Source organism: Chlorocebus sabaeus, chromosome 21, assembly GCF_047675955.1.
Source record: "Chlorocebus sabaeus isolate Y175 chromosome 21, mChlSab1.0.hap1, whole genome shotgun sequence".
Classification (NCBI taxonomy): domain Eukaryota; kingdom Metazoa; phylum Chordata; class Mammalia; order Primates; family Cercopithecidae; genus Chlorocebus; species Chlorocebus sabaeus.
The window spans coordinates 2,756,049-2,828,137 of NC_132924.1; the positions used below are offsets into that span (position 1 = coordinate 2,756,049).

General features: G+C 40.6%; 1 protein-coding gene across 1 annotated transcript; it reads right to left on the reverse strand.

Annotated features, from left to right (window-relative positions):
* Window positions 1-19,081: 19,081 nt before the first annotated feature.
* On the reverse strand, window positions 19,082-54,100 carry ZNF273 (zinc finger protein 273). Its single transcript, XM_007981233.3, has 4 exons — window positions 53,909-54,100; window positions 37,667-37,793; window positions 37,065-37,160; window positions 19,082-22,331 (listed from the first exon to the last, which is right to left on the reverse strand). Exons 1-4 carry the CDS (start codon window positions 53,909-53,911, stop codon window positions 21,031-21,033), a joined length of 1,527 nt encoding a protein of 508 aa, XP_007979424.1. The 5' UTR covers window positions 53,912-54,100; the 3' UTR covers window positions 19,082-21,030.
* Between the last annotated feature and the right edge of the window lie 17,989 nt (window positions 54,101-72,089).

Consider the following 72,089-nt stretch of genomic DNA (forward strand, 5'->3'; position numbering starts at 1 on the left):
GGCTGGGCCGCAGCTGGTACCAGCGCCCACCAGAAGTGCAGGAGCCACCCCACAGGTGGGAGGAGGTGCTATCGGGGGAACCCACCCCCAGTAATTCAACGTGAGTCCTTTTCTATTTTCCCTAAGTGTTGGCCAGTCTGAGAAATAAAGGGAAAGAGTACAAAAGAGAAATTTTAAAGCTGGGTGTCCGGGGAGACATCACATGTTGGCAGGTTCTGTGATGCCCCCCAAGCCACAAAACCAGCAAGTTATTATTAGTGATTTCCAAAGGGGAGGGAGTGTATGAATAGGGTGTGGGTCACAGAGATGACATGCTTCACAAGGTAATAAAATATTACAAGGCAAATGGAGGCAGGGTGAGATCACAGGACCAGAGCGAAATTAAAATTGCTAATGAAGTTTCGGGCACGCATTGTCATTGATAACATCTTATCAGGAGACAGGGTTTGAGAGCAGACAACTGGTCTGACCAAAATTTATTAGGCAGGAATTTCCTCATCCTAATAGTCCTGGGAGTGCTATGGGAGACCAAGGCTTATTTCATCCCTTGTCTGCAACCATAAAAGACAGACATTCCTAGATTGGCCATTTCAGAGATGTACCCCTAGGAATGCATTCTCTTTCTCAGGGCTGTTCCTTGATGAGAAAAAGAATTCAGCGATATTTCTCCTATTTGCTTTTGAAAGAAGAGAAATATGGCTCTGTTCTGCCCAGCTCTCAGGCAGCTGGACATAATGGTTATCCCCCTTCTTCCCTGAACATCGCTGTTATCCTGTTCTTTTTCTAAGGTGTCCAGATTTCATCTTGTTTAAACAAGTTGTGCAGTTAACGCAATCATCACAGGGTCCTGAGGTGACATACATCCTCAGCTTAGGAAGATGACAGGATTAAGAGATTAAAGACAGGCATAGGAAATCACAAGTGTATTGACTGGGGAAGTGACCAGTGTCCATGAAATCTTCACAATTTATGTTCTTCTGCCATGGCTTCAGCTGTCCCTCCATTCAGGGTCCCTGACTTCCTGCAACATGGTGCTAGCCATGGTGTCTGAAAACCAGGCTCTGCTGAGAAATCTCAGATGCCAGGAACAGAAGAACCCAGAGAAACTTGAGCCAAACGGATAGACTGTTGGAGTAGCTGAGGGTGAAGCTGCCGGAACTCCTCAGTGTGGAACAGCAAAGCCAGCACTAGAGATAGACAAGAAAAATAAAATTTCAAAGGAAATTAGAAGAAATCAAAGGCAGATGCTAAAGCAGCAAAAAACCCTCCACACCACAATAGAAACAGAGTTGATGAAGGAGTCTGAGAAACGAATCTTAGTCACAGAGAGAAAGGACAGCAGTCAACATGGTCAGGTGCTGATGATTCTGGTCCACTGGACCCCACCATCCCTAGGACAGTAAATACCATCCCAGTCATTACCCAGCAAGTTACCACTGCAGCATTTCCTGTGTGTTCCAAAATGAATAAAGGTGATTCCCATCACAAGTGCAAATAAAAAGTCATTTATCATGTTTTTAATCTAAACTGTCACAGTTTAGTTTACTATTTTGTTCTTTTTGTGCTAAAATATTTTTCATTATTTCAGACAGAGTCTCACTCTGTCACCCAGGCAGGAGTATGGTGGCACAAACTCAGCTCACTGCAACCTCCTCCTCCTGGGTTCAATTAATTCTCCTACCTCAGCCTGCCCAGTAGCTGAAAACTACAGGTGCATGCCACCACACCTGGCTAATTTTTGTATTTTTAGTAGAGATGGGTTTTCACCATGTTTGCCAGGCTGGTCTCAAACTTCTGACCTCAGGTGATGCACCTGCCTCAGCCTCCCAAAGTGTTGGGATTAGAGGCGTGAGCCACTCTGTCTGGCCAAACATTTGTTTTTCATTTATTTTTAATGTTTTTAAGGCAGAGTCTCACTCCTGCCCAGGCTGGAGTGCAGTGGTGTGATCTCAGGTCACTGCAGCCTCTGCCTCGCAGGTTCAAGCAATTCTCCTGCATCAGCCTCCCAAGTAACTGGGATTACAGGTGCCTGCCACCATGTCCAGCTAATTTTTGTATTTTTAGTAGAGACAGAGTTTCACCATGTTAGCCAGGTTGGTCTTGAACTCCTGACCTCAGGTGATACACTTGCCTTGGCCTCGCAAAGTGCTGGGATAACAGTCATGAGCCACTGCGCCTAGCCACATTTGTTTTTTAAAAGTGGCAGTCACAGTTCCTCTCTGTCTAGATATATTTTGAACTTTTGTACATTAAGTGTAACATAAAAAACTGTTATATTTTAGGTAATGTAAGATTGGTGTACACAAACTTTACAGATTACTGTAGGGTTCAGCAAATGATGTATATAATGACATTTATATCTGTAGTTTTTAATGTATAAATCTTCCTTCAGAAAAGATTGACTTCTTTAAAAAATGACTCCACAAATTCAGGCTTATTTTATAAAACGGCACAGTAGTAAAAAAACAAAACAAAACAAAACAAAATTAAAAATGCTCCTTTTTTTTTTGAGAGGAGGTTTCACTCTTTTTGCCCAGGCTGGAGTGCAATGGCATGATCTCGGCTCACTGTAACCTCCGCCTCCCGGGTTCAAGTGATTCTCCTGCCTCTTCTTCCCGTGTAGCTAGGATTACAGGCGCGCACCACTGTGCCCAGCTAATTTTGGTAGAGACAGGATTTCATCATGTTGGTTAGGCTGGTCTTGAACGCCTGACATCAGGTGATCCACCTGCCTCGGCCTTCCAAAGTGTTGGGATTACTGGCGTGAGCCACTGCGCCTGGCCAAGAAATGGATATTTTTAATTAATAATTTGTGCTTTCAAACATACTGAAGTCTTGTTTTAGTAAGTCTGGGGATAGTTGACTAATTTTATTTTATTTTTTTTTAATGGAGTGTTCAAAAATTTTGATTGATGAGTAAACAAATCATTTTCTTTCAAATTTCATAGATCTATTGAAGTGTCAAATATACTTTTAATTTAAAAATGTCTTTCAGTATTGTTTCAGGGATTTAGGTCTAGTTGAATCTGCTCAACCTGTTAATCATTGTCACCTGCCAGATTCCAAATCACTGTCAGTGTGCCTGTATGACTCTTCTTTCCATAGTCTTTGAATTAAATTTGTATTATTTCTTTGAATGTTACATAATACAGCTCATACATTTCAAATGAAACCACCAGGTAAAATGAGTTCTGACTTAGTATAAAGAAGCTGTTGGCAACTCAGTATTACATATACAGATGGATGCAGCTCGACAAGAATTTAGACAAAAATATTGAACTACAACGTGTTGCCATTACTTAGTCTCTGATGAGTTTATGGATAAATTCATATTTCAGCAGATATATCCAGTTGTGTTCAGTACCTCTAAACGTGGTATATCAAGAATTCTTATGCTACTGTCTGAGAAAATGGACTCTGCTGTTACCTAAGAAGTCAGCTGGAAGGTGGGTTGGGTGCGGTGGCTCACGCCTGCAATCCCAGCACTTTGGGAGGCCAGGGCACGTGGATCACCTGAGGTCAGGAGTTTGAGATCAGCCTGACCAACATGGTGAAACTCGGTTGCCTCTAAAAATGCAAAAATTAGCCAGGCCTGTGGCGCAGGCCTGTAATCCCAGTTACTCAGGAGGCTGAGGCAGAATTGCCTGAACCCAGGAGGCTTGGGTTGCAGTAAGCAGAGATCACACCATCACACTCCAGCCTGGGCAACAAGAGTGAAATTCTGTCCTGGGTGGGGGGTTGGGGGGAAGAAAGAAATCAACTGGAAGGCACTTTTATAATCTTGCACCACATAAGTAAAAACTGAAAGGTAGTACTAATAAATGCAAACTACATCACCTGGAAAATGGTAATCCAGAATGTCGCTTTTGATATTTATGTATTTGAACTTTTGATATAAAAAATTTGGTAAAATAAAGCTTTTGGTAAGCTTTGTGTAACTTGACATCAGCATAAAGTAGGAAAATATCTTAAAAAGAAAAACAAACACCGACAACAACAACAAAAAACTAACAAATGCTTATATATCAATCTTTGTGCTCTGGGAGTCCAAAGCAAAACATTTGATGAACTTGATAGTTATTTTGAGCATATTGGCATGCTGATAAAATAATTTAAGTTTCATTTGAGTGAAACATGTCCACATCTCAAAAATACAGCTTTTTACTATGAATAATAAATGCAAAGTCTTTTTCCTCAAGAGGATCCTGATTCTCAACCCAACATATATGGCAATGCTTTCCATTGGTTCCTCCAAACTGAGGCCTCATTAAGGCTCAAATATGGAGTGAGAGGGACCCAGCAACAGACAATGTGAAACAAGAAGGATGAGGTAAGATGGGCAGCTCTAAGGCTCAGGAATTGCCTGAGGAATCCCAATATAATGATGTCAACTATAAAGCTTACTGGGTTAAATAAATAAATAAATAAATAAATAAATAAATAAAATAAAATAAAATAAAATAAAATAACTTAAAAAGCTGAAAATTCCATGAGTTGACTTTGGTGGGAAGGAGACTCTAGAATTTTAAGCAGTTGTGCCAAAAGGATTGAGTCAGAGTGACATTTATCTAAGGATTATTAAGGCAAAGGTTTACAAGCACGTAAGTATTTGTTCCAAATCTTATTACTGTAGCAATATTTTTTTCTGTAATGTCAGCATCCCCAAGCTAGGGATGCCATAGACAAACTAAGACAAGTACCTAATGTTGTAGGTAGTTTCAAATTTCAACAAACTTTCAATAAACTCTGTTTCATGTATAAATCTCACTGAAAAGCACTATGCAGTAGCTATTTCTTTCGGTGATTTCTGGGATTTTCTGTTGCTTGATTCAAAACCAAACTTATTTGAACCCAATCATTTCTAAATTTCCAAATGTAATAACAAAAGAGAGTAGAAATGAAGCCAAGTCATCCCACACACTTCATGTCCAATATATTTGGTTCTGCAAATGAACCAAAAATCACACAAGCTAAACAATAGTGAGTTTAAAATTCAACCTAATTTCAATTGTAGCAGTCAAAACCATATGCTAAAATTAGCAAAGCCACAATGCAGAATCCCTTAGGCTGTTATTCCAGGAAAAATAATAAAATTCTTATTTTGGCATTTTTCAGAAAGAATACACCAAATATGACAAAATATACCCAGTTATTAAAAGTCTTTGAAATATAAATTCTTATTCGTAAATATTTGCTATATTTAGAAGAGCCTTTCAGTGAAAAATGCTTATAGCTACTATGTATAAATTAAAACAGCTCTTGGAAAAATAGTATCTTTTATTAATAATGTAGATTGAAGCTCCAAGGATGTAAAATAATTTCTCCTGGGCACATAGCTCATGACCCAAATCAAGCTCAAATGAAGATAAGTAACAGTCATAAGTTATATTATTAAATTAAAATACTTCTAGAAATAAAAATAAAAGGAGAGATATAAAAACAAGAAAGAAATTTTAAAAAGGAAGTGGATTGCTCACAATTACTCCTAAGGTATGGATTAAACCTAAGTGTTAATCAACAGGTGAACGAATATAGAAAATGTGACATATTTACACAACGAAATGCTATTCAGCACTTCAAAAGAAGCAAGTCTTGTTATTTGCAAGAACATCAGTGAACATGGAGGACATTATGCTAAGGAAAATAAGTTAGCAGAGAAAAGAACCCACATAATATTATTTTTTTCTTTTTCTTTTTTTTTTTTTTTTTGAGACGGAGTTTTTCTTGTTGCCTAGGCTGGAGTACACTGGCGCAATCTTGGCTCACTGCAACCTCCACCTCCCGAATTCAAGCGATTCTCCTGCCTCAGCCTCGAGTAGCTGGGACTACAGGCATGCACCACCATGCCTGGCTAATTCTACATTTTCAGTAGAGACGGGGTTTCTCCATGTTGGTCAGGCTGGTCTTGAACTTCCGACCTCAGGTGATCCGCCTGCCTACGCCTCCCCAGGTGTTGGGATTCCAGGTGTGAGCCACCTGCCTGGCCACACACTAGTATTTTCTATGTAGAGTGTACAAACAATTTAAACCATAGAAGTAGAGAGTAGACATTTTCAGCTAACACTTTATCTCATTCAAGTGTGTTTTATAAAATTTGTTTGACATTTAAGTGTCTCTGCTTTACCTGGAATATTGTAATTTTTCATGAATCCAGGTTGAGTACTATAAATAAACAATCTTTTACTAAAAGCTTTTCTGATGCAGAGTAGGATACATCAAATTTTATTATAATATGGTAAAAGTGTGTTAACCATGTTCCGAGTAATCCCTCTGAACACAGCATTCTCAGTTCCCAGTATTCACCTTGAGTCACTCAGGGGAAATTGTTTTGTTTTGTTTTGAATAATATATATTATTATTATACTTTAAGTTCTACGGTACATGTGCATAACGTGCAGGTTTGTTACATATGTATACTTGTGCCATGTTGGTGTGCTGCACCCATGAACTCATCAGCACCCATCAACTCATCATTTACATCAGGTATAACTCCCAATGCCATCCCTCTCCCCTCCTCCCTCCCCATGAGAGGCCCCGGTATGTGATGTTCCCCTTCCCGAGTCCAAGTGATCTCATTGTTCAGTTCCCACCTATGAGTGAGAACATGTGGTGTTTGGTTTTCTGTCCTTGTGATAGTTTGCTAACAATGATGGTTTCCAGCTGCATCCACGTCCCTACAAAGGACACAAGCTCATCCTTTTTTATGGCTGCATAGTATTCCATGGTGTATATGTGCCACATTTTCTTAATCCAGTCTGTCACTGATGGACATTTGGGTTGATTCCAAGTCTTTGCTGTTGTGAATAGTGCCGCAATAAACATAGGTGTGCATGTGTCTTTATAGCAGCATGATTTATAATCCTTTGGGTATATACCCAGTAATGGGATGGCTGGGTCATATGGTACTTCTAGTTCTAGATCCTTGAGGAATCGCCATACTGTTTTCCATAATGGTTGAGCTAGTTTACAGTCCAACCAACAGTGTAAAAGTGTTCCTGTTTCTCCACATCCTCTCCAGCACCTGTTGTTTCCTGACTTTTTAATGATCGCCATTCTAACTGGTGTGAGATGGTATCTCATTGTGGTTTTGATTTGCATTTCTTTGATGGCCAGTGATGATGAGCATTTTTTCATGTGTCTGTTGGATGTATGAATGTCTTCTTTTGAGAAATGTCTGTTCATATCCTTTGCCCACTTTTTGATGGGGTTGTTTTTTTCTTGTAAATTTGTTTGAGTTCTTTGTAGGTTCTGGATATTAGCCCTTTGTCAGATAAGTAGATTGCAAAAATTTTCTCCCATTCTGTAGGTTGCCTGTTCACTCTGATGGTAGTTTCTTTTGCTGTGCAGAAGCTCTTTAGTTTAATGAGATCCCATTTGTCAATTTTGGCTTTTGCTGCCGTTGCTTTTGGTGTTTTAGACATGAAGTCTTTGCCCATGCCTATGTCCTGAATGGTACTACCTAGGTTTTCCTCTAGGATTTTTATGGTATTAGGTCTAACATTTAAGTCTCTAATCCATCTTGAATTAATTTTCGTATAAGGAGTAAGGAAAGGATCCAGTTTCAGCTTTCTACTTATGGCTAGCCAATTTTCCCAGCACCATTTATGAAATAGGGAATCCTTTCCCCATTTCTTGTTTCTCTCAGGTTTGTCAAAGATCAGATGGCTGTAGATGTGTGGTATTATTTCTGAGGACTCTGTTCTGTTCCATTGGTCTATATCTCTGTTTTGGTACCAGTACCATGCTGTTTTGGTTACTGTAGCCTTGTAGTAGAGTTTGAAGTCAGGTAGCGTGATGCCTTCAGCTTGTTCTTTTGACTTAGGATTGTCTTGGAGATGCGGGCTCTTTTTTGGTTCCATATGAACTTTAAAGCAGTTTTTTCCAATTCTGTGAAGAAACTCATTGGTAGCTTGATGGGGATGGCATTGAATCTATAAATTACCTTGGGCAGTATGGCCATTTTCACGATATTGATTCTTCCTATCCATGAGCATGGTATGTTCTTCCATTTGTTTGTGTTCCCTTTTATTTCACTGAGCAGTGGTTTGTAGTTCTCCTTGAAGAGGTCCTTTACATCCCTTGTAAGTTGGATTCCTAGGTATTTTATTCTCTTTGAAGCAATTGTGAATGGAAGTTCATTCATGATTTGGCTCTCTGTTTGTCTGTTACTGGTGTATAAGAATGCTTGTGATTTTTGCACATTAATTTTGTATCCTGAGACTTTGCTGAAGTCGCTTATCAGCTTAAGGAGATTTTGGGCTGAGACAATGGGGTTTTCTAAATATACAATCATATCATCTGCAAATAGGGACAATTTGACTTCTTCTTTTCCTAACTGAATACCCTTGATTTCTTTCTCTTGCCTGATTGCCCTAGCCAGAACTTCCAACACTATGTTGAATAGGAGTGGTGAGAGAGGGCATCCCTGTCTTGTGCCAGTTTTCAAAGGGAATTTTTCTAGTTTTTGCCCATTCAGTATGATATTGGCTATGAGTTTGTCATAAATAGCTCTTATTATTTTGAGGTACGTTCCATCAATACCGAATTTATTGAGCGTTTTTAGCATGAAGGGCTGTTGAATTTTGTCCAAAGCCTTTTCTGCATCTATTGAGATAATCATGTGGTTCTTGTCTTTGGTTCCGTTTATATGCTGGATTATGTTTATTGATTTGCGAATGTTGAACCAGCCTTGCATCCCAGGGATGAAGCCCACTTGATCATGGTGGATAAGCTTTTTGATGTGCTGCTGGATCCGGTTTGCCAGTATTTTATTGAGGATTTTTGCATCAATGTTCATCAGGGATATTGGTCTAAAATTCTCTTTTTTTGTTGTGTCTCTGTCAGGCTTTGGTATCAGGATGATGTTGGCCTCATAAAATGAGTTAGGGAGGATTCCCTCTTTTTCTATTGATTGGAATAGTTTCAGAAGGAATGGTACCAGCTCCTCCTTGTACCTCTGGTAGAATTCAGCTGTGAATCCATCTGGTCCTGGACTTTTTTTTGGTTGGTAGGCTATTAATTATTGCCTCAATTTCAGAGCCTGCTATTGGTCTATTCAGGGATTCAACTTCTTCCTGGTTTAGTCTTGGAAGAGTGTAAGTGTCCAGGAAATTATCCATTTCTTCTAGATTTTCCAGTTTATTTGCATAGAGGTGTTTATAGTATTCTCTGATGGTAGTTTGTATTTCTGTGGGGTCGGTGGTGATATCCCCTTTATCATTTTTTATTGCATCTATTTGATTCTTCTCTCTTTTCTTCTTTATTAGTCTTGCTAGTGGTCTGTCAATTTTGTTGATCTTTTCAAAAAAACAACTCCTGGATTCATTGATTTTTTGGAGGGTTTTTTGTGTCTCTATCTCCTTCAGTTCTGCTCTAATCTTAGTTATTTCTTGCCTTCTGCTAGCTTTTGAATGTGTTTGCTCTTGCTTCTCTAGTTCTTTTAATTGTGATGTTAGAGTGTCAATTTTAGATCTTTCCTGCTTTCTCTTGTGGGCATTTAGTGCTATAAATTTCCCTCTACACACTGCTTTAAATGTGTCCCAGAGATTCTGGTATGTTGTATCTTTGTTCTCATTGGTTTCAAAGAACATCTTTATTTCTGCCTTCATTTTGTTATGGACCCAGTAGTCATTCAGGAGCAGGTTGTTCAGTTTCCATGTAGTTGAGCAGTTTTGATTGAGTTTCTTAGTCCTGAGTTCTAGCTTGATTGCACTGTGGTCTGAGAGACAGTTTGTTATTTCTGTTCTTGTACATTTGCTGAGGAGTGCTTTACTTCCAATTATGTGGTCAATTTTGGAGTAAGTGCGATGTGGTGCTGAGAAGAATGTATATTCTGTTGATTTGGGGTGGAGAGTTCTATAGATGTCTATTAGGTCTGCTTGGTGCAGAGATGAGTTCAATTCCTGGATATTCTTGTTAACTTTCTGTCTCGTTGATCTGTCTAATGTTGACAGTGGAGTGTTGAATGCTCCCATTATTATTGTATGGGAGTCTAGGTCTCTTCGGTCTCTAAGGACTTGCTTTATGAATCTGGGTGCTCCTGTGTTGGGTGCATATATATTTAAGAGAGTTATCTCTTCTTGTTGAATTGATCCCTTTACCATTATGTAATGGCCTTCTTTGTCTCTTTTGATCTTTGATGGTTTAAAGTCTGTTTTATCAGAGACTAGGATTGCAACCCCTGCTTTTTCTTGTTCTCCATTTGCTTGGTAGATCTTCCTCCATCCCTTTATTTTGAGCCTATGTATGTCTCTGCATGTGAGATGGGTCTCCTGAATACAGCAGACTGATGGGTCTTGACTCTTTATCCAGTTTGTCAGTCTGTGTCTTTTAATTGGAGCATTTAGTCCATTTACATTTAAGGTTAATATTGTTATGTGTGAACTGGATCCTGCCATTATGATATTAACTGGTTATTTTGCTCGTTAGTTGATGCAGTTTCTTCCTAGCATCGATGGTCTTTACATTTTGGCATGTTTTTGCAACGGCTGGTACCGGTTCTTCCTTTCCATGTTTAGTGCTTCCTTCAGGGTCTCTTGTAAGGCAGGCCTAGTAGTGACAAAATCTCTAAGCATTTGCTTATCTGTAAAGGATTTTATTTCTCCTTCACTTATGAAACTTAGTTTGGCTGGATATGAAATTCTGGGTTTAAAATTCTTTTAAGAATGTTGAATATTGGCCCCCACTCTCTTCTGGCTTGTAGAGTTTCTGCCGAGAGATCTGCTGTTAGTCTGATGGGCTTCCCTTTGTGGGTAACCCGACCTTTCTCTCTGGCTGCCCTTAACATTTTTTCCTTCATTTCAACTTTGGTGAATCTGGCAATTATGTGTCTTGGAGTTGCTCTTCTCGAGGAGTATCTTTGTGGCGTTCTCTGTATTTCCTGGAGTTGAATGTTGGCCTGCCCTACTAGGTTGGGGAAGTTCTCCTGGATGATATACTGAAGAGTGTTTTCAAACTTGGTTCCATTTTCCCCCTCACTTTCAGGCACCCCAATCAGACGTAGATTTGGTCTTTTTACATAATCCCATACTTCTTGCAGGCTTTGTTCATTTCTTTTTCTTCTTTTTTCTTTTGGTTTCTCTTCTCACTTCATTTCATTCATTTGATCCTCAATCGCTGATACTCTTTCTTCCAGTTGATCGAGTCGGTTACTGAAGCTTGTGCATTTGTCATGTATTTCTCGTGTCATGGTTTTCATCTCTTTCATTTCGTTTATGACCTTCTCTGCATTAATTACTCTAGCTATCAATTCTTCCACTTTTTTTTCAAGATTTTTAGTTTCTTTGCGCTGGGTACGAAATTCCTCCTTTAGCTCTGAGAAGTTTGATGGACTGAAGCCTTCTTCTCTCATCTCGTCAAAGTCATTCTCCGTCCACCTTTGATCCATTGCTGGCGATGAGCTGCGCTCCTTTGCCGGGGGAGATGCGCTCTTATTTTTTGAATTTCCAGTTTTTCTGCCCTGCTTTTTCCCCATCTTTGCAGTTTTATCTGCCTCTGGTCTTTGACGATGGTGACATACTGATGGGGTTTTGGTGTAGGTGTCCTTCCTGTTTCATAGTTTTCCTTCTAACAGTTAGGACCCTCAGCTGTAGGTCTGTTGAGATTGCTTGAGGTCCACTCCAGACCCTGTTTGCCTGGGTATCAGCAGCAGAGGCTGCAGAAGATAGAATATTGCTGGACAGCGAGTGTACCTGTCTGATTCTTGCTTTGGAAGCTTCCTCTCAGGGGTGTACTCCACCCTGTGAGGTGTGTGGTGTCAGACTGCCCCTAGTGGGGGATGTCTCCCAGTTAGGCTACTCAGGGGTCAGGGACCCACTTGAGCAGGCAGTCTGTCCCTTCTCAGATCTCAACCTCCGTGTTGGGAGATCCACTGCTCTCTTCAAAGCTGTCAGAGTTGTTTGCATCTGCAGAGGTTTCTGCTGCTTTTGTAATTGTTTACTGTGCCCTGTCCCCATAGTTGGAGTCTACAGAGACAGGCAGGTTTCCTTGAGCTGCTGTGAGCTCCACCCAGTTTGAGCTTCCCAGTGGCTTTGTTTACCTACTTAAGCCTCAGCAATGGTGGGCACCCCTCCCCCAGCCTTGCTGCTGCCTTGTGGTTAGATCGCAGACTGCTGTGCTAGCAATGAGGGAGGCTCCGTGGGCGTGGGACCCTCCTGGTCAGGTGTGGGATATAATCTCCTGGTGTGCCTATTTGCTTAAAGCACAGTATTGGGGTGGGAGTTACCCGATTTTCCAGGTGTTGTGTGTCTCAGTTCCCCTGGTTAGGAAAAGGGATTCCCTTCCCCCTTGCGCTTCCCAGGTGAGGCAATGCCTCGCCCTGCTTCAGCTCTCGCTGGTTGGGCTGCAACAGCTGACCAGCACCGATTGTCTGGCACTCCCCAGTGAGATGAACCCAGTACCTCAGTTGAAAATGCAGAAATCACCGGTCATCTGTGTCGCTCGCGCTGGGAGTTGGAGACTGGAGCTGTTCCTATTCGGCCATCTTGCTCCGACCCCCGGAAATTGTTATCTCTGTAAGCAGGCAGAACAAGGTGCCCCGTGGAGGTGCACCACATTGCACAGAAATGCTGTCCACATGCACCTCTATGGTCTTAATTTAATTGGGCTGTCATTTGCATGACTATATACTTACTGAATCTGGTCATACTGTTTTTGGCAGCTAATGGTATTTGTTCCCCATCAGTTTTCTGCAATTATTTGTTTTGCTGAAAAATAAATCTTTTGTTAATTGAAAAACCAGATTTGCAATTTTCAATTTTTACATACGAAAGCAAATTAGAGAATCATGTGTATGTAGTATGCATTTTCCTATCAAAATTCTTCTTGTATTGCCTTGGAAACCCTAGGAAGTCACCTAAAGAATTCTCCCTTCAAATTGTTTAGCCAGGATTTTACATTTCAAAAGATCCAGAACTTAATAATTGAGTAAAGCAAAAATCTTGTCTTTGCTTCTTGTTAGTAATCTGCTCATTTCAAAAAGCATGGCAATTATGCCAAGCTATTAAAAAGATGTTGTTTTGATTAATTTTATCCCATTTCAAATGTTTTAACTATTTCTTTTATCTTGTCAATCTAAGAGAAACTATGTACATAACTGTTTATGCATTCACCCCTGTAATCCCAACACTTTGGGAGGCTGAGGTGAGTGGATCACTTGAGGTCAGGAGTTCCAGACCAGCCTTGCCAACATGGCGAAACCCCATCTCTCCTAAAATGTAAAAATCAGCTGGGCATGGTGGCGGGCATCTGTAATCCCAGTTACTTGGGAGGCTGAGGCAGGATAATAGCTTGAACCCGGGAAGCAGAAGTTGCAGTGAGCTGAGATCACACCACTGCACTCCAGCATAGGTGACAGAGCAAGACTTCGTCTCAATAAATAAATAAAAAATAGGTGTAGAATAGACATTTGGCAAAATTCAACATATACTCATGATAAATCTCTTAATAAAATAGGTATAAGACAAATGCACCTCAGGCCAATATACACCAGATATACCAAAAAATGCACAGCTAATAACATATTAAGCAAGGAAATGTAAGCTTTTACTCTAAAAGCTAGAACAAGACAAGAATGCCCACTTTGGTCAGTCTTATTAAACATGGTATTAAATGTCCAAGTCAGAAAATTTAGAGAATAAAATCAAAGGCATCCAGCTTGGAAAAAAAGTTAAATGATCCCTGTTTGCAGATGACATACTCTTCGGTATAGAAAAGCCTAAGACTTCACTTAGAACTAATGAACAAATTTTTAAACTTGCGAAATACAAAATCAACACACAAGAGTCAGTAGCATTTCTACACAAGAACAATTAGCTACCTCAAAATAAAATTAAAAGCAATCTCATCTACAATAACTGTAATAACTACACTTTGAAATCAATTTAACCAAAAAGTTAAAACACCTTACACTGTAATCTAAAGAACATTAGAGGAAGAAATTAAATACTACACCAATAAAAAAAATAGTACTAATTCATGAATTGGATTTAATATTGTTAAATACTCATATTACAGAAAATAATCTGCAGATATAATACAACCATTATGAAAATACCAGTGACATACTTAATAACAATTTAAAAAATATATATCTAAAATTTATATGGTACCCCACAAAAGATCCTGTATAGCAAAAGCAATCAAGGAAAAACAAAAACAAAACACTAAAGTTATTACCCTACCTGACTTTGAAATATACTACAAAGCTATAGTACCCAAAACAGTATGGTACTTCAATAAAAACAGACACATATGCCAATGGAGCAGTAAAGACAAACCAGAAATACATCCATATATTTACAGCTAACTCAATTTAAATATAGGTAACACCTTCTTAGGGAAAGGGCAGTATCTTCAGTAAATGGTGCTGAGAAAATTATAGCCACATGCAGAGCAATATAATGAGACCCTCATTTCACACCATATCTAAAAATCTACTCAAATAGTTTACTTACCTAAATGTAAGGCCTGAATCTCTGAAACTACTACAAAAAATATAGAGTAAAACCCCCATAACATTGGTCTAGGCAGTAACTCTTTTGATTTAACCTCAAAATCCCAGGGAATCAAAGGTAAAATTGATGTCAGATTACTTCAAATTATTAATAAAAAGCTGCTGAAAAAAATCTGATACAACAAACAGGACAAGAAAAGTAAAAAATGGGACAAAATATTTGCAAACCATACATGTGACAAGACATTACTATCAAAAAATATGTAAGAAACTTGGCCAGGCAGCAGGCTCATGCCTATAATTCCAGCACTGAGAGGCGAAGGCAGGCAGATCACTTGAGGTCAGGAGTTAGAGACCAGACTGGCCAACATGGTGAAACACCATCTCTACTAAAAATACAAAAATTAGCTGGGCATGGTAGTGGGTGCCTGTAATCCCAGGTACTTGGTAAGCTGAGGCAGAAGAATCGCTTGAATCCAGGAGGCAGAGGTTGCAGTGAGTCACGATTGTACCACTGCACTCCAGTCTGGGCAACAGAGTGAGACTCTGTCTCAAAATATGTGTGTGTATATACATATATCTATACATGCATATGTATATACATATATGCATGTGTGTGTGTATATATATGTGAAACTCAAATGACTACACAATAAAAAACAAATAATTATTAAAAGTGAGTAAAAGGCCTAAGTAAATATTTTTTCAAAAAAAGGCATACATATGGCCAACAGATACATTTAAAAATGCTAAACATCAATTATTATTAGGGAAAAGCAAGCCAAAAGAAAAAAACCTATGAGATATCAACTCACTCCTGTCACAATTACTCATATTAAAAAGAAAAAAAAGTATTGGTAAACATATGAAGAAAACGAAATGTTCGCACACTGTTGGCTTAAATGTAAATGAGGACAGCCATTATGAAAAACAAAACAGAGATTCCTTAAAAAATTTAAAATCAAACTATTGTATAATATAGCAATTCCACTATTGTATACATATATCCCTAACAAATAAAATCAGAATGAAGAAACATCTGCACTTCTATGTTGTTTGCAACACTCTTCACAATGGCCAAAACATGGAATCAACAGTTCAACATCTAATGAGTCAATAAAGAGATCGTGGTGTATGTACACAACGGAATACTATTCACCTTTTAAAAAGAAAATCGTATTATTTTCAATCACATGGATTAACCTGAAGGATACTATATTAGTTGAAATAAGCCAAAGATTAATATGTCATAATTTCACTTACACATGCATTCTAAAAAAATTAATCTCACGGAAGTGGAGAGCAAAATGGTGATGACCAGATGCCGAGGTATTTAGAAGAAAGTGAGGTTTGGAAAGATGTCTGTCAAAGAATACACAATTATAGTTAAATAAGAGGATTAAGTTCAAAAGATTTTTCTGTACAGCACAGTGACTATAGTTCATAATAATGTATTTGTATATGCTAAGAGAATACTGAAAAAATGAAGAGTGCTAAGAAAAATGCTAAGAAAATGTGAAGTGCTCTCACCACAAAATGTTAACTATGTGAGGTAAAGCATTAACCTAGAATTAAGCATTTGACATTGTACATATACTTCAAAACATCATGTTTTACAGAAAAAATGCACATTTTATGTCACATCAAAAAATTCATTTTTAAAACATTATGGAAAGATAATGTTTCAAATACTGTGTCTTTTTCATAAACTTGGCTGAATAGTATCAAAAATACTTAGTTCTCGTGTGGTTTTTGTCATCTGTCATAATCACAGAAACTCTGGTATTTAACACCATGTTCTGGACCCAGCACAGTCGATGGGAAAAGTCAATGTACTTTAGGGTTTTTAAGCCTGGGGCACCTGGAGTTTCTGGTACAGATGGTAATGGTATGAAAGACACTAAAAGGGCAGGTGTTGTTTATGGCCCCATGACACCACTCAGAAAACAAATTTGTATGCAAAGAAATAGAAAACGTTTTAATCCAAAAGTTGCCATGATCTCCAAAATTTTTCCAGAGAAAATGACCAAGGAGTTGGCTACAGATAGGTGACTAAAAATAAAAACTGTAGACTGAACTTCACCAACCAAAATATATATATATATATTTTTTTTTATAATATATAAATATATATGTGTATATATATATTTTAAAAGTCAAACCGGGAGCAGTGGCTCATGCCTGTAATCCCAATACTTCAGGAGGCTGAGGCAGGTGGATCATCTGAGGTCAGGAGTTCGAGACTAGCCTGGCCAATATGGCGAAACGCCATCTCTACTAAAATTAGTACAAAAAAATTAGTACAAAAATTAGCCAGGCGTGGTGGCAAGTGCCTGTAATCCTAGCTACTCAGGAGGCTGAGGCAGGAGAATAGCTTGAACCCGGGAGGCGAAGGTTGCAGTGAACTGAGATTGCACCACTGTACTCCAGCCTGGGTGACAAGAGTGAGACTCCACTTAAAAAAGTAAGAAATTCCTCCAAATTGTAATATCAATATGGAAAAGAAATACTATTCCAAATTTCAAATCAACAGAAGTCATTTTATTATTTTGCAATGTTTAATGGCCACACTTAAAAATAGAAGATTCTGTGTGAAAACATAAGTTGTGCTATATTACAGAAAATTAAATTCAAAATGTTTATCGGTTTTGTTGTTGTTGTTGGTTTTTTGTTTGTTTGTTTTGTTTTTTAATGGAGTCTCATTGTTGCCCAGACTGGAGTGCAGTGGCATGATCTCGGCTCACTGAAACCTCTGCCTCCTGCATTCAAATAATTGTCTTGCCTCAGCCTTCAAAGTAGCTGGGGCTACAGGTACACACGGCCACAGTTGGCTAATTTTTGTATTTTTAGTAGAGACAGGGTTTCACCATCTTGGCAGGGCTGGTTTCGCACTCCTGGCCTTAAGTAATCCACCCAGCTCAGCCTCCCAAAGTGTTGGGATTAGAGGCATGAGCCAGCGTGTCCAGTCAGATTTACCATTAGCTCTCTCAAAAATTTAATTTCTGGCCAGGCACAGTGGCTCACGCCTGTAATCCCAGCACTTTGGGAGGCCGAGGTGGGCAGATCACCTAAGGTCGGGAGTTCACAACCAGCCTGACCAACATGGAGAAACCCCATCTGTACTAAAAATACAAAATTAGCTGGGCATGGTGGCGCATGCCTGTAATCCAAGCTACTCGGGAGGCTGAGACAGGAGAGTCAAACCCAGGAGGTGGAGGGTGCGGTGAGGCAACATCGGGTCATTACACTCCAGCCTGGGTAAAAAGAGTGAAATCCCATGTCAAAAAAATAAATAAATAAATAAATTATTTTATTTCTGACATATTTTCTAGCAAATTTTATATGTGCCACACTTTGTGTAAGAATCTAGTAAGATTTTTCTTTTTACAGTTAAAAACAATGCCAACTGATTTAATCCTCTCACCTGTGGACAGTGTATGTCTTTTATCTTAATTAACAACCTGAGAGTTATATTGATAAGCAAACTCGCCAATTAAAACCAATTTTTCAGTGCACTAAAAATACGAAATTTCTCATCAAAACTTACTAAATTACCATGCAAAATGACATGGCATAAAGACAACAGTGAGAAAACTGTAGCCATAATACAGAAAAAGAAGAGCTGTGATGCATACATTGTTGGAATACACATAAGACAAACAAACCTGACGATAATTAGAAAATTACCAGAATTTCTCTTTAAATTCAGCAGAATTCAGCTTTGCAGCCCAGAAAAAAAAAAGTCCTCTCCACATGAAGAATCAATGTTACTGTTTCACCATTGATATATTCCATTTCTGACTTGAAGTTACAAACTAACTTCAACAGGAGTATTTATGTCTTACTATGGAGCATCTGTTACACAGCAAGCACTGTCATGTTTGTCTGCTATGTTTATATATAACAGCATCCTCATGACTCAGGAAGCCTTCCTAGTACTTACCTGAACAAATTCAATAAATAAATAAATTTACTTATATCAATTATGAAAAGTGAAAGAATAACTTTTAAAAAGTAGGCTCACATAGGGTTCTCCAATTAAAAGAACAAAGGGCAATGTTTTAACTAAATAAATAAATTATAACTTAATAGACTAATAGTAAAATTACATCTAAAAATTACTTTTTGTACACTGCTAAATTTTATAAAAAATCATTGTTGTAATCCCTGACCAGCTCACATAATACTTCATAAACTGTAAAAGAAATTGTAAGAAAAAAGAAATGTACAGCTCTACCATGAGTACCAGGCAAGTAAAAACAGAACATCTGCATGGGGAGATTCTGAACCATAAGCCATAATATTTTACAGTAATGAATTCAATACAAAGCAGAGAGAGTATAGATTTGCTTTCAGCATTTTTGAGGTTGTTAGTTTTCTAGTAAATTAGTCACCTTATTAAAATGATTTTTGTTCCAATATTGCTCTTTTCTTCTGAAAATAGGTACAAACATACACAAGCACACTTACAATTTTCTTATACTTGAGATTTATCTTTAAAGTAAAATGTATCTATATTTAACTCTATGTAAATCAAAACTAAAAGTCTTTATATGCTTGTAGGCAAAGAGGCCACATGTTAGAAGAAAAATATATAACATATTTTTTAAAATATTCAGGACTCAGAAATGTATTTTATTTATACTTTTATAATTTTTATTATGACCATAAAAATAACCCTGTAGTCCACAACAATTTAGTTGTACATTTTAAAAGTATAGAACTGAACAGTTTGTAATACAAAGGATAAATGCTAGTAATGGATACCTCATTTACCCTGATGTGATTATTACATATTATATACCTGTATCAAAACATGCCATATATGGCATAAATATAAAAACATACTATGTACCCATGAAAAATAAGAACGATAAATTTAAATAAGAAAAAATATAAATGTAAAACCTATGGGAATATTCTTTGACTTATTTGCAGTTTAAAGCCACTGGCAAAAGAGATTACTAAAGATGTTAGTCCACTATGTAACCAAATAGTATATTGCTATCATCATCTTTTACCTACGCCATTGAGTAAGGTGGGGCAAGTTAAAGTTTGTGGCATAAAAATGCTTCACTGAATACACAACAGTCTTAACATGTTAAAATATGTTTAAAAATCTAAGTTCATACATAATCTAAAAATTTTGAAATGTACTGTATTTTATTATGAAAAGCACAATTCATAAAATACTGAATTTTAACTAAAATTTAAAAACTTTTCACTATAATGCAGAATATTACTCTGACCACCTACCTCATGCATGACTCAATATTATCAGTTAACCACAAGAGCCTCTCTACTTAGATTTTCATCATGTGTCTTTCATTTTAATGTTCTTACTCTTCCATTAAAAAGGTCATAAATAATGCCCATCTAATAAAAAAAAATCTCTCATATCTTTGATGCAACAACAGTTGATCACATGCTTTCACATGTGAATACAATCGGAATGAAGAAAAGCATGGACCAGGTGTGGTGGCTCATGCCTGTAATCCCAGCATTTTGGGAGGCTGACGCAGGCAGATCACCTGAGGTCGGGAGTTCGAGAGCAGCCTGACCAACATGGAGAAACCCTGTCTCTACTAAAAATACAAAATTAGCCGGGCGTGGTGGCACATGCCTGTAATCCCAGCTACTTGGGAGACTGAGGCAGGAGAATCACTTGAACCCAGGAGGCGGAGATTGCAGTGAGCTGAGATCACGCCATTGCACTCCAGCCTGGGCAACAAGAGCGAAACTCCGTCCAAAAAAGACCAAAAAACATGGATTTGAGAGTTGAATTATATCATTATTCACTTTTCAAAAAACCTGTAATTTTTTCCAAAGAAAACAGTGTACTTTGAATGTAAATATACCTCTGCAAAAAACTTTTTCACTATTAGTTATCTACCAACTTGTGTTTTGGATAACTTTCTGTACTCAGCACTCTGATTTTGTGTAATGTCTGAAGTGTCAGTATCTTAAGATATCTGTACTGTGAATTCTCTGATATTTATATAAACCTAATTTTGGATCATGTATTTCATATTTACTGTTGCATTTGCAAAAATATATTTTAGTATAATTCCTCTCATGTTTTCTAAGCTGTTGTTGAAAAAGTATTTTTCCAAATTCATTACACTCATAGGGTTTTTCTCCAACATAAATTTCCTGGTATTGAACAAAGTTTGAACAACAGCTTCAGGGTTTTTCTCTAGTACAAAATGTGTACAGTAAGAGCTATGATACAAGCAAAGGTACTACAAACCTCTTCGTATTTTTAATGTTTCTCTTCAAAATACTCTGCTGCACTTTACAGGCTTATATTGTCTGAAAGATCTTTTGACAGTAATTTCATTGATAACGCTTTTATTAAGTACTAACTTTCTGATGTTGAGTAAGATATGAGCAGATATTAATGACTTTTCCATTCTTTATACAATTTTTCTCAAGTATAAATGCTTTCCTGTGCAATAAGGTATGAGAATTGTTTTGTCACATCTGTCACACTTCTCGGAGTTTTCTCCAGTATGAATCATCTTACATACAATCAAGTGTGACAACCACTTAAAGGCTTTGTCACATTCTTCACATTTCTAGGATTTCTCACCAGTATGATTTCTTTTATGTCTAGAAAAGTTTGAGGTGTTGTCAAAAGCACTGTCATGTCTTTTAGGTTTGTATGGTTTCTGTCCAGTATGAATTTTCTTATGTCGGGTAAGGTTTGAGGACCGGTTAAAAGCTTTGCCACATTCTTCACATTTGTAGGGTTTCTCTCCAGTATGAATTCTCTTATGTTTAGTAAGAGTTGAGGACCAGTTAAAGGCTCTGCCACATTCATTACATTTGTAAGGTTTCTCTCCAGTATGAACTCTCTTATGTTCAGTAAGGGTTGAGAATGCCCTAAAGGCGCTGCCACATTCTTCACATTTGTAGGGTTTTGCTCCAGTATGAATTATCTTATGTTTAGTAAGGGTTGAGAATACACTAAAGGCTTTTCCACATTCTTCACATTTGTATGGTTTCTCTTTAGTATAAATTCTCTTATGTTTAGTAAGAGTTGTGGACCGTTTAAAGGCTTTACCACATTCTTCACATTTGTAGGGTTTCTCTCCGGTATGAACTATCTTATGTCTAGTAAGGGTTGAGGACTGGTTAAAGGCTTTACCACATTCATTGCATTTGTAGGGTTTCTCTCCAGTATGAATTCTCTTATGTTTAGTAAGAGTTGAGGACCAGTTAAAGGCTTTACCACATTCATTGCATTTGTAGGGCTTCTCTCCAGTATGAATTATCTTATGTTTAGTAAGGGTTGAGAATATACTAAAGCCTTTGCCACATTCTTCACAATTGTAGGGTTTTGTTCCTGTATGAATTATCTTATGTTTAGTAAGGATTGAAAATACACTAAAGACTTTGCCACAATCTTCACATTTGTAAGGTTTCTCTTCAGTATGAATTTTTTTATGTTTAGTAAGAGTTAAGGACTGGTTAAAGGCTTTGCCACATGTTTTACATTTGTAGAAATTCCCTCTAGTAGCAGTTTCCTTATGCTGAGTTAGTTGTGAAAGTATGCAACATGATTTGCCACATTCTTTATATTTGAAAGGTTTCTTTCCAGTATGTCTTTTCTTGTGTCTACTTGAATTTGAGAATTTATGAAGAACTTTAACATATTTATCACATTGAAATATTTTGCTCTGGGTAGTTGTCAAACATTGGTTAAGTCCATTATAACCTCTTTTGTGCACCTTATGCTCATGCACACTTTTACAGTCTTTTCTTAATTGTAAATTTTCATGTCCATATTTTCCATATCTTCTCAGGATCACTTTTTGAAAAGAATCTTTTAAGCCCTGCTTTGGCAAAAGGTCTTGGGCAAAATGAGAACATGCAACTGAAAGAAATAAAAATAACAATTACTTCACTTACTAGACTCAAATGAATATACTTTACAAATCTAACCTATAAAAATATACAAACTACATAAGCAAGATGGCACAGCAAAATACCACAGGCCCTAATTCCTTCACAGACATATCAATGTAACAAAACATACTGACCAAGATACATTTGTGGAAAATATATAAATGAGTTAAGTGTGTGCAGTGCCCCAGGTGAGCACAATGCAAAGAGCCATATAGAAGGAAAAGAGAAGTCTACTGCAGGCCAGGTGCAGTGGCTCGTGCCTGTAATCCCAGCATTTTGGAAGGCCGAGGCAGGCAGATCACAAGGTCAGGAGTTCAAGACCAGCCTGACCAACATGATGAAACCTCCTCTCTGGTAAAACCACAAAAATTAGCCAGGTGTGGTGGCACATGCCTGTAATCCCAGCTACTCAGGAGGCTGAGGCAGGAGAGTCCCTTGAACCCGGAAGGTAGAGGCTGCAGTGAGCTGAGATTGCGCCATTGAACTACGGCCTGGGTGATCAGAGCAAAACTCTGTCTCAAAAAAAAAAGAAGTAAATTGCAACTCTTGGTTTCTTTTTGAAAAGAGAAGAAAAATAGTGGCACACACATATTCATTTCAGACTTCTAGGGACCTTTCCAGACACTGATTTCTGTCTCTCATGACATAAAATGCAAAAGAAATGGTGATATACTATGGAATGACAGTTTGAGTCAACTGAGACCCAAGGTGAATGTTGCAGCAGCAGAGAATCTGCAGTACCACAGACCGGGAACAGGTGTAGCAAGTGACTACTGACTCATGAACAAACTCCTTTAACTAAAAAACCCAAAAAATTTCAGAAAAGACACACTTTAAGAACATGTTTGAGAGACTACCAAAATCTCTAGCCAAGACAGTTGGTTTCAGACTATGACAAGACAAAGATACATTATAAAGATTGTGATGGGTAGCTTGTTTTTAATGTCCAAATCTCAATAAAAAATTATAATGCATACAAAATATGAAGGCAACATGGCCTCATCAAAAAATTACAAAATTTTCTGAAAGTAACTATTAATGAAGCCGTAAAAATTAATTTTAAAAATTTAAAATAAATTGAATACTCAATGAATTAAATAGGAACAGACAACTATTGAAAATCAGAAATATGAGGATAAAAACAAGTGTTAAAAATATCAAAAACAAATTGTTAAGGTAAAATTACAAAAAAAACTTAAAAATGTTAAAAGTAGGAAAAACTGATGTGAAACTGAAGATGCTCAACAAACTAGGATACACACAAAGATATTTATAACACACACATATATAAGCACGATTTCAACAGTCACAGGCAAGAGAATCTTGGGAGCTGCAAGATGAAGTGATGTGTCATTTACAAGGATAGTCTTATGAGAAAACCAGTGAATCTGTCAAGAAAATTTTGCAGGCCAGAAAAAAACTGTGTGATATAGTCAAAGTCCTTAAAAAAAAAAAAAAGAAAAAAAAAAAGCTGCCAAGTGAGAATAATACCATCAGCAAAACTGTCCTACCAGATAAAAAGGAAAAGATCTTCCAAAATAACCAAATCCTGAAAAAGTATATTGGCACTCCATCTGCCCTACATATCAAAGATGGTGAAAAGGAGTCATTTCCACTGAAAATAACATGATGCAAGAAAACAACACATAATCATATGAAAATACGTAACTTTCTGGGAGAGATATACACATACACAAAAATACTATTCCTTAGCATTATCATAATGGTGCAGTACACATTTTTAATTATTCTCTAGAACTTGAAAGATAAAAGCATAGAAACTATTATAAACAACTGTTAATGGACATACAACATAAAAAGATATAATTAGCACCATCAATAACAATGTTGAGGACAGATGTAACAAGGAAAAAACCTTGTATGCGGCCAGGCATGGTAGCTCATGACTGTAATTCCAGCACTTTGGGAGGCCAAGGTGGGTGAATCACAAGGTCAAGAGTTCGAGACCAACCTGGCCAACATAGTGAAACCCTGTCTCTACTAAAAAAAATACAAAAATTAGCCAGGCATGGTGGCACACGCCTGTAGTCCCAGCTACTCAGGAGGCTGAAGCAGAATTGTTTGAACCTGGGAAACGGAGGTTGTAGTAAGCCAAGATTGTGTCACTGCACTCCAGCCTCAGCAACAGAGTGAGACTCTGTCTCAAAAACAAAACAAAACAAAACAAATAAAACTTTGTATGCAACTGAAATTAATTTTTTTTTACCAGGTTAAACTATATTGTTGTATTTTTTAGAGGTTTTATGTAATCCCTAGGTTACCCCCAAAAATATCTGTATGGATACACAAATAAGAAAGAAATGAAAGCATCAAAGGAAGACAAAGAAAAATGAGGGACAAAGATACAAGAATCAAATAAAACAACTAATAAAATGACATTATAAGACTTTCTCCTTCAGAAAATTATTTGAATACATATAATTAACTTTCCAGTCAAGAGACATACATTTAATAAAGGGATTTATTTAAAGAATTGAAAAATCAGCCAGGCGCGGTGGCTCATGCCTGTAATCCCAGCACTTTGGGAGGCCGAGGCAGTGGATCACCTTAGGTCAGGAGTTTGAGACAAGCGTGACCAATATGGTGAAACCCCGTCTCTTCTAAAAATGCAAAAATGAGCCAGACATAGTGGCGGATGCCTGTAATCCCAGCTACTTGGGAGGCTGAGGCAGGAGAATTGCTTGAACCTGGGAGGCGGAGGTTGCAATGAGCTGAGATGGTACCACTGCACTACTCTAGCCTGGGTGACAGAACAAGATTCCCACTAAAAAAAAAAAAAAGAAAAAAGAAAAGAAAAATCAAGATCCAACTTGCCTTTCTACAAGAGTCAGAAAAGATCTAATAATAAAAAGACTGAAAGTGGCAAGATGGAAGTAGACATTCCATGCAAGTATTAACAAAACGAGAGCAGCAGACATCAAAACAGTATTACACAAGCTACATCTTAAATAACTGTCATATTTTATAAAATGTACTTTAAGTCAAAACTCCAAAGAGACAAATAAGGACATTAAACAATAATAGATTCATGGGAACCTATGACCAAATTTGCGTGCGTGTGTGTGTGTGTGTGTGTGTGTGTGTGTGTGTATGTGTGTCTCACATTAGGGTTCCAAATATATAAAGCAAATATCAACAGAATTGAAGAAACACATAGAGAACAATATAATTATAGAATATTTTAATATCCCATTTTCTAAAATAAGAATAAAACAAGACAGAATATTAGTAAGAGAACAGAGGACCTGAAGGCAGTATAAAACAAATATTCCTAACATAGGTATACAAAACTCAACAACATTAAGATACACACCCTTATCAATAGCTAATACAACTTTCTTCTTGATAGGCCACCAAATAAGTCAAAAAAGTCTTAAAAAGTATTTTAGAACTGAAATTTTATGGATTACTTTCCATAACAAAAATGGAATGACAATATAAAACAATAATATTAAAAGCTAACAAGTTTACAAATATATAGAAATTAAACCAAATTCTTTAGCATACTTTTGTTCAAAAGTTGAAATTAATATTGTGAAGATGTCTATACTGCTCAATACACAAGATTTAATGCAATATTTTCTCAATTTCTCATTGCATTTTTGAAGACATAAAAACAGCAACCCCTGAAGTATATGAAATCTCAAGGGACAATAAAGTACCTAACAATCTTCAAAAATAGGAACAATGTTGGAAGCATTATAGTTTCTGATTTTAAAACATATTACAAAGCTACAGAATTAAAACAATTTGCTACAAGTATAAAGGTTAAAAAAAGTAGACAAAATAGAATGTAGCACATATATATACTTTCACATATATGGTCATATGAAGAGTCATTTTCATACTCATAATTATTATACTATTGCTACTGAAAGCCAATAGGTAAAAGCAAAACAAGTTTCTGTCACCAAATCATTCAGTAGATACGATCTGAAATATAAAAATACTTGGCTGGGCACTGTGGCTCATGCCTGTAATCCTACCACTTTGGGAGGCTGAGGAGGGCAGATCACATGAGGTCAGGAGTTTGAGACCAGCCTGGCCAACATGGTGAAACCCCGACTCTACTAAAAATACAAAAATTAGCCAGGCATGATGGCACTTGCCTATAATCCCAGCTACTTGGGAGGCTAAGGCAGTAGAATCGCTTGAATCCCGAGGGGCAGAGGTTGCAGTGACCCAAGATCACACCACTGTACTCCAATCTGGGTGAAAGAGTGAGAATCTGTATTATTAAAAAAAAACAAACAACAACAAAAAAATACACACACACAAAACAAACAACAACAACAAAAAAAACTGGACTGTCATTCAGTTTTCAAAAAGCAGAAGATAGTCTAACAACTATAAAGATAAATTTTGATGACATTATGCAAAATAAAATGAGCCAGCCATAAAAAGACAGAGATTGTTGAGATATATGATGCAGTTACACTCCTAGAAAAAAAAGACTGGTGTTTGAAAAGTGCCATGAAAATGGGAAAAATTCGTAGTTGTTTAATATGTGTTGAGACTTAGCTTTGCAAGATAAAAACATTTTAGTAAAATGTTGCATAATTATGACTAAAGTGAATATTTAAGAATATTTATTGTAAATTTTGTGATTTTTTTTTTTTTTTTAAATTTTGAGACAGTCTTGCTCTTTCACCCAGACTGGAGTGCAGTGGCACCATCTCGGCTCACTGCAGCCTCCACATCCCCAGCTAAAGTGATTCTCATGCCTCAGCCTCCAGAGAAGCTGGGATTACAGGCATGCACTACCACACCTGGTTAATGTTTTGTATTTTTAGTAGAGACAGGGTTTCACCACATTGGCCAGGCTGGTCTCGAACTACTGACCTCATGTAATCTACCCGCCTTGGCCTCCCAAAGTGCTGGGATTACAGGTGTGACATGGACTAATCACTTGATACCAGGACTTTGAGACCAGCCTGGGTAACATGGCAAAGCCCTGTCTCTACAAATAATACAAAGAAACTAGCCAGACATGGTGGCTCATACCTGTAATTCAGCACTTTGGGAGGCTGAGGCAGGAGGATCACTTGAGGTCAGGAGTTCAAGACCAGCCCGGCCAACATGATGAAACCCCATCTCTACTAAAAATACAAAAATTAGGTGCTCTAATCCCAGCTACCCAGGAGGCTGAGGCAGGAGAATCACTTGAACCTGGGAGGCAGAGGTTGCAGTGAGCCGAGGTCGTACCACCGCACTCCAGCCTGAGCGACAGTGTGAGACTCTGTCTCAGGGAAAAAAAAAAAAACAAAAAAACAAAAACAAAGAAACTAACTGGGTGTCATGGTACATACTTGTAACCCAGATACTTGAGAGACCGAAATGATAGAATCATCTGAGTTTGGAAGGTTGAGGCTGCAGTGAGCCAAGATCACACCACTGCAAACCAGCATAGTTGACAGAATGAGACCCTATCTTGAAAATAAATAAATAAATACAATTATTAAAGAAAAAAAAAAAAGGAAATAGAATGCCAGAGTGGCTTAAGAAAAAAGCATAAAATATGCTGCCTACAAGAGACTCATTTTAGCACTGAGTCAAATAGGTTGAAAGTCACAGATTGGAAAATATCTGTATTCCGTGAAAATAGTAACCACAATTGGGTGAGGTGGTCATAATCATTTGACACAATACGCTTTAAGTATTAGTGGTTGGGCATGGTGGCTCACACCTGTAATCCCAGCTCTTTGAGAGGCCGAGGTGGGTGGGTCACCTGAGGTCAGGAGTTCGAGACCAGCCTGGTCAACATGGTGAAACCCTGTCTCTACAAAACTACAAAAATTAGCCAGGCATGATGGTGGGGGAGTGCCTGTAATCCCAGTTACTTGGGAGGCTGAGGTGGAAGAATGACTTGAAACTGGGAGATGGAGATTACGGTGAGCCAAGATCATGCCATTGTACTCCAGCCTGGGCAAGAGAGCAAGACTCTGTCTCAAAAAAAGAAAAAGAAAAAAAAAAAAGCATTAGCATGAGGCAAAGATTGATATTATATAATGGTAAAATAGGTCAATTTACCAGGAATTCATAACTATTATATCTATCTATCTGTGTATGTATGTATAACACCAGGGCTCCAATATAAATATAGCAATTACTGACAAAAGTGAAGCAGGAAATACATACCAACATAATAATTGTAGACATCAAGACCCCATTTTCAAAAATAGAAAATTCAAATAAATTAATAAAACAAAGAAAACGTAAGGCCAGGTGTGGTAGCTTACGCCTGTAATCCCAACACTTTATAAGGCTGAGATGGGCGGATCACCTGAGGTCAGGAGTTCGAGACCAGCCTGACCAAAATGGCAAAACCCATCTCTAATAAAAATACAAAAATTAGCTGGGTGTGGTGGTGGGCACCTGTAATCCAACTACTTGAGAGGCTGAGGAAGGAGAATCGCTTGAACCCAGGAGGCAGAGGTTACAGTGAGCCAAGATTGCATTATTGCACACTAGCCTGGGTAACAGAGCAAGACTCCATCTCAAAAAAAAAAAAAAAAAAGAAAACTTAGACTTTGTAGACCGTATTAATCATTTTGCATATAGAGGAGTATGTGAGAGGGGATAATTTATAAAGAAAATAAGGTTTACTTGGCTCACCCTTTAGCAGACTGTACAAGAAGTGTGTGCCAGCATCTGCTTCTGGTGAGGGTCTCAGGAAGCTTACAATCACAATGAAAGGCAAAGAGTGGACATATCACATGGTGAGAGAGCAAGTGTGAGGGGAAGGAGCCAGGTTCTTTTTAATGAACCAGCTTTCATTTGAATTAATAAAGTGTAAGCTTTCTGATTACCAAGAGGATGGTGCCAAGCTATTCATGAGAAATTCTGCCTCATGACCAAAATAACTCCCATCAGTTCCCACATCCAACATTGAGGATTACATTGCAGCATGATGTTTGGAGAACATGGACATTCAAACCATATTATAGAACAACTAGGCTTAACAGACATGCAGAAAATTTACCAGTCAAATGCAAGAGATTACACAATATTTCTATTTACGCCTAGTGTATTCTGTTAGGACACATATTAACTCATTTAATTTAAGAATACCATGGCCGGGCACAGTGGCTCATGCCTGTTATTCCAGCACTTTAGGAGGCCGAGGTGGGCGGATCACGAGGTCAGGAGATAGAGACCATCCTGGCTAACACAGTGAAACCCCATCTCTACTAAAAATATTTTTTAAAAAATTGCTGGGTGTGGGGTGTGGTGGTTGGCACCTGTAGTCCCAGCTACTCGGGAGGCTGAGGCAGGAGAATGGTGTGAACCTGGGAGGCGGAGCTTGCAGTGAACCAAGATTGAGCCACAGCACTCCAGCCTGGGTGACAGAGCGAGACTCCATCTCAGACCAAAAAAAAAGAATACCAGTCAGGCGCAGTGGCTCATGCCTATAATTTCAACACTTTGGGAGATCAAGGTGAAAGAATCATATGTTTTGAGACCAGCATGCACAACCTAGAGAGTCCTTGCCCCTACAAATAATTTAAAAAATTAACCACACATGGTAGTGCATGTTGTCTGTAGTCCCCAACTACTCAAAAGCCTGAGGTAAAAGGATCACTTGAGCCATGGAGGCTGAGGCTGCAGCCAGTGAAAATCCTGCCACTGCACTCCAGCCGGGATGACAGATTAAGATCCTGTCTCAAAACAAGTATAGAGGACCAAAATTATACACTGTGTGTTTTCTGACCAAAAATGAATGATACTAGGAATTAAAAGTAAAACTGGCAAATCTTAAAATATATGAAAATAAAATACTCTTCAATGTATTTTTGCTCAGGGGTCAAAACATTAAATTTTTTTAAAAATGTCGGCCAGGCACGGTGGCTCACGCCTATAATCCCAGCCCTCTGGGAGGTCGAGGTGGGTGGATCATCTGAGATCAGGAGTTTGAGACCAGCCTAGCCAACATGGTGAAACCCAGTCTCTACAAAAAAAATACAAAAATTAGCCGGGTGTGATGGTGTGAACCTGTAATCCCAGCTAATCAGGAGGCTGAGGCAGGAGAATCGCTTGAACCTGAGAAGCAGAGGTTGCAGTAAGCCAAAATTGTGCCACAGCACTCCAGCCTGAACATACAAATTCAATAAAATTTCTACAAAAAATCCCAATAGCACAGATTTTACAGAAATATTGTTAAATTTTGATTATGAACTGTAGTCAAATATCCATGAAAAAGAACAAACAGGCATTATACTTTCTGATTTCAAAACATATTAAAAGATACAATAACCAAAACAGCATGGTACCAATGCAAAAACAGATAAACAAATGAAAGAACAGAACAGGGAACTCAAAAATGAACTCTTCTGTATATGATCAAATGATCTTCCACAAAGTTGTCATGAGCACAATAGAGAAAAGAGATTCTCTTCAAAATATAATGTTGAAAACTGGACCTCAACACTGATAACAGAAGATTGGATTATTTCCTTGAACCATATATGAAAAATATTTTAAATAAGATACTTAGAAAATTGTTCAGGTACGGTAGCTCACGCCTGTAATCGCAGCACTTTGGGAGGCCAAGGTGGGAGGATCAGATCAGGAGTTTGAGACCAGCCTGGCCAACATGATGAAACCCCGTCTCTACTAAAAATACAAAAATTAGCCGGGTATGGTGGTGCACACCTGTAATCCTACCTACTCAAGAGGCTGAGGCAGGAGAATTGCTTGAACCTGGGAGGTGGAGGGTGCAGGGAGCTGAGATCATGCCACCGCACTCCAGTCTAGGTGACAGAGCAAGACTCCATCTCAAAAAAAAAAAAAAAAAAGATATTTAGAAAAAAATATAGGGCAAAGACATGACATTGGTCTTGGCAACATTCTCTTAGATATGACATTAAATGCATAAGCAACAAACGTAAAGAATAAAAAAACTTAACTACACTATATTTCAAAACTTTTGCACATCAAAGAAAACATTCAATAACGTGACAATGCCTCTTACTAAATGGGTGATAACATTTGCAAATCACATGTGATGCGAGTTAATATTCAGAATATATAAACAACTCTTAAAATGGAAAAATAAAGTTGAATAACTTGATTTAGAAATGGATAAATAATTTAATGATATTTTCATCAAAGATACACAGGCCAGGCATGGTGACTAGTGCTTGTAATCCTAGCACTTTCGGAGCCTAAGGCAGGAGGGTTATTGAAGGTTAGTAGCTCAAGACTAGACTGGCCAACATGGTGAAACTCCGTCTTTACTAAAAATACAAAAATTAGCCAGGTGTGGTGGTGCACACCTGTAATTCCAGTTACTCAGAAGGCTGACGCAGGAGAATCGCTTGAACCCGGGAAGGCTGGAGGTTGCAATGAGCTGAGATCAGGCCACTGCACTTCAGCCTGGGCAATATAGTCCATTTCAAAAAACACACACACACACACACAAATGGGAAAAAGCATTTGAAAGGACACACAAAATTACTAATTTATAGAGAAATGCATAAAAATCACAATAAACAATAAAATCATCTCACATCCAACAGAATGGCCACTACTAATTTTTAAAAACATCGCATCTTAATCATTTTTATTGGAAAATAAAACCCACGTTGATTGTTGGTGAAAAACCAGATGCAGCCGTTATTTAAAACTCTTATAAATGTTCCTCAGATAATTGAAAATGAAATAATCATCAAATACAACAATCCCATTTATGAATCTGTATCCAAAACATGCAACACAGGACCTGAAAGACATATTTGAACTTTCATGTTTGTTGTACCACTATTCACAAAACCCAAAAGGCTGAAGCAACCCAGATGTTCCTTGAAGACATCAAAAAATGTAACATATACATACAGTGGAATATTATTGAGCCTTAAAAAGGAAATCGTGTCACATTTTAAGACAAAGTTTGAGAATATTGTCTCCTGAAATAAGCCAGTGACAAAATGATGGATACTATATGATTCCACTTATATGAGACAGTAGTCACACTGATCAAAACAGGAAGTTGAAGGGTGTTTGTCAAGGGCCAAAGAGAGTAAAATGAACTGTTGTTACTTAATGGGTATTGAGTTTCAGTTTTACAAAATATAAAATTTCTAAAAGTTTTTAACATAACAATGAGAATATACTTTACATGTCTGAAATGTACAGCTTTTTTAAAATTCTTTTTTGCGACAGGGTCTCACTCTGTCATCCAAGTTGGAGTACACAATTTTGGCTCAATGCAACATCTAACTCTAAGGCTCAAGTTATCCTCCCCTCTCAATCTCTCTAGTAGCTGGGACCATAGGTGCACACCACCATGCCTGACTATTATTAAAAATTATTTGTAGAGAGGGTTTCATATGTTGCCCAGGGTGGTCTCAAACATTTGGGTTCAAGTGATCTTTCTGTTTTGGTCTTTCAAAATCCTGAGATTACAGATGTGAGCCCCCACCATACCTGGCCCTGAAACATACACTTAAATAGATTTAAGATAGCAAATTTTATGTTATGTGTTTTTACAAGAATTAGTTTTTTAAAAGAAAAACTGAAAAAATACACAACTATAAATCCTTCCAAAAATTACCTTCAAATAACAAAAGTGTTTTTCTTACATAAGGAAAACATATATTCAGGCCAGGTGCGGTGTCTCACACCTGTAATCCCAGCACTTTGGGAGGCCGAGGCGGCAGATCACGAGGTCAGGAGATCAAGACCATCCTGGCTAACACAGTGAAACCTCGTCTCTACTAAAAATACAAAAAAATTAGCCGAGTGTGGTGGTGGGTGCCTGTAGTCCCAGCTACTCCGGAAGCTGAGGCAGGAGAACGGCGTGAATCCGGGAGGCGGAGCTTGCAGTGAGCCGAGATTGCACCACTGCACTCCAGCCTGGGTGACAAAGTGAGACTCTATCTCAAAAAAAAAAAAAAAAAAAACCAAACAACAACAACAACAAAAATAAACATTGTTAAAAACACATGGTGAAAAGAAGACTATTTCCATGACTACTCACTTAGATGAAACAACCATTGAAAATCATCTAAGAAAGAATATATACAAGATAAGCCATGACCAAAATTGAGGTCATATTTATAGACAATAACACACATATATATAATCTGATTGTGACAGACATGACTAACTTATCTCTTAATTAAACCTCACATTGTCTTAAAGTATACCAACAGAATTGCAAATTGTCTAAAATTATATGTAAGTAAAAAACAAAAAACACAATACACTGATGTTAAGAAACCTACAATAAAATAACACTAATCTAGAATGGCAACAATAATAGAAAATGTTTACTCGTAAACTATGGTATGCAACATTGATGTACCATTAAAAAAGAATTTATCAGCCAGGCGTGGTGGCTCACACCTGTGATCCCAGCACTTTGGGAGGCCAAGGCAGGAGGATCACAAGGTCAGAAGTTCGAGACCAGCCTGACCAATGTGGTGAAACCTCGTCTCTACTAAAAGTACACTGGGCATGATGGCAGGTGCCTGAATCCCAGCTACTCAGGAGGTTGAGGCAGGAGAATCGCTTAAACCCAGGAAGTGGAGGTTGCAGTGAGCTGAGATCATGGCACTGCACTCCAGTCTGGGACACAAGAGCTAAAATTTCTACCTCAAAGAAAAAAAAAAAAAGAAAAGAAAAGAAAATAACAGAAAAATTTGAACTAACACATAGAAAGTAAACTATATAGGGAGAGTGACATCAGTAAGATGCAAAAATAAAAGGTGCCCTATTCGTTTATCCCCTCACAACAAGAAAATTTGTCAGCCATCCCTGACAAAAATGCCTCTATGAGAGAATCAGGCATCATGGCTCACACCTGTAAGGACAGCTACATGGTACATTAAGGTTGGAGAATCGCTTCAGGCAGGAATTTTAAGACCAGCCTGGGTTATGTAGCAACACTCCATCTTCAAAATAAACTCCTTTAAAGAATCTTTGAGATCCAGGGAGGAAGTTATGAAACTCTGCTAAAGTCCAAGATTGAGGAGTGTTTTTTCCAGGAGGCAGGCCCTCATTCAGGAGGCAAACTACAGGGCCCCTGTTCTTGGCTGCAGACCATGAAATGGCCCACCCAACTTGGTCTCACTGCGAATTCTGAACTTACTCTGTAATGATCCCAAACTCCTCCCAGCCACAGTCTGGGAGAGGTCCTGCCCTTCCAGAGGCTTGGAGGAAGACACACATTTATAGCCATGTGGACAGGCCTGCAGACCTTGGGTTTTACTATGGTCCCTGAAGCAGTTCAATGACTCAGTTCCAGCTCCCTGAGCTACAGCTCATGGCCAGTTCTGCCTACATAGAAATCCACACAGTGACCTGGGAAAATCCTCTCTGGTACTCAGAGAAATCCAGATTCATCCATATCCTAATAAAAGGCCCACCATATATAGACCCAACTGCAAAAACCTGCCCTGGTGTATTCCCCACAAAGCAAAGTCCTGAAAGATTCAGTCTGTCCAAAAATATAATGGGAATTACAACTACCCAAGCTCCTTGTAACAGCCAACTAAAGGTGGACCCTAGAGCAGACCCAGCATCCTTGTGAGCAAGCTACCTCTCCACTACAAACCCAGAGGGCAACCCATCACTCTGGGGGCCAACATAAAGAGATCTTTACCCCCTGAAACCAGGTTATAAAAACTTAAAGAGGTGTTTGTTTCTTCAAATTCACAGACACCAATGCAAAACTATATTGTGCCACTGTCAATTGCTTCTATTTTAACATAGCACTGGAAGTATGTATTAGAAGAATTAGTTCAAAAAAAAAAAAAAGAGGCTGGGCGTGGTGGCTCACGCCTATAATCCCAGCACTTTGGGAGGCCGAGGCGGGTGGATCACAAGATCGAGACCATTCTGGCTAACATGGTGAAACCCTGTCTCTACTAAAAATAGAAAAAAACTAGCCGGGCGTGCTGGTGGGTGCCTGTAGTCCCAGCTACTCGGGAAGCTGAGGCAGGAGAATGGCATGAACCTGGGAGGCGGAGCTTGCAGTGAGCCTAGATTGCACCACTGCACTCCAGCCTGGGCAACAGAGCAGACGCCATCTCCAAAAAAAAAGAAAAAAAAGAAAGAAAGAAAAATAGCCATTGAAATTGAGGACAAATAAGTAAAAAGTTGCTGTTGCTGTTGTAAATCATATGATCTTATCTTTTAAAAACCACAACTAGTACATGAAAACCTAATAAATAAACTAATAAATACACGAGTAAATTAGCAAAATGTAAAATTAACATATGTTATGGTTTCATACACTTAAACTATCTGGTAAAATAGAGGAAGAAAACAATCTTATTTACATTAGCATTAAATCATAAATTTCTGAGAAGAAATTTAACCAAGCTGGTAAAAAATCTTTTTTGACAGTTTTGCTCTGCTGCCCAGGCTGAAGTGCAGTGGGGTGATCTCAGCTCACTGCAACCTCCGCCTCCCAGGTTCAGGCGATTGTCCTTCCTCAGCCTCCCAAGTAGCTGGTGCACACCACCATGTCCAGCTTATTTTTTGTATTTTTAGTAAAGACGGGGTTTTGCCTTGTTGGCAAGACCAATCTCGAACTCCTGACCTCAAGTGATCCACCCGCCTCAGCCTCCCAATATGCTGAGATTACAGACGTGAGCAGCCATACCCAGCCTAAAAAATCTTCACAATGAAAGATATATCAATGAAAAAAATTAAGACACAAATAAACTTACAAATATTTTACATATATGGATTCAAAGAATAAATACTGTTAAAGTGTCATTTATCCAAAGTGACCTACAGATTTAATAAACTCCCTATCAAAATTGCAACGGTATTTTATTTACAGTAATGGAAAATACAATCCTAAAATTTACATGAAACCACAATAAACTTTTAATAGCCCAAGCAATCTTGAGGAAAAAGAACAAAGTAGAAGGTCATCATACTTTATAATTTCAAACTATATTTCAAGGCCATAGTAATAAAAACAGGATTTTATGTGCAGAAAAATTAAGAAAAACCCAATGTAATAGAAACTACTCCCACATATTTCAGACACGATGCAAAAAGAGAACTTGAAAAATAGTTTAACATAGTTTCTCAAAATTATGCAGATATCTGTGTGTCCCCAAAAACAATGGAAAAGTGGTAAGATTGTGCAGTCTCCTATATGCCATGAAGAGGACTTTAGCTTTCACCATAAACTTGAAGGAAAAATCATTGAAGGGAAAGTAGAATCCTTACAGAATTTAAAAGCATAGACAGAATATGCTCCTATGTGAGAGCAAAAGAAAAAAAACCCAGCTCCCCAGAAACAAGTTCTTTTGAACACAGCTTCCCAAATCACATCTTTTTTTTTTTTTTTTTTTTTTTGAGATGGAGTCTCACTCTGTCGCCAGGCTGGAGTGCAGTGGCACAATCTTGGCTCACTGCAACCTCCACTTCCCTGGTTCAAGTGATTTTCCTGCCTCAGCCTTCCGAGTAGCTGGAACTACAGGCACATGCCACCATGCCCAACTAATTTTTGCATTTTTAGTAGAGACAGGGTTTCACCATGTTGGTCAGAATGCTCTCAATCTCTTGACCTCGTGATCCCCCCGCCTCCCAAAATGCTGAGATTACAGACATGAGCCACCGCGCCTGGCCCAAATCACATTTTAAGAACTGGCTTTCTCCTTGACCTTTAGACCTGTCATCTGTGTCATCTGTTATATTCACTGTCACTCTCACCTACCTGGGGGTTTGGCTACCATCGCATGTCTCTTCATATTGCAGGGCTCTTTTCCTTGCTCCAGACAAATGATCAGGTCTGGCTTGGAGACAGCAATACCTGTTTTATTAAAAATGAGTAACATGAATCTTGCTCATATTCTCCCATTATCAACCTAGTAATGTACTCAGTAAAGAGGATGTAATTATTCTAGTAAACTAATCCCAAAATATCTAATAACATAAATTTCTAAATATTTAGAAAATATTTTAAATTTGTATGTTCTTAATTTCACTACTCAGTACTACTGCATCATTGGTGGTGGCAATTAGATTTTAAGGTGTAGGCAACTTTTATGCCACTAAATTTTTGGAATTATCATTAATCTAGAGTGAAGGATACAGAGTAGCTCAGGAATGAGGAAAGTTCAGGTCAAGATGAAACATCTTGAAGAGATTCATTTCTAAATGAACAAATCCCCAGGATTTTCTTGAAAACAGGGATCTAAAACTTATTTATGCAACAGGGATCTAAAACTTATTTATGCAAAGCACAAATTTCCAAAAAAAACCTTCTACAGAAAGGAGAAATGAAACCTTTAAATTATGTATTAAAATTATCCTCACCCAGGAAGACCAGGTTTCTGTAGTTATCTAACATCACATTCCTATACAAATTCTGCTGTGAAGTGTCCAGGCATTGCCACTCCTCCAGAGAAAATTCTATGGCCACATCCCTAAATGTCAGTGGTCCCTGAAAAACACACACACACACAAACATATTTACCAACTTGCCCTGGACAGAATTTTTAATTTGACTCAAGGTGGAATGGGAAAGTAAAGAGAACTGGTTTTCACTTATAGGAGTGACTAAAATTATCCAATAAAATAATTTTCAAAACGGAAATATTCTCAAATGTATTCTCCAACTCTGAGAAAAGAGTGGCAGAAGATCCACAATAGCAGTTTATATATGATACTTTTCTAGATAATAAAGTATAGAATTAATGACACAAACACAAACGTACATTTGTGCGTGCTATATTTACATCATACAGAATGAGCTGTGTATATTTTTCAGATAGAAAGAAATGTTGTGTTATAAGCTAGCTTTAAAATTTTAATGTGTACAATAATAAACTGGAGATCTTGTTATGCAGATTTTCTTTCCAGAGGATCTGGAATAAAGTTTGAGTTTCCAAATTTTTAACAAGCTCACCAGTAATGCCAATGTTTTTGGCCCAAGAAGAATATTTTGTCAAACATCCAGTAAGTGGAAGAAACTGTGTTTTTCCCAGATTTTCTGGCCTGTAAACAAAGATGAGAGCCTTTATTTTCCAAAGACAAATATATACAAAGGAAACCTAAGAAAGAAGGGCAGCTTCCAGATTAAATGTGATGGTTTACGCACATCAGCTGCATAAAGATACTTAATAAAGAAGAGAAAAATAACTCTATAGTAAGAAAAATAAATCTGTCAGGGAGCTCTTTTACTTTACTATACATAAGTTCTGGGTTACATGTTCTGTTACATAGGTAATCCAAATGAATCACTAACATCAACTGAACTAGCACAAATTTGTATGATTTGCTGAGGCACACAGAAAAACACAGCATCGCTGCTTCAATATTGCCCCTCGCAAAAGCAAACTATAGTCTGAATGTAACTATACATAAACATGAGTTTTATGCCCTCTTTAAGATACAGATAACTCTTACGTTGTTATTTTGTGTGTGTGGTTTTGTTTTTGTTTTTGTTTTTGAAACAGTTTTGTTCCCTTGCCCAGGCTAGAGTGCAATGGTGTATCTTGGCTCAGTGCAACCTCCGCCTCCCTGATTCAAGCGATTCTCCTGCTTCAGTCTCCCAGGTACCTGGGATTACAGGAGCTGGCCACCATGACCAGCTGATTTTTTTTTTTTTTTTTTTTTGGTAAAGATGGAGTCTCACCATGTTGGCCAGCCTGGTCTCGAACTCCTGTCCACCTCAGCCTCCCAAAGTGCATGGGATTACAGGCGTTAGCCACATACCTGGCTTATGTTGTTATTTTTAAAAGTAATTTTAAGTAGTCTTTAACACCATAGAGACCATTTTCTCCTAATATATATTTTTTTGGAGATACAGTCTCACTCTGTTGCCCAGGCTGGAGTGCAGTGATGCAATCTCTGATCACTACAAACTCTGCCTCTCAGGTCCAAGCGATTCTCCTGCCTCAGTCTCCCTAGTAGCTGGGACTACAAGCATGCGCCACCACACTCAGCTAATTTGTGTATTTTTAGGATAGATGAGGTTTCACCATGTTGGCCAGGCTGGTCATGAACTCCTGGTCTCAGGTGATTTGCCCACCTCAACCTCCCAAAGTGCTGGGGTTACAGGCGTGAGCCACCATGTTTGGCCATCTCTGAGTAAATTTTTTTTTAGAACTTTTTGGGTAATAAATGTCATCCTGTTTAAATAAGCATTTTGTTAATTCTGTTTTGCATAGAGCTAATGGAGAACACAAATGGAACCCCAACATTACATGTTCTCCATATTTACAAATGACCCCAGCTTGTTGGGAACAGGCCCCCCAAAATCTGGCCATAAACTGGCCATAAACAAAATCTCTGCAGCACTGTGACATGTTCATGATGGCCATGACGCCCACGCTGGAAGGCTGTGGGTTTACCCAGGGCGGAAAACCAGTCAAAGGAGTTCTTAAACCACAAACAATGGCATGAGTGATCTGTGCCTTAAGGATGTGCTCCTGCTGCAGATAACTAGCCCAACCCATCCCTTTATTTACCATAAGGAATACTTTTAGTTAATCTATAATCTATAGAAACAATGCTTATCACTGGCTTGCTGTCAATAAATACATGGGTAAATCTCTGTTTGAGGCTCTAAGCTGTGAAGGCTGTGAGACCCCTGATTTTCCACTCCACACCTCTATATTTCTGGGTGTGTCTTCATTCCTCTAGCGCCGCTGGGTTAGGGTCTCCCCATCCAAGCTGGTCTCGGCACCAGCTTTTCCCCAACAGGAATTTTGAGTATCCACAACCACAAAGGAAACATTTTTAATGTTGCACATCGCAAATTCATGGTGAGAATTCTGCATGGAATATAAGAAGCCACGATGTAGAGAAAGTACAGTAGGCTCTGGTATATAGGAAAGGAGTATTTTTCAGAGACCCCTGACTATCATAAGAACTTTTTAAAGTAGTTAAAATAAACTTATTAGGGAAGAAAACTGCAAGTAGAGAAGCAAAGGTTCACAAGTACTAAACGCATGGCATTCCAGGAAGAAGAGCGGGCATGATCTGAGACATGTTTAGCTAAGAAAAAAAAAAGGCCATGTTTTCCTCTTTTCTCCTCCTTCTCTGGGATTCCTTCTCAGATGAGATTCTCTGGACAAATTACACCTGCATCTTGAGAAGTGTCAGCACTTTTTGAATCTTTGAAGTGTCACCTTTGAAGTGTCAGCACCACCTGTTTACCTGCTAGCACCACACCCACAGGCAGATGACAAGAAAAAGTCCAAAACAAATAAAGTCCACCCATTTCTGTTCTTTATAACAGCAAAGATTCAGGAACAATGAGCTGCTCCACAGAGATAAAAATAAAGTTTCTCTTTCTCTGTCCTCAGGTGCCCTCCCTTGCCACAGACACCAGCAATTTCTGCTACAGTAATGGCAATATGGGCTGCACTGTCCTGTTCCTACCAAATTCAAACAGAACTGGCCCTGTGACCACCCTTTAGTACAAAGGCAGAAATTAATTCTTATGAATGTATTTTGAACCCCTCATAGCTGATTGTTCTCACTCTAGAATCACCTGAGGCACTCTTTAGGTTGGTGTGAAAGTAATTGTCATTGCTGCCAATTTCTTTTTAATGGCAAGGAAAAAGAAACAAAAATAATAAGCAATAATAATAGTTGTTTGTTTTGTTTTGTTTTGTTTAACAGCAGAAACAGACCAGGTGCGGTGGTTCATGCCTATAATCCCAGCACTTTGGGAGGCCAAGGCGAGTGGATCACCTGAGGTCAGGAGTTCAAGACCAGCCTGACCAACATGGCCAAACCCCATCTCTACTTAAAAAAAAAAAAAAAAAAAAAAAATTACCAGGATGTGGTGGTGCATGCCTGTAATCCCAGCTACTGGGTAGGCTGAGGCAGAAGAATTGCTTGAACCCAGGAGGCGGAGGTTGAAGTGAGACAAGATCGAGCCATTGCACTCCAGCCTGGGCGACAGCAAAAATCTGTCTCAAAAACAAAAAAAGGCGAAAACGACAATTACTTTTGCACCAATCTAATAATTAAAACAACATGGATGCTTCCACCAAGGACATTAAACAGAACTTGCGGAAAGGACACAAGTAAAAAGATTTCTGCAAATTGGCCATGTAATCCTCATTAGAAGCCTAAGCTGATAACCACTTAGCTAAGCATTGCTTCTCAGACTTTAACGAGCTTATAAATCACTTGGTGATTTTGGTCCCACTCTATGTAATGTGATTCTGCAGGTTTGGAAAGGGTCCATGAATGGGTGTTTTAAACAAGTCCTTGTCAATGCTGATGTTGCTCTCCTTAGGCTCATTATTAGCACTAGTTAGAGGAAGCAGGCACAGCAAAGTGTAGCTTATACTCAGCACTCTTGTCACAACACAAATGAAGACAATCTATCTCCATCCTAAAGTATCTTCTTTGCTGTCTCTTTAAAGTTTAGAGATGAAACAGAAGGCAGCAATGTCTGAATAAGTCTGCATTCGGAAAACAGCACATACACATGTACACTGCAATGTTTATTAAGCTGACACTGCGTTCACTGTGTTCTCACTCTCAAGAGTATGTTACATAGTGCTTCACTGGGAATAACACATTATGTGATTGAATCCTCATAACACCCTGGGAGCTAGCACTAAACGTTCAGTAATTCCCAGGATTTAGATGGAGGACCCAGTATTTTTATTTCTTCTTCTGTTTCTCTGTCATTGATTTTTTTAAAAATGTACAGAATAAAAACAAAATACAGACAGATGAGAGAGACACAGAAAGGAAAATTTCAATGTAGTTTAAAGGAATTTTTATTGTGTTTATATTTAGTTTTTTGTGATTTGTGAAACAACCACTGCATCTGCAGGAATAGAAAATAAGTTGCTGGACGGATGCGGTGGCTCAGGCCTGTAATCCCAGCACTTTGGGAGGTCAAGGTAGGTGGGTGGAACACCTGAGGTCAGAAGTTCGAGACCAGCGTGGCCAACAGGGCGAAACCTCACCTCTACTAAAAATACAAATATCAGCTGGGCATGGTGGTATACACCTGTAGTCCCAGCTACTCGGGAGGTTAAAACAAAAGAATCGCATGAACCCACGAGGCGGAGGTCGCAGTGAGCCAAGAAGGCACCACTGCACTCCAGCCTGGGTGACACAGCGAGCGAGACTGTCTCAAAAAAAAAAACAAAAAACTGAAATGAACCCTGAGTCAAAAAGAAAAACAAAGGATTTAGCTGTTCATATGATTTACATACATTTCAAAAAAGCAGAAAAATATCTACATATAATCTAAATGCTTTAAGAAAACAGAGAAGAGCAAAATATTCTCCCTTATTTTCAGAAACAGAGTAATAAACTCTCTTATTTCTAATTTATATTTTCTCCTACAACAGCCAGGCCTCTGGACGCACTCTTGAACTCTTCTTGGACATCTGAACTCAGTAGATAACTGGATTCTGGCATCTAAGCAGTAAACTTGGGCACACTGTGTGCACTTTAAAGAATGTATGGCCGGCGCGGTGGCTCAAGCCTGTAATCCCAGCACTTTGGGAGGCTGAGACGGGCGGATCACGAGGTCAGGAGATCGAGACCATCCTGGCTAACACGGTGAAACCCCGTCTCTACTAAAAAATACAAAAAGCTAGCCGGGCGAGGTGGCGGGCGCCTGTAGCCCAGGAGGCGGAGCTTGCAGTGAGTTGAGATCCGGCCACTGCACTCCAGCCAGGGCGACAGAGCAAGACTCCGTCTCAAAAAAAAAAAAAAAAGAATGTTTATGGGGGCAGGGGAAAAACAGAAAAGAGGTGTTATTCATGAGTGCATATGAATAAAGCAAGTTCTTGGAAACCTATGAAGAGACTTCGATTCTAGCACAGTAATAGTGGGAGACAACAACACCCCACAGACACTATTAGACAGATTATTGAGGCAGGAAATTAACAAAGATACTAGGACCTAAACTCAATACTTGGTCAAATAATCCTAATAGAAATTATAGAACTCTCCATCTTAAAACAACATAAATGGCCCGGCATGGTGACTCACGCCTGTAATCCCAATACTTTGGGAGGCCGAGGCAGGCGAATCACCTCAGATCTGTTCAAGACCAGCCTGGCCAACATGGTGAAACCATGTCGACTCTACTAAAATTACGAAAATTAGCTGAGTATGGTGGCGGGCACCTGTGATCCCAGCTACTAGGTAGACTGAGACACAAAAATCACTTGAACCTGGAAGGCGGAGTTTACAGTGAGCCATACAATTACATGGAATTTAAACAACCCGCACTTGAATGATATTTGGGTAAATAATGGAATTGAGACAGGAATAAAGAAGTTTTTTGAAACAAATGAGAGCAAAAATGCAACACACCAGTATCCCTGGAACACAGCTGAGGCAGTGTTAAGAGGGAAATTTATGCCATTAAATGCTCACATCAAAAAGTTAGAAAGATCTAGATTTAACAACCTACTATCACAAATAAAAGAATGAGAGAAGCAAGAGCAAATCAACCCTTAAACTAGCAGAAGACAAGAAAAAACTAAAACCAGATGTGAACGGAAGGAGATCTATACATTAAAAAAATTACAAAATATTAAGAAATTCAGAAGTTAAATCTTTGAAAAAATTAATAAAATAAACTAATAGCTAGATTAATGAAGAAGATTCAAATAAATACCATTAGAAATGACAAAATGAACATTACCACTGAATGTACAAAAATACAAATAACTTGGCCAGGCACAGTGGCTCACGCCTGTAATCCCAGCACTTTGGGAGGCGGATGGTAGATCACCTGAGGTCGGGAGTTTGAGACCAGCCTGGCTTGGCCAACATGATAAACCCCATCTCTGCTAAAAATACAAATATTAGCTGGGTGTGGTGACGCACGTCTGTAATCCTAGCTACTCGGGAGGCTGAGGCAGGAGAATCGCTTAAACCTGGGAGGCGGAGGTTGCAGCGAGTCAAGATCGTGCCATTGCACTCCAGCCTGGATGACACAGCGAGACACCATATTAATAAATAAATAAATAAATAAATAAATAAATAAATAAATAAATAACGTGAAATCTACTATGAACACAAACTAGAAAATCTAGAAAAAAATGAAAATTTATGGAAAAATACATCCTCCCAAGACTGAACAAAAAAGGAATCAAATCCCTGAACAGACCAATAACAAGCTCCAAAATTTAATTAGTAATAAACAGCCTACCAACCAAAAAAAAAAAAAAACAGTCTTGGACCAGACAGATTCACTGCTGAATTCTACCAGATGTACGCAAAAGAGCCGGTACCATTCCTACAAAAACTATTCCAAAAAAATTGAGAAGAAACTCCTCCCCAACTCATGATATAAGAACAACATTATTCGGAAACCAAAACCTGGTAGAGATATAATAAAAAATAGAAAATTTCATTTAGCCCAATATCCTTGATGAATATTGATGAAAAATTCAACAAATACTGGCAAACCAAATCCAGTAGTACATCAAAAAGCTAGTTCAGCCAGCCGCGGTGGCCTGTAATCCCAGCACTTTGGGAGGCTGAGGCGGGTGGATCACCTCTGGTCGGCAGTTTGAGACCAGCCTGACCAACATGGAGAAACCCTGTCTCCACTAAAAATATAAAATTAGCCAAGTATGGTGGCGCATGCCTGTAATCCCAGCTATTTGGGAGGCTGGGGCAGGAGAATCACTTGAACCCAGGAGCAAAGGCTGCAGTGAGCTGAGATCATGCCATTGCAACAAGAGTGAAACTCCATCTCAAAAAAAAAAAAAAAGCTAGTTCACTATAATCAAGTAGGCTTTGTCTTTAAAATGCAAAGTTGGGGCCGGGCGCGGTGGCTCAAGCCTGTAATCCCAGCACTTTGGGAGGCCGAGACGGGCGGATCACGAGGTCAGGAGATCGTGACCATCCTGGCTAACACAGTGAAACCCCGTCTCTACTAAAAACACAAAAAACTAGCCGGGCGAGGTGGCGGGCGCCTGTAGTCCCCGCTACTCGGGAGGCTGAGGCAGGAGAATGGCGTAAACCCGGGAGGCGGAGCTTGCAGTGAGCTGAGATCCGGCCACTGCACTCCAGCCCGGGCGACAGGGCAAGACTCCGTCTCAAAAAAAAAAAAAAAAAAAAAAAAAAAAAAAAAAAAAAAAAAAAACCACGCAAAGTTGGTTCAACAAACATAAATCAATAAATGTTATTTATCACATAAACAAAACTAAAGACAAAACCCACAAGATTATCTCAATAGATGCAGAAAAACTTCTGATAAAATTTAACTTACTTAATATAAAAAACCTTCAACAAACTAGGCATTAAAGGTACATACTTTAGCCTAGCATACTTTAGCCTAGCGGTGGCTCACTCACACCTGTAATCCAGCACTTTGGGAAGTCGAGGCAGGCAGATCACGAGGTCAGGAGATCGACACCACCATGGCTAACACGGTGAAACCCCCTCTCTACTAAAAATACAAAACACAGTTAGCCGAGCATGGTGGTGGATGCCTGTAGTCCCAGCTACTAGGGAGGCTGAAGCAGTAGAATGGCGTGAACCCAGGAGGCGAAGCTTGCAGTGACCTGAGATCACGCCACTGCACTCCAGCCTGGGCAACAGAGCAAGACTCCATCTGGCGGGGTAGGGGAGAAGGTACATACTTCAAAGTAATGAGTTATCTATGACAAACCCACAGGCAACATATTGAATGGACACAAGCTGGAGGAATTCCTCCTTGAAAACTGCCAAAATACAAGGATGCCTTCTCTCACCACTCCGATTTAACACAGAATTCTAAGTCCTGGCCAGAGCAGTCAGGCAATTGAAAAAGAAAAAAAAAAAAAAAGGGCATGCAAACAGGAAGAGAGAAAGTCAAACTATCCCTGTTTCTAGATGACATGATTCTATACCTAGAAAACCCTGTATTCTCTACAGAAAAGCACTTTAAAATAACAACTTCAGCAAAGTTTCAGGATACAAAATAAATGTACAAAAATCAGTAGCATCTCTGGTACATCAACAACATCCAGGCCAAAAGCCAAATCAAAAACAATTCCATTCACAATTTCCACAAAAAATAATAAAAAATCTAGGGATACTAGCTAACCAGGGCAAGAATTACAAGACACTGCTTAAAGAAGTCAGAGATGACACAAATGGAAAATCATTGAATGCTGACAGACAGAAAAGACTGGTATCATTGAAATGGCCATACTGCCCAAAGAAATTTACAGATTTAAGGCTGGGCATGGTGGCTCACGCCTGTAATCCCAGGAGTTTGAAAACAATCTGGCCAACATGGCGAAACCCCATCTCTACTAAAAATACAAAAATTAGCTGGGCATGGTGGTGCGCGCCTGTAATCCCAGCTACTTAGGAGGCTGAGGCTGGAGAACTGTTTGAACCTAGGAGGCGGAGGTTGCAGTGAGTCGAGATTGCGCCATTGCACTCCAGCCTGGGCGACAAGAGCAAAACTTCGTCTCAAAAAATAAATGAATAAATAAAAATTTACAGATTTAATGCTATTTTAGCAAATTACCAAAAAGATTCTTAACAGAAAAAAAAAATATTTTATGAAACCAAAACAAACAAAACAAACAAACAAACAAAACTCGAATAACCAGGGCAATCTTAAGCAAAAAGAACAAAGCTGGAGTCATTACATTACCCGACTTCAAACTATAGTACCAGGCTGCAGTTACCAAAGCAGCATGGTACTGGTACCAAAAAAAAAAAAAAAAAAAAAAACCGGCTCATAGACCAATGCAACAGGATAGAGAGCCCAGAAATAATGCCACAACCAATAACCACCTGATCTTCTACAAAGCTGACAAGAGGAATGTGGGAAGAATTCCCTATTTAGTGGTGCTGGAATAACTAGCTAGCACTATGTATAAGATTGAAACTGGACCCCTTCCTTACACTACATACAAAAGTCAACTCAAGATAAATTAAAGATTTAAATTTTAAATGTAAAATTAAACAAAAGCCCTGGAATATAACCTAGGAAAGACCATTCTAGACATAGGAACTGGCAAATATTTCATTGTGAAGATACCAAAAGTAATTGCAACAAAAGCAAAAATGGACAAATGAGACCTAATTAAACTAAAGGGCTTCTTCACACCAAAGGAAACTATCAACAGAGTAAAAAGACAACCTACAGAATAATAGAAAATATTTGCAAACTATGCTTCTGCCAAATGTCTAATATCCAAAATTGATAAAGAACTTAAGCAAGTTTACAAAAAAAAAAACTAAGTAGGAAAAAAGCATGAAGAGATGTTCTTCAAGAGAAGAAAATACATGTGGCTAACATGCATATTAAAAAATGCTCATTATTAATCATTAGAGAAATGTAAAGAAAAACCACAGTGAGATACAATCTCACACCAGTCAGAATGGCTATCACTAAAAAGTCAAAAACAAAAAACAAAAAACAAAAAACACAGATGCTTGCAAGGCTGCAAAAAAAAAAAAAAAAAAAGAATACTTTGCACTGTTAGTGGGAGTATAAATTAGTTCAACCACTGTGAAAGCAGTGTGATTTCTCAAAGAACTAAAATGAAAATTACCATTTGATTCAGCAACCTGGATACCCAAAAAATACCCTATATACCCCCTAAAATATAAATTATTCTATTTTAAAGACACATGCACATGCATGTTCCTTGTAGCACTATTCACAATAGTACTTGTGAGCAAAGACATGGAAGCAACCTAAATGTCTATCAATAGTAGACCGGATAAAGAAAACATTATGGCTGGACGCAGTGGCTCACACCTATAATCCTGGCACTTTGGGAGGCCAAGGTGGGCAGATCACTTAAAGTCAGGAGTTCAAGACCAGCCTGGCCAACAGGTTGAAACTCCGTCTCTAGTAAAAAATACGAAAAAAATTAGCCAGGCATGGTGGTGCATGCCTGTAATCCCAGCTGCTTGGGAGGCTGAGGCAGGAGAGTTGCTCAAACCTGGATGGTGGAGGCTGCAGTGAGCCAATATCGCACCGCTGCACTCCAGTCTGAGTGACAGAGGGAGACTGTGAAAGAGAATAAAAGAAGAAAACATATTATCGGGTGCAGTGGCTCACGCTTATAATCCCAGCACACTAGGAGGCCGAGGCAGTTGGATTGCCTGAGGTCAGCAGTTTGAAACTAGCCCAGGACAATGTGGCAAAACCCCGTACCTGCAAAAAATACAAAAAGAAAAACTAGCTAGGTGTGGTGGCATATGCCTGTAGTCCCAGCTACTTTGGGGGCTGAGGTAGGAGGATTGCTTAAGCCCAGGATATTGAGGCTGCAGTCAACCAAGATCACACCACTGTACTCCAGCCTGGGCAACAGAATATCCTGTCTCCAAAATAAAACAAAAGATTTAATAAAAACAAAATATGATATATAAACATCATGAAATACTATGCGGCCCTAAAAAAATAATAAGGTTATGTCCTCTGCAGCAACATGGTTTGAGCTGGAGACCATCATCTTTAGCAAACTAATGCAGAAATGGAAAACCAAATACATGTTCTCATTTATAAGTAAGTGCTAAATAATAAGAACACATGGCACCTTGGGAGGCAGAGTCCAGCAGATCAGTTGAGGTCAGGAGTTTGAGACCAGCCTGGTTAACATGATGAAACCCTGTCACTATTTTTAAAAATAAATAAATTAGCCAAGCATGGTGGCAGGTGCCTGTAATTTCAGCTACTCGGGAGGCTGAGGCAGGAGAATCACTTGAACCTGGCAGGCAGAGGTTGCAGTAAGATCATGCCACTGAATTGTAGCCTGAGTAAGAGAGCAAGACTCCATCTCAAAACAAACAAACAAACAAACAAAAACACATGGACACAAAGCAGGGAACAACAAACACAGAGGCCAAATTGAGGGTGGGGGGTGAGAGAACAAAGAGGATCAGAAAAAGTACCTATTTGGTGCTATGCTTACTAACTCAGTGACAAAATAATCTGCACACCAAAGCCTCACGACACAATTTTACCGATATAACAAATCGGCACGTGTACCACGAACCAAACGTAAAAGTTAAAAGGAAAAAAAATCCATGAGTGGAGAATAGTACAATGTAGGTGGAAGGATTTGTTTGTGCTATCAGATAGTGGCCCAGGGGGGCTGTACTCTGATTTGTGTCCATGCAGGCAGATGAGATTATGAACAGGTGGTGCAGAACTGTTGGTTGGTGGAGAAAGCAGGTTGCCGCTGCAGAGTCAGTGTACGGGGGTGGGGATATGCCCAGAGACATGTAGACACTTTTGTGGATTTTTGGCAAAAAATAGCAGGATCAAAAATGCTATGGTGAAATTCCTGAGGGCGGTGCCTAGTCCTGGGAGGGGTGTGGACACATCCATGTCTAGTGGGTATGTTTGAGAGTGGATGGGAATCCTGTGGTGGCAGCTGTGGAAAAAAGGGGTCCGTTATCACAGCTCATTTCCTCTAAGTTTTCAGTTCTTGCTTACCTTGGGAGGAGACCTGGAATCACAGGACAACGGGCAGTGTGACAGCCTGTGTACAGGAGAGCAGAGCCTCCCATTCCCACATACCCAGAGTTCCATTCCAGGCCAGGATTCTGTGATATCTCTTCTCTGGTACCAAATCTCTAGAGTTTGTTGAATACCAAGCAATTCTCTAACACCAACTAATTGTCTAACATCTGAATTCTGACACCACCCAGGGTCAGCACAGACCCTGATTCAGGGCTCAGTCCCACAACACTATCCTCACTTCAGATGCCAGTCACAAATTCCATAGGCCCATCTATACACTGGGGTTACCGTTTAAAAATCTGGGACTCCCATAACCTCCCTCCAGTTCAATAATTTGATAGAGCTACTCACAGAATTCAGCAAACACTGTAGTTATGTTGACCAGTTTATTATAAAAGACACAACACAGGAAAACTCAAATGGAAGAAATAGGACCAAGAAAAGAGGTGGGGAAAGATGAAGCACATAGATAATCCTGGTAAACAGCTGTGATTAATAAAATTATCCATCCTTTTTGTTCTCCAGGAACAGTTTATGGAAAGAAACACCCTTCCCATTATGACTTAGATGGTGCTCTCTTTTCTTACTTATCACATAACCAAACACAGACTCCACATTTTCTTTTCTCATTAAAAAACAAAGGACAACAGAAAAAAACAGCTGAATTGGTCTCAGTGGCTAAGAAAAAATACTTCTTAATCAAACTTTACTTAAGTTTATCTTCTTCCCACAGGTTCAGAACTTTGAGCTACCCTCAGTCTGAGCCAACATACACCATTTTATGTCCCAGCTAAGAACACACTGACTTCAGTGTAAAACATTCTCTGATATAAAATCTAATTTTCCCACCCTCTATTTGCCATCTCCTCCCACCTTCTTTCTAATCTTGTCTGCCTCAACTTTGCAATCCGTAAAGATCTTATAGTTGGTACTTTGCCTGTTGCAATACTCCTTTGGAATTCAAATTTTTTTGTACATAAATATAATTTTGTTTTATTTTATAAAGTCTAGAAACTACCTTAAAACAGTAACAACTTCATCTTCAGTAAGACCCTCCCAATCCCCTTCCATCTTAACCTTAACTGCATCTGCCTGTGGGTCCCCAGCTTTCCAGGGCTCTGTAGCTTCTCTCAGTATAAAGGCTTCTTCCATGGCTGGGGTGAGCAGGCTGGGACATCTGCAGGGGAGGCTCTCCAGAAAAAACCTAACTGGGCCTTTAATAAGACCCTTTTGCAGGCTCCATATTAGCCTTAGCTTGGAGTCACTGGGCTGAAGCTTTAATTTCCATGTCAGAGGTATTCACTTGGTTTTTCAAAGTGTTTAAAAAAATCCAGCAAAATTACTCAAACACAGTGATCATATAAGGAGAAGACATTTTAAGGTGTTTACATTTTATACCTCAACAAGAAAAGCAAAAGTATCCATTCCTTTTAGATGATAAACATGTTATTTTATAATTTTTATTAAAAATCATGTAGTAAACAATTAGTCATATGGGAACACTTCTGGGAGGTACCAAGTTTTACCATATAATTCAGCATTAAACTCAGAAATCAAGATAACAGGACACAGACCAGAGATATTCACTGTCACAAATGTACCCTGCATGTACAAACTGATGTTTTCACAAATGTAAGTAACTCACCAATCATCTACTACATACTCTTGTGGAAAAGTATTTATTTTCTACAGCCAAAATTAAAAAGAGATTCTCCCTATTTTTTTCCTTGGTAGCATTCTAAAAGCCAAGACTTGGAATTCTGTTTGATCTCACCCATAAAAGATACACCTGAGAAAATCCTTAAACTCATTCTGGGAAAGAAAAAGATAAATGATAATTTTTAACAAACGGACTATATAATTAGATATTTCTCTCCCTGAAACTCACTTTTTAAAAAATTTTTACCTTTCAAGTTTTACTAATAAAATGCAATTTACAGTAAAAAACTGAAGTCAAAAAAAGTGAACAAATTTTTCAAGATTATAAACCCCCACAGAGTGGCAGTGCTGATTAGAAAACTGATGTGTTTGACTCCTGTCAAGTCAGGCCATGATCACTTGATTCTCCCACCCCATCCTGCTAAGTGTTCAATGACCGCCCTGTTCGGAGACACTATACCTCAGTTACTGCTCCAGATGCATTTTAGTTTGCAAGTTCTTGCACCACCTCACTGGAGTAAGTTTTTTTAGGTTTTTTTTTTTTTTTTTTTGGTACACTATTTTAAGGCCAGTACGGCCAACATGGTGAAACCTCGTCTCTACAAAAAACACAAAAATTAGCCAGGTGTGTCAGCGTGCACTTGTAATCCCAGCTACTTGGCAGGCTGAAACTAGAGAATCGCTTGAACCTGGGAGGCAGAGGTTGCAGTGAGCCACGATCGCCCCACTGCACTCCAGCCTGGGTGACAGAGTGAGACGGTCTCAAAAAAAAAAAAAAAAAAAAAGTGCACCAGCCCCTGTCAGCCCCATGACATCCATCTGCTCTTTGGAGAAGCTACACTCCATACATGAGACTGTCCTATGGGAGAAAGTGACCCAGGAGCTGATATTCACTAAACATTCTAGCAGACATAGGGATTGTGGGTATCTTGGTTTATCCCCAGACAGTACTAAAACTCAAAACCAGGAAAACGCTGAGGAGTGGCTGAGGAAACATCACTCCATAAAGTTTCCAAAGGGAAACCTTGACCCAAAAACATTTTGATAAGATCTCTGTGCCTAGGGAAGATTTTTTTAAAAAGAGGCGCAGACATTTTTTACAACACAGTGTCAGGGGGTGATTCTTTGCTTTCTTCTCCTGGGAAATATTTTCAAACAGAAAAAAATTTTTCTAAAGTGCTATCCAATGCTTTGTCAAAAAATGATTAATTAAAATACAGTATCTAAAATGTACACTAAAATAATGTGAATTAGGATGAGGAAGTTGGCATTTCGGAATGTCAGAACTGGAAATTTGGTATTTTACTGCAAGTCAGAGTTAAGCTGGAGGAATTGGGGGTGGGGAGTAGTCTTGAGATTCTGCTTGGGCCACATGTGAAAAATTCAGGGGAAAATCTGTCCCCTGTAGAGTGTGAACATAATTAAGTAGCAGGCAATCAGATTGAGGTAGCTCCAGTCCCAGGGTCCCCATTTAAAAAAAAATTTAACTCAAATTGGCCGGGCGCAGTGGCTCACACCTGTAATCCTAGCACTTTGGGAGGCGGAGGCCGGTGGATTGCCTGAGCTCAGGAGTTCGAGACCAGCTTGGGCAACACAGTGAAACCCAGTTTCTACTAAAATACAAAACAATTAACTGGGCGTTGCGGCGTGCGCCTGTAATCCCAGTTAGTTGGGAGGCTTAGGCAGGAGAATTGTATGAACCCGGGAGGCGCTGGTTGCAGTGAGCCGAGATCGCGCCATTGCACTCCAGCCTGAGCGACAGTGTCAGACTCCGTCTCAGAAAGAAATGGGGAAAAAAAAAAAAATCTAACTCAAACTTTTTGTAAATTACAACATTGGGGGAAACAAAATTCAGGCTTAACCAACCATAAACTACCAATTAACCTCTGATGACATAACCAGGAAATGTTCACCCTGATTTTACAAATTAAGAAACTACATAACGGTACCTAACCAACTACTGGTTTTCTTCATCATACACCTTATAAAAGTCTTTCCTTCAAGCTCCTCCCATGGACCACAAACTACAAACCACAACTGGGTGCTCTATAATTTGTGAACGACTGTCTGATTAAATTCTTTAATATTTTCGGGGTGACTTCCATACATTTTAATAGAAAAAAGGAGGGTCTGGGAACCCCACGAACCAAAGCTCTTCCTGTTCATGAACCCTGCACCCTGAGTCATCGGGGAGACATGCGGCGCTGCGGGTGCAGAGCTGCCCAGAGAGGGTTCCAGGCCAGGGCACGGTCACTGCACAGGGACGAGACAGGACGCCCGGGGTCCCGGCTGCCAGCCCAGCAGCCATCTTATGACTGAAGGGGACTGAGGGCCGAGCTGCGCCAAGGAGAACTCCCGGCCGCGGATTTTGGAGTCGACTGCAGGGCAGCCGGAGTCTTGCCACCGCCACTTCCCACAAGTTCCAACCAGCCCCTCCCCCTCTCTCGGGATCTGGGACCCGGCACTCTCACCATTTCCAGGCTTCCAGGGAGTCCTGGCGTCTTAGCTGTGGATCTCCCAATACCTGCAGGTAACGGGGCCACAGAGGCTGAACCTCTAGGAGCAGAGGACACAGAGCAATAAAGACGAGACCCGGAGCTCCGGAGCTCCGGCTGAGGCAGGAGACAAAGGCCCCGCCAATTCCCGGAAGCCGTCCGGTCCGCTCCAGCTGCGTGCCTGATTGGACGGGTCCCAGCCCAGCGTCTCTGATTGGATGATGTTTAAGGACCCGCCCCCTCAGGCATTGAATGGCAGAAGATGTGCTCAGTTGCTGGGCTGAAAGAAGATAGAATAAAACCTAAGCTGCAGGCTTTACAATCAGGGCTTCCTCCCTGAACTGAGCCAGCCCCACCCACAGGGTATTTGCATTTAACCTTGTGTATAAGGTCATATGCATTTGTATTAATAAATAGTATATTGTGTGAAAGGAAAATAAATTTTGGGGCCCCAAAATCACTAAGCTGTAGGGAAAAGTCAAGCTGGGAACTGCTTAGGCAAACCTGCCTTCCATTCTATTCAAAGTCACCCCTCTGCTCACTGAAATGACTGCATATCTGATTGCCTCCTTTTCTGAGGCTAATCAGGAACTCAGAAGAATGCAACCATTTGTCTTTTATCTACCTAGGACCTGGAAGCCCCCTCCCCATGTCCAGTTTTCTTTCTTTCTTTCTTTTTCTTTCTTTCTCTCTCTCTCTCTCTCTCTCTCTCTCTGTCTCTTTCTGAGTCTCGCTCTGTCTTCCAGGCTGGAGTGCAGTGGCACGATCCGATCTCCGCTCACTGCAACTTCCACCTCCGTGGTTCAAGCGATTCTCCTGCCTCAGCCTCCAGAGTAGCTGGCTAATTTTTCTTTTAGTAAAGTGCTAGGATTACAGGCGTGAGCCACCGCGCCCGACCCAGAGGTAGTTTTTTTTGAGACGGAGTTTCACTCGCATGATCTGGGGTTTTACCATGTTGGCCAGACTGGTCTTGAACTCCTGACCTCAGGTGATCCACTTGCCTCGGCTTCCCGAAGTACTGGGATTACAGGCGTGAGCCACCGCGCCTGGCCTCAAAATAAACTTTCGAAATTAACTGAGATCTGTCTCAGATATTTGAAGTTCACAATTATATGGCTATTAACAAATGGAAAAAATATAATAACATTATTTAACAATTTCAGATTTTACGACCTTCCTAGCTTCTGGTCCTTTAAGCAGACAGCCTGAGATTTTAAAACGGAGGCAATCCTCTGAAACAAAATGTAAGTCACATGTGAATTTTAAACATTCTAGTAGCCAAACTTAAAAAAAAGAAGAAGAAACAGGTGGAATTTATTGTAACAATTTCATCTTTATATACTCTAGTTCTAGAATTCAAATATTCTAACATTCAAAATATTATTTTAATATGTGAGCAGTATGTAATTTTTCATGTAATATATTATTGTATATAATATAAAATATATAATAATATATAATATTATCTATAATATTATACATGACCTCAAGTGATCCACCCGCCTTGGCCTCCCAAAGTAGTGCTAGGATTACAGGCATGAGCCACCGCGCCCGACCCAGAGGTACTTTTTTTTGAGACAGAGTTTCACTCGCATGATCTGGGCTCACCACAACCTCCACCTCCGGGTTCAAGCGATTCTCCTACCTCAGCCTCCCGAGTAGTTGAGATTACAGGCATGCGCCACCATGCCCGGCTAATTTTGTATTTTTAGTAGAGACGGGGTTTCTCCATGTTGGTCAGGCTGATCTCAAACTCCCAACCTCATGTGATCCGCCCGCCTCGGCCTCCCAAAGTGCTGGGATTACAAGTGCTTTTAAGAGAAAGAGACAGACACATCATAGGAGGATCTCATGGCAGAGAAAAGAAAGAGGGGACCGGGCGCGGTGGCTCACGCCTGTAATCCCAGCACTTTGGGAGACCGAGGCGGGCGGATCACAAGGTCAGGAAATCGAGATCATCCCATCCCAGCTCACACAGTGAAACCCTGTCTCTAGTAAAAATACAAAAAACTAGCCCGGCGTGATGGCGGGCGCCTGTAGTCCCAGCTACTCGGGAGACTGAGGCAGGAGAACGGCGTGACCCTGGGAAGCGGAGCTTGCAGTGAGTCGAGATCACGCCACTGCACTCCAGCCTGGGCGACAGAGCGAGACTCCGTCTCAAAAAAAAAAAAAAAAAGAAAAGAAAAGAAAGAAAGAAAGAGGATCTAACTTATGGAAGAAATAATCACCTATCATCTGGAATAGCATAAGACAAGCAAAAGCCGTCACAACATGACTACATCAATGAGAAGAAAAAGGCAACCTGGCTGAAAGGACTCATTGGCATCATGAAGCTACATTTAGTAAGCTGAGGTGAATGGTCAGCCTCTGGGATACCAACAGTCTACCAAGAAGACTGAACTCATTCTAATAAAATCAGCATGTCTGCACCATTCTTGTGGAATAGGGTTACAGTATCCTTACCGAAGCCCCATAAAGACCAGTGGGTACCCTCCTAGAATTGAAGTTATGAAAAAGCATACCAGCGCCAGTCACGGTGGCTCATGCCTGTAATCCCAGCACTTCGGGAGGCTGAGGCGGGTAGATCACCTGAGGTCAGGAGTTTGAGACTGGCCTGGCCAACATGGTGAAACCTCATCTCTACTAAAAATACAAAAAGTAGCCGGTGTGGTGGTGTGCGCTTGTAGTCCCAGCAACTCGGGAGGCTAAGGTATAGGAATCGCTTCGGGAGACAGAGGCTGCAATAAGCCAAGATGGAGCCAGTGCACTCCAGCCTGGGAGACAGATCAAGACTCTGTCTCCAAAAAATAAAAGCATACCAGCTTGGTGCCTTGGCTCATGCCTATAATCCTCGTGGCATCGTGGCATGCAAAACTAGAACATGGACACACACACAGTTAGGTTCAGAGTGGAACTTTATAGGCAAAAGAGAGAAAAGAGCTCTCTGCGACAGAGAGGGTTCTTGGAGAAGTGGGTTGCCGGTTTCCGGGTGAAATGCAAGGTGCTTTATAGATGATCTTGAGAAGTTAATGCCTGATTTACATAGGGTATGAAATATTGATTGGATCAGGTGCGCTATTTGTATACAGTGCAAAAAACTGGTTAGGACTAGTTGTGCTATTTGCTTAGGTGCGAAAATCTGGCCACCCCCACCCTAATTTTTTATTATGCAGATAGGTTCCCTGCCTGACCAGCAGCCATATTGCCTAGTTCTTTAACGTAGGCATGATGAGGAAAGGAGGACGGAGCCTCCATGTCGAACATACCTGGCTCTTAGGTAACCCTTTTCTATTGGCACAGCTTCTGGCATTCACTAGTGCAAGGTTCCGGTTTGCTTATCCATGTTTGCAGCTCAATTTTTCAGGCTGCTTTTGGTTAAAAGGGAAACCTTGCCAGGGACTCTTTTACCCTTGCTATCTGCCCAAACAATTTCTTTCTATCTCCTGCACCACTAGCATTTTGGGAGATTGAGGTGGATGGATCACTTGAGCCCAGGAGTTTGAAACCAACCTGGGCAATATGACAAAACACCATCTCTACTAAAAGTACAAAAATCGCCTGACATGGTGGCACAAGGCTGTATTCCCAGCTACTCAGGAGTCTGAGGTGGGAGGATCACTTGAGCCTAGAAAATGGAAGTTGCAGTGAGCTGAGATTTCACAACTGCACTCCAGCCTGGGTGACAGAATGAGACTCGGTCTCAAAACAAACAAAAAAAAGAAAAGAAAAGAAAAGAAAAGAAAGGAAAAAGCATAAAGCATACCTAATCATCATTCGTTTTCACAGTTTAAAAACCTTGAAACCAGACCGGGTATGGTGGCTCATCCCAGCACTTTGGGAGGCCGACGCAGGCCAATCACATGAGGTTGTGAGTTCGACACCAGCCTGACCAACATGGAGGAACCCCACCCCTACGAAAAATACAAAATTAGCCGGGCTTGGAGGCGCATGCCTGTAATCCCAGCTACTTAGGAGACTGAGGCAGGAGAATCGCTTGAACCCGGGAGGCAGAGGTTGCTGTGAGCCAAGATCACGCCATTGCACTCCAGCCTGGGCAACAAGAGCAAAATTCTGTCTCAAAAAAAAAAAAAAAAAAAAAAAAAACCTTGAAATTACATTGAACTTCTGCTAATTTTAGAGAATTCTGCTATACTGTACTACAATACTGAACTTTAAACACCTTCCTTAATAGAAATATATATATATATTTTTGTGATGGAGTCTCATTTTATCTCCCAGTCTGGAGTGCAGTGGCAAGATCTTGGCTCAGTTCAACATTTGTCTCCCAGTTTCAAGCAATTCTCTTGCCTCAGCCTTCCAAATAGCTGGGATTACAGGTACACACCACCACACCTGGCTAATTATTGTATTTATAGTAGAGATGGGGTTTCACCATGTAGGCATGGCTGGTCTGGGACTCCTGACCTCAAGTGATCCACTTGCCTTGGCCTCTCAAAGTGTTGGGATTACAGGTGTGAGCCACTGCGCCTGACATAATATTTCCTGAATGCATAAATAGTTATGTAGATAGTTTATCTTAGATTAACATGATAAAAGTAACAATTAAAGACAACATTTTAAATGGGATAAAATTAACCAAAACCACCTTTTTTTCAATGGCTTGGCATAATTGCCATGTTTTCTGAAATGACAGATTACTAACAAGAAGCAAAGACAAGATTTTTGCTTTGCTCAGTTGTTAAGTTTTGGATCTTTTGAAATCTAAAATTCTGGCTAAACAATTTGAAGGGAGAATTCTTTAGGTGGTTTCCTAGGGTTTCCAAGGCAATACAAGAAGAATTTTGATAGGCAGGAAAATGCATGCTATATACACATATTCTTCTCTGATTTGCTTTCATATTGAAAATTGAAAATTGAAAATCTAGTCTCTTAGAGTAAGTTAACAAAAGATTTATTTTTCCGCAAGGCAAATAATTGTAGAAAACTGATGGGGAACAAATGCCATTAGCTGCCAAAAACAGTATGACTAGATTCAGTGAGTATCTAGCCATGCAAATGACAGCCCAGTTAGTTACATTAAGACCCCGAAGGTGCATGTGGACAGCATTTCCATGCAGTGTGGTGCACCTCCACTGGGCACCTTCTTCTGCCTGTTTACAGAGATGCCGATTTCCCCTGAGTGACTCAATGTGAATACTAGAAACTGAGAGTGCTGTGTTCAGAGGGTTTACACATGGTTAACACACTTTTACCATATTACAATAAAATTTGATGTATCCAACTCTGCCTCAGAAAGGCTTTTAGTAAAAGATTGTTTATTTATAGTACTCAATCTGGATTCATGAAAAATTATAATATTCCAGGTAAGTCACAGACACTTAAATGTCAACCCAATTCCATAAAACACACTTGAATGAGATAGTCTTCTTAGCCAAAAATTTTATCAGTAATAACAGTGTTCAGCACGTGAGTACTACTGAAATGAGTGCTCTTCATTGTCATCATTAAAATGGCAATAGCAGCATGTGCTTTCCTGTCACCAGCTGGCTTGCTTTTCATTGGTGTAAAGTGAAGAAGGTGTTGAAACAGAGAAGAAAGGTGATAGAAATTGAATACTTACATAAAATACAATTTTTAATAAAAAGTAGCATTTGATGTACAACTACAGGTAAGACTTGTATGAAGTCATAATGTTGTCCTATTGACAGAATAACTTTATTCACAATATTCTTATTTCAAACAATATTCCTTTTTTGGCTACATATATGCCAGCCTTTTGGTGAAATATTACCTGAGCTCAATAGAAATCAACAAAATGAGGCCGGGCGCGGTGGCTCACGCCTGTAATCCCAGCAGTTTGAGAGGCCGAGGCGGGCATATTATGAGGTCAGGAGATTGAGACCATCCTGGCTAACACGGTGAAACCTCGTCTCTACTAAAAAAAAAAATTAGCCAGGCGTGGTGGCAGGCACCTGTAGTCCCAGCTGCTGGGGAGGCTGAGACGGAAGACTGGCGTGAACCCAGGAGGCGGAGCTTGAAGTGAAAGGAGATCGCCCCCTGCACTCCAGACTGGGCGACAAAGCGAGACTCCATCTCAAAAAAAAAAAAAAAGAGAAAAAGAAATCAACAAAATGAATCTTTATTTTACCAGAAGCACTTTAGTATTGATGCATATGCTTATTTTGCTTAAAATACATTAGCTTTTTGGCTGGGCACTGTGGCTCACGCCTGTAATTCCAGCACTTTGGGAGGCCGAGGCAGGTGGATCACGAGGTCAGGAGATCGAGACCATCCTGGCTAACACGGTGAAATCCCGTGCCTACTACAAAAAATTAGCTGGGCCTGGTGGCGGGCGCCTGTAGTCCCAGCTACTCGGGAGGCTGAGGCAGGGGAAAGGCGTGAACCTGGGAGGCGGAGCTTGCAGTGAGCTGAGATCTCACCACTGCACTACAGCATGGGCGACAGAGCAAGACTCCGTCTCAAAAAAAAAGAAAAGAAAAGCTTTTTATGAGAGACACACTTTTCTTTCAGTGATTTCTGTACTGCTGAGAAGTGGTTGTTCTACCAGGAAACTGCTGTTCTCAGCTCTACCAACATTGACTAAGAGTGAGTGAAAGTGATGTGTGGATAAGAAGCAAATGTGTCTTCTCTTCATCTCTTTTTTAATGTATTCACTGAAGAAAAAAAAGAATGCAGATAGATGAAAAATAATATGATTCCTGAAAGATCATGAAGTCCTCTTAACATGAAAAAAACCCCAAAAAACTAAACTAAACAAAACAACGAAAAAACGAAAAAAACCACAGGGGATAGTGATGCGAGCAGAAAATATATTATTTTTCTAAGCCTTTGAAATTTCAATATACCACCTGCATTTCTTTAACAAATACATATTTCCTTCAGTTTTGACTCCTCAGGATATGATTCCATTCCCTGGTGAATCAAAACTGAGAGAAGAATAAATTATATGTTAAGGTAAGAGACATAGGGAAGACCCATTACTTTTGACCCACATCTCCTCCACCCCCAGCCCCAGGCAATCATCATTCTACTCTCTGCTTCTATAGTTTCTGTGCTAATTTTACTTAGCATAATGTCCTCCAGGTTCATTGAGGTTGTTGCAAATAACAAGAGTTGCTTCTTTTGAAGGGCTGAATAGCATTCCATTGTGTAAATATACAACATTTTCTATATTCATTCACCTGTTGATTAGCACTTAGTTTGATTCCATACCTTAGGAGTAATTGTGAGCAATCCACTTCCTTCCTTTTTTTCATTTGCTTTTAACTCTTTTTATTTTTATTTCTAGAAGTATTTTCATTTAATAATATAATTTATGACTGCTACATATCTTCATTTGAACTTGATTTGGGTCATGAGCTATGAACCCAGGAGAAATTCTTTTACATCCTTGGAGCTTCGATCTACATTATTAATAAAAGATACTATTTTTCCAAGGATTGTTTTAATTTATACATAGTAGCTACAAGCATTTTTCACCGAAAAGCTCTTCTAAATATATTACAGTAAATATTTAAGAATAAGAATAAAATCATTTATATTTCAAAGATTTTTTTATACTTGACTGGATATATTTTGTCATATTTAATGTATTTATTCTTTCTGAAAAATGCCAAAATAAGAATTTTATTATTTTTCCTGGAATAATAGACTATAGGTTTCTGTACTGTGATTTTGCTAATTTGCATTTATTAGTACTACCTTTCAATTTTTCCTTATGTGGTATAAGGTTATAAAAATGCCTTCCAGTTGATTTATTGGGTAATAGCAGAATCTGTTTTCTCAGTAGCCTAAGAATTCTTGATATACCACTTTTAGAGGTACTGAATACAACTGGATATATGTGCTAAAATATGGATTTATTTATAAGCTCATTAGAGACTAAATCATAGCAACACGTTATAGTTCAATATTTTTATCTAAATTCTTGTTGAGCCACATCTATCTATACATGTTGAGTTGCCAACAGCTTTTTATATTAAGCCAGAACTCATTTTTTACTAAGCCAGAACTCACTTTACCTTGTGGTTTCACTTGAAATGTATGAACTGCTATATATATATATGTATAAAACTTATATATAATAAGTAATAAAAATTTAATTCAAACACTATGGAAAGAAAAGTCATACAGGCACACTGTAAGTGAATTGGAATCTGGCATGTGACACTGATTAACAGGTTGTGCAGATTCAACTAGACCTAAATCCCTGAAACAATATTGAAAGACATAATTTTTAAATTAAAAATATATTTGACAATTTAATAGACCTATGAAATTTGAAAAAAATCAATTTGTTTACTCATCATCAATCAATACTAGGTTAAACTAAAAAATTTTAAGCATAAAAAAATAAAATTAATTAACTATCCCAAGTTACTGTGATTAACGCAAGACTTCGGTGTATTTGAAAACACCAAATTATTAATTAAAAATATCCATTTTGAAAAGATCTTCGAATTTTTTTTTTTCTTGAGATGGAGTCTCGCTCTGTTACCCAGGCTGGAGTGCAGTGGCACAATTTGGGCTCACTGCAACCTCCACCTCCTGGGTTCAAGCGATTCTCCTGCTTCAGCCTCCCGAGTACCTGAGATTACATGCATCTGCCACCACACCCAGCTAATTGTTTTTTGTATTTTTAGCAGAGACAGAGTTTCACTATGTTGGCCAGGCTGGTCTTGAACTCCTGACCTCGTGATCCATTCGCCTAAGCCTCCCAAAGTACTGCAATTACAAGCATCAGCCACTGTGCCCGGCCCGATCTTTCATATATAACTACTATGTAAATACTAATACTAATATGTTTGATTTATGGAAGATTTGTGAATGTCTATCACTGTAGTTAAAAATCATAAAATTATATAAATATACTGTCTAAACAATTTTGATTAAAATATTTGGTATTTTATTTGAGTACCAGTATTTATATAGTATGACAAATTCAGGCTTATTTTGTGAAATGGTAAAAGAGTATTTTACTTTTTTAGAAAAGTAAAAAGTATTTTTATTTTTTTTACTGTTGTGCCATTTTATAAAATAAGCCTACATTTGTGGAGAAATTTTTTAAAGAAGTCAATCTTTTCTAAAGGAAGATTTATACATCAAAAACTAGAGATATAAATGTCATAATATATACATCATTTTCTGAACCCTACAGTAATCTGTAATGTTTGTTTGTATACACCAATCTTAGATTACTTAAAACATAATAAAGTTTTTTAGTGTTATATTTGACATACAAAAGTTCAAAATATATCCAGATGGACAGGAACTATGGCTGCCACTTTAAAAAAAAAAATGATTGGCCGGACATGGAGTCTCATGCCCATAATCCTGGCACTTTGGGAGGCTGAGACTGGTACACCACTTGAGGGCAGAAGTGTGAGACCAGCCTGGCAAACACAGTGAAACCCTGTCTCTTCTAAAAATACAAAAAGTAGCCAGGTGTGGTGGCACACACCTGTAGTTTCAGCTACTCTAGAGGCTGAGGCAGGAGAATTAATTGAACCCGGGAGACGGTGGTTGCAGTGAGCCCAGATTGTACCACTGCACTCCAGCCTGAGCAACAGAGCAAGGTTTCATCTTAAATTAATTAATTAATTAATTAATTAATTAAAACAAATGATGTAGCACAAAAAGAACTTGAAATAGTAAACTAAACTGTGACAGTTTAGATTAAAAACATGAGAAATTACTTTTTATTTGCACTTATGCTTGCATTTATGCTTAATTACCTTTATTCATTTGGGAACATGTAGGAAATGATGTGGTGGTAACTTGCTGGGTGGTGACTAGGACAGTATTTACTGTCCTAGGGATGGTGAGATCCAGTGCACCAGAATTGTCAGCACCTCACCATGTTCCCTGCTGTCCTTTCTCTCTGTGACTAAGATTCCTGAGAGAGGAAAGGAAGGGGAGGGGAGGGGAGGGGAGGGGAGGGGAGGAGGGGGAAAAGAGGGGAGGGGAGGGGAAGGAAACAGGAGGGAGGAAACAGAGCAACTCACCATTGCACCTCCCATGCTGGTCAGGAAATCTATTTATGGTGGGCCTACTGTGTGTTGCTTGGAGACTGCATGACATGTTCATACCTGCCCTCAAGATGCCATCAATAGGGGAGCCAGATAAGTTAGCAATAATTAGCATGCATGAGCTGCTATTCTCTGCTTTAGAGGCTGCTCCTCTTACTTGGTATCTACTTGTAAGGAAAATGATCCATCTCTAAAGATTTCTATTTACTGAAAGAAAACAGAACATGATGGATTGTTCTGGTACACAGCTTCTTTTAAGTTATGGAAAGATGTTCATGATAGACTGTGTTCAGTGAAAAAATGGTATGCCATGCATGCTCGAAGTTGTGAAAAATATACACTTTAGGAAAGGGTTATATCAAAATGTCACAGTGTTTGGTTGTCTCTGAGTGATGATGAGTCTTAATGATACAGGAAGTAGAATAAAATTATTTGATGGATAGTGAGCATAAAAGAATACTTGGCAGAGCTTCCCTTTAGCAAGAGAGCCAAATAAATTTTTTTCTTACTAACAAAGATCGGCCTGAAAAATGGAGCTGTAAACATAGATAAGCAGGCTGAAAGCTTGGAAGGGTGAATGCTGGCAGCTGTGCCAATAGAAAAGGGCTGTGAGCCAGGCATGTCCAACATGGAGGTTCCATTTTTGTTGTTGTTGTTGTTACTACATGTACAGTAAAGAAATAGGCAATATGGTGCAGCTCAGGAAGAAGACCTGCTTACATAATACAAGATTAGGGTGGGAGTGGACACAAATTTTCACCCTATGCAAATTTTCCATTATCCATGTAAATGACATATCTCTAACCAATTTTTCATGCTCGATGCAAATGACATACCTGGTCCAACCAATCTTTCACGCCCTATGTAAATCAAACACCGCCCCCCTCATCAGGCATCTATAAAATCCCCTGCATTTCACTGTGGATCCTGCAGCCCATTTGGGACCTCTCTCTCTGCAGCGGAGGGAGCTTGTCTCTTTCTTCCACCTATTAGACTTCTGCTCTTAACCTCACTCTTGTGTGTCCATATCCTAGTTTTTTATGGCCATTAGACAACAAATCTCAGGTATCACCCCAGAAGAACAAGGTTGCTTCATTAGGTTCCTGGAAAATGACACTGAACCCCTGTCCTGGGGAAGACAGAGAGGATGCCCATCCAAGGTCATGGATTCATTCCTAGCTTCTCTTCTATTTACCATAAAAACAAGACTAGCTGATATTACTGAGCACTATGAGCCAAGCACGGTTGCTAAGCAAATTACATAATAACTCATTTAATTCTCCCTTAGCAACTCCGGTAGGCCTAGCTGATTCCAGTGCTTGTTTTCCATTGTTTCTCCAAGCAGCATTTAGGAGAATTGTTTTCTTTCTTTTTAGGTTTGAATACTGTTTTTTATCTATGAAAGAGGATACTCTGATTTCTCCTAAATGATTGATACATTTAAACATTGTTGCAATATCCAGTTATTTCTTTTCACTGGAAGGAAAGGAGGCATGCAGTTTTATTTCTGTCAGCATGCTCAGGGCCACAAAGGTGTGGACACCTAGGAGCCAGGGTCATTTTCTCAGGACAATGAGAGTCATCGAAAGGCACAAGCAGGTGAGGGACAGATTGGGGTGCTGGTTTGAAAGCGCAACATGGAGCTTCCTAAGGTGCAGGCAGCTTGGAGGCAGAGAGGCAAGGGAGAGGCAGGAGTAGCAGCCCAGGCTGTCACCGAGGAGGGGACAATGTAGCAAAAATGGATAAATGCACATGGGTCTGAAAGGTTTAGATAAATGTGGATTTCAGCACTTCCTCTCCCACACCCCACTTATCAGCTGTGAACCTGGGACAAGGCACTCCTTTCTGTGTCTTTATGACTTAGCTGAGGTGACCACTAAATAGGAAAAGTGTCTGACTGGTGACACATAATAAGTAGCTGCAAGTGGTAGCTTTCTTCCCTATTCACTTGAAGCAGAAATTGGTGACCAGTTTTTCCCTCTGAGTTGTCCAACTGGCACCAGAGAAATTCTGAGGCTGCTTATTCAGACAGGACCACCATGCCTGGGCAGCATGGCAAATCTGATCCTTGGACCAGTTTGGAAAAGGTTGGGAAGGAGACAGAGTCAGAAAAACTGGGCCAGATGCCTGTATTCCAATTTATACCCAGGCCTAGGCCCCTCTGGTTCTGGCTGTGCTGTGCCTGTCTGGGTCCTGAGCCAAGTCATACTTGGTCCTTACCCCTGGAAGGTCACCATAGACCAAGGAAAACTCACCAATAGAGTCACTGGGTAATGCCAGAGAATACCCAAGCCATCTTCTCATGCCGAGGCCTTATTAAACCCCAGTGGCTACCCTGGGAGAGAGGTGCCATTGTCTCCATTTTAAAGATAAGGAAACTGCAGCTTACAGAGAGATATGGCCAGAGTTGTCCAGCCTGGGAGTGGCTGAGGCAGAACTGAAGTCATAACTTGCCCAGGTGCAAGGCTTGAGTTTTCAGCCTTGCTCAGAAGACATCATCCTGCCCAGGCCTGGATGCAACCTCACCCACCTGTGACTCATTTCTGGGACAACCGGAAGGAACAGGAGGTTCTATTTTGAGCAAGGGGGAGCCCATGCCAAGCACAGCTATCCGCCCCTGCAGAAATGAGTGGGGCTGAAAGCTTCATGGTTTCCAGCTTTTCATATCTACCCTGAGCCAACAAAGGCTTGTGGCTGTTGGCACACAGGTAAATTGTCCAACCTCCAGATGGAGCAGAGCAATGGTGAAGGAAGCTTGCTGGTTCTTATCTCAGCTCAGCCACTTCTGAGCTCTGTAGTCTTGCACCAGCCTTTGCCCCATCACTGAGACTGTTTTCTGCCTTACAATGGGGACACTGATACAAAGCACACACACAATGTGGATGAAAAGAGATAACGGGTAAAATGACCTCACCTGCCAGGGAGTCCACGCTCAGAGAACTCTCATGCTCTTGGGTGGAATATTTCCTCAGAGAAATAGAGCTTGGAGGTCAGGGACATGGGCCCTGCCACTGACCTGCTCTGTGACTCTGAGACAGTGGCTTCCTCTCTCTGAGTTCAGATCCACACTGGGCAGACTGCTCTGATCTCCTGTGTCCCTATGATGGGAAGGGAGTTGGTCCTCCCCAGCTTGTCAGGGAACCGTTGGCCATGGCTGAGGGCAATCTGGCCCCAGTGCCCTGGCTTATTGGAACAGCAGTAAAAGGCAAACACAAAACCCAGACCGCAGGTGACCAGGGAACCTGCTCTCCTTGACTCGCAAGGATATGTTGTGATTGAACCTGTGACTCTCTCCACATGCTGCTCCTCTGCAGGGATGCTGCTGTTCACTCCTACTCTACTGAGACAGGCAGATATCCTCGCATGGGAGAATTCTCTCTCTTTCTCTCTCTCTCTCTCTCACACACACACACACACACACACACACACACACACACACACACCCCTAACCTACTTCCTCCAGGCTCGTAAACCACCTGTCCACAAAAGCTGCCTTCAGCAGCCCCTTAGACTGTGAGCCGCCCTCATCCCCCTCACAGCCCTGAGTGAGGGTGCGCAGCCTCCTTGGGCAAGAGGATGGAGGCTCTGGGAGACTGCGTCGCACATCTCCAGTCCCCAGAGCGGGACCTCTCACCTGTTGGGGCAGTGACCCGGGTCTGAAGCACCTCAGTGCTGCTCATGATTGCAGAGGATGTCCTCACCAGATAGGGGGTCCTGGAGGGCCTGGGGATTGGTTTCTGACTGCCAGCAAAAGAAGCCGACATCGAGGCAGCAGGCGACAAACACGGAGGCAACTGACTTACCCGACTTTAACCCTCAGGTTTTTTAAATAAAATGCAAATGTAGGGGCTTGGGCTCAGGACTCCTGGAGCCCCGTGGGGCTGAGCGTGGATGGTGTTCGGTGTCCGGCTTCACTCCCAAACCGCACCTGGAGCGTTTGCCGGGCGGAGGGGACCCAGGGGGACGGTTCCCGAACAAACCCAGGCGGATTCAGTCAGCAGCAGCCCCGCTGCTTTTCCACAGCGCGGGGACCCCCATCCCCGCCAGCCCCATCGCACTGTCCCTATCACGTCAGAGGAGCCCGTGGAGGACTGCGTGGCATCAGGACCTGCCAGGAGCCAGGGCGACCTAGAAGAACCCGGGAACCTGGCGTCCAGCGAGGACGCAGCCCCCAGAGAGGAGAGGCCACCCGAGCAGGAGTGAGAAGGGGCTCCGCGCTGCTGGGCGCCCGTGGGAGCTGCAGGGCCCTGCCAGATGACCCCGGGTCCGGACCCTCCGCACCAGGTGTGGGCGCGGAGGGGAAGCGGTGGGTGCAGCTCAGGCACCGGCGGGCGAGAGCCTGGACACCGCCGGGAACCCGACCTCCTGGCCCTTTGCGGGAGGGGAGCTGGGCCAAGGAACAGCGCCAGCCCCTCACCACAAGCCGGCGACCCCATGACTCCAGGGGCTGCCGCCTCCAGCAGGTGAGCTCAGCCCGGGCGTCCCCTCCGCAACAAGGCCCGGATCCCTGCCTGGCTCCTGGAGCCCGGACTGTGCCTTCCGCAAAAGGGCTGCGCTCCAGGTACAAGAAACGTTCTTCGCTCCCTGCTTTGTGGGCACTCGGTTCCTTGTAGGCGGTTCTGCTTGGCCCCTTGCCCTTATTAACCTTGACCGCGGCGGCTGGGTGGATGGGGGCTGGACACCCTGTGCTCCACCTGAGTTTTCTCTTGCTGGGTGATTTGGGCTCTGGCACTCAGGACCTCCGTTTCCCTGGCAGATAGATGAACATTGCTTGAGCCACTTTGTGTTCAGACGGTTTCTTCTTTTCAGAAAGTGGCCCCCACAGTGCCCTTCCCGGCAGCATGGAGTCGACAGTGGCAGCGTTCTTATCCCGCTCTGCGGGGCTGGGTGTGAAGGGGACTGTCCCATCCCGCTGTCCTCCAGGAGCGGCACCTTTCTCTCCGCAGACTTTGCTGAAGACGCGGCCCCCTGGTCAGGGGCAGAAAACAGATCCAGGCTGCCCCGCTCCTGCTGGGTGGTGGAGAAGGAGGGCGGGCAGGTGCTAAGTGCTACTGTGAAACTAAAAATCATCATAATGAAGAAAGAATGGGTTTCGTATCTCTTAATTCTCACCATCAATAGGGTATTCATGGGCCCATTTGACAGAGGAGGAAGCCATCTGGAGAAGTTCCCTTCCTTGAGAGCCAGGCCGTTCCCTGTCCAGCCCCGTGTCACCTGCTTCCCTTACAGCTCGCCCTCTCCCCCTCTCATCTTCATAACACGCTTGCCCATGGGGGCAGGGATTTGTGCTCACAGGTGTTGAGCAGCCTGTGCGAGGCCACAGAGCTCACGGGAGGAAGGACCCCCATAGTGACAGGGACAGCTGAGGAGGGAGCGCCCTCCTCTGGCTGGAGGGTGGGGTAGCAGCAGCTGCCAGGCTTCAGGGAATGGGGTGAAATGAGGGCCGTAGGGGCTCCCCAGGTGGAAGCACAGGTCTGGCAGAGGTTCCCAGGTGTCAGGAGTTTGAGTGAGCGTCAGGGAGGTGTGTGAGGAAGGTGGAGATAGGTCCCACTCGGGCAGGTCCTGCCTGAGTGCCAGCATTGGGGCTGGAACTTAACAGGGATGGGGGAATTTTCTGCCTGCCCTGGGGCTGGGGTTATGCCCTCATGGCAGGTAGTGCTTCCTGCTTCCCCCACCAGGATGCAAGTTCTGGAGTCGCACACAGTGAGGAACCAGTGACCCACCCGACCACCCCTCTGAAATGGGTCAAGGGGAACCCTGGGGCAGGACACCCTGCTGAGAGAGCCCTGAACTATTAAGAAAAAAAGAAGAAGAAGAAGAAGAAGCGGGCTTGGTGGCTCATGCTTGTAATCCCAGCACTTCCGGAGGCTGAGGTGGATGGATCACGAGGTTAGGAGTTCAAGACCAGCCTGGCCAACATAGTGAAACCTTGTCTTTACTGAAAATACAAAAAGATTAGCTGGATGTAGTGGTGGGCGCCGGTAACCCCAGCTACTTAGGAGGAGAATCACTCGAACCCAGGAGGCAGAGATTGCAGTGAGCCGAGATCGTACCACTGCACTCCAGCCTGTGCAACAGAGCTAGACTCCATCTCAAAAACAAACAAACAACAACAAAAAACACTGCACAATGGAGGGCTATGCAGGGCCACATGGAAGAAGGGAGACCCACATGGAAGGAGATGATCATGAGGCCAGGTGAGAACATGCAAAGGGCAATTGCAGGGGCTGGTTTGAGGTGTGGGAGGAGTTAAGTCAGTAAGGTAGGCTGTGCATTTTAGAGAAAGCTGCCTGTGTCAAAGACTTACAGGTGCACACATTCACAGCATGGCCTCCACTTCATACATCAGAAAATAATGATAGACCTAGCTTTGCACACACACAGGGATTTGACCCAGATGAGACCTTAGTCCAAATCCAGTACCACCCATGGAAAAGTATCTCCCTAAGGGCCCCAGTGTCCTTGGGACATAACACTTTTGCGAGGAATAAGTAAAGGGACATCTGTAAAGTTCTTGGTGTCATGGCCAGCCTGGTAAGTGCCCAGCACCCATCTGCTGCCACTATCATAATGTGTGCAGGCCAAGGAAGAAATGGACAGGAGACTTCCACATGGGGACCATGCTCATCTCTGGGAGGCAACATTGGTGATGATGTGTGTTTTCCATTTTCATTCTCTTCTGTGGTTTCCTCCTTGTACCACAATGAGCAGAAATTACTGTTTTGATGGAAAGTAAAAAGTATCATATGTCACCTCATGCAGGTGTGCCCAGGTGTGAGTTCCTTTTGCATTAAGGACTCCACTGTATCTGGCTTTGGTTAAGATCCTTCACCATCTTGGTCTCAGTCTCTTCAACTGTACCGTGGAGATTGGGGATTACCTCAGACAGCTGATGTGTGAGGGTTACATGAGATGACAGTGGCTGAGTTTGTGAGTGCACATTGACTGCAGACTCAGTACCACGGCATCAGATTATAATGGAAGATGTCTTAGCTCTGCACCAGGTGCCCAGTAAACATGTAGCGATTGTCAGGTTATATTAGTAGAGTTACATTTTCTCCACCAAGTGCAAATTCAGTTTCTTCTTCTGTGCCTTTTGTGACAGTGAGCTCACTTATCTTACTTTCCAGATGCAGTAGAAATGCCTACATTCGGTCCAGCTCCATTCTGCATACTGACATGTCTACCCCACCCCACTTTAATGAGAAAACCAGCTCAGTAAGGTGAAGTAACCTCCCAGGGGTCACACAGCAAGCAACAGTTCATCAAATGCCCCAGGCTCATTCAACTGAGTAGGGGAGGCCCCTTCAGAGCCTACTGTGTGCTGAGCTGGGCCTGTGAACCTTGTTTCTTCCTGAAAGCTGCTCTGCAACAGACGACTGTGTCCTCATTGAATAGGTGAGGAAGGAAGCTGCCTTGCAGAGGTGGAAATCCAGAGAACCTAGTCAGCATCAGTGTGGTTTCTCCCACCTAAGCCTGCATAATTGTCACAGTAGCTACCTTTCTGGTCTCAGTCTCCCTGCTTCTGCCCAAGGCCCCTGCAGTCTTTTCTGACCTCAGCGGTAAGCCAGAGTGATTTGTTTAAACCAAGATCGCAGTCCTGTGAGAATTTGAGTAATGGAAACCATGCCAGTCTAGGAAGAAGAGCGCATCAGGATCTGATCTGGGCCTTCCCTTTCCTTCTAACTTTCTCATCTCCTCCATTCCCTCCCAGTTGATGTCTGCTTTGGTCAATGGCACTGTGGCCCCAGCACCACCTTACCTATCTTTAGAAGCTTTTCCGTGGGCGGGCTTCTCATATCCAGTGAACCTTTTGTGACCCTGTCCCTCCCCTATCACCAAACCCCAGATCCCCTCTTATGCCTCCTCACTTCCTCTCCTTCTCTCCTGTAATTGCTTCTCCCTCTAGTCTCAGTATTAACCCAGGGCAACCTAGAGGTCTGGAGGTGTAGGTGCGAAGTGACCCTGGGATGAACACACACAGATTCATGAGACTCTGCAATTCCTAAAGGGTAGAGAGTGGGACCTGGTATCACCAACGTGAGGACTTTCCCACAGGACAGGTGACTTAATGAGTAGCAAATGTGACCAAGAGATACCATTTTACCAGGCAGACAGTGAAGGGGCAGAAGAGAGGAGAGCTGGGA

Excerpts from the sequence above, each read along its gene's own strand:
- ZNF273 (XM_007981233.3), bottom strand. Across the intron at positions 37,161-37,666 it reads CAGAAACCTGGTCTTCCTGG|GTATTGCTGTCTCCAAGCCA; the intron begins GTGAGGATAATT and ends TTAATAAAACAG. Across the intron at positions 22,332-37,064 it reads GATGGTAGCCAAACCCCCAG|TTGCATGTTCTCATTTTGCC; the intron begins GTAGGTGAGAGT and ends TATTTCTTTCAG.